The 72,089-nt window shown below is 37.8% G+C and overlaps 1 protein-coding gene across 1 annotated transcript; it reads right to left on the minus strand.

Moving 5' to 3' along the window:
* Positions 1–18,719: 18,719 nt before the first annotated feature.
* LOC140239844 (thioredoxin domain-containing protein 5-like) lies at positions 18,720–37,497 on the minus strand. Its single transcript, XM_072319667.1, has 9 exons — positions 37,340–37,497; positions 28,964–29,054; positions 28,058–28,216; positions 27,189–27,386; positions 24,002–24,088; positions 22,091–22,255; positions 21,486–21,562; positions 19,400–19,526; positions 18,720–18,941 (listed from the first exon to the last, which is right to left on the minus strand). Exons 1-9 carry the CDS (start codon positions 37,495–37,497, stop codon positions 18,816–18,818), a joined length of 1,188 nt encoding a protein of 395 aa, XP_072175768.1. The 3' UTR covers positions 18,720–18,815.
* Between the last annotated feature and the right edge of the window lie 34,592 nt (positions 37,498–72,089).

Here is a 72,089-nt window from a genome sequence, read left to right on the forward strand (position 1 = left end):
GCGACACTGCACACACATGCACATAGTCATAATGACATGAAAATGTTTACAAACTCGATACAATCCTCACAAGCATTTGTACAGTACAATTCATTCGCTTAAAATATGAGAAACGGGGAAAATACGAACAATGCGCGATATATGCGTGGAATATCAGCGATTGTTCGAAAAAATGTTGCCGCTATCGCGTTCATGACGTACCGAGTGCGCTGTATACATCACAGCCCAGGCCCGCGCCCGCCCGCGCCCTTCCAACTACAGTTCGACTGCTTTGTGGGTCATTCCTTCTTGCCGAGCTCGCAGTATGAAATGCATGCGTTATTACATACGCACTACGGAAGCTACAGCTAAGTAGAGGACGCAAGGCGTAATTAGAAATGAGATATCACGATTGGTACTGGTAGGTGAACTGTCGATTTTTTTTTCGGCGGCCGAAAAATAGTAAATATCAAAAAAGTCGATGCGGCAACTGAAAATCGATGCGGGCGGGGAGCGGGCTGAGACGAGAATTATGAATTTCTTGGTATTTTCAGCGCCATTTTGAAAATAGTAAATAGTAAAAAAAATTGATGCGGCGGCCAAAATCGATGCGCGCGAGGACGAGAAACTGGTTTCTTTTTTTACTTGGCCTTAAATGAAAGTCTCCTCCACTTGTACCTCAAAATATGTAAATGTTTCAAACATTACGTACAATATGTACTGGCATGCTATTTCGTTCATGTATACCTGTGTGTATGTCTGTTATGAGTAAGTTTAGTTATCACCGACTTTGTCAGGTTATAGTTTATGTCGTTGATCCATCCCATTTTTTTTTTAATTTGTACAAGTTGACAAAAAAAAAACCCCACCCCAAAACAACTGAGCTAAACTGAACATATCATTTTATGGTCCTTTGTCTTACCTTGAATTTGTTTTCTTGAGTTGAGGGTTACATATAAATTCATTCCTCTTCCATATTTTTTGACTTTCTTTGAGGGACCTGCGAATTACAAGCACTGCTTTCTAGAGGGTCCCTTCATTCTTTGCTGAACTTATCTCAGGTACCTACTTACATGTACCTTTATAATATTTTCCTAAATTGCCAATTGTTAATAGGCAAGCCTATTTGTCTTATACAGAATTACATGAATAGCCGACAGATTTCACAATATTTCATCTCATTTTGCAGACCTGGTTTATTTGTGCTTGCTGAAAAGTGAAACAAATATTAGATTGGATCAGACTGAATTCATTATACATACGTTTACATTTGTCATGCTAAAATGTGCTAAAATTGAAAATGGAGAGAATCATTTTGGTTTAATATCGCAGCCAGTAAAAATGCTCTCTGTAGATTTGCAAAATCAGAGCTCAGCACTTTGAGTGACTGTTTTTGTGAAGCATTTTGTTTTATATTGCATAATGCCATAGCGGTTTATATTTGTGCCATAAAATCAAGTACAACAATCCACACCCTTCAACATATATTTCCTCACAAAGCAAAACAGAAAACAAGTTATGCCAGGCATACTATACACATGACTTGAGGCCATCCAGTATATCAGAATCCACCCCTTGGATGGAACAGCAACCAAACAGAACACTCTAAACTTTGGAATTTTACAGACATTTCTGTAAATTACACTTAAATGGATTATGACTCTATGGTATGTGGCTCCACAGCAATGCCTATCATAAATTCTGGCACCTAGATCGCTGTTAAGGCAAATCATACATTCACATATGATCGCTGTTATGGCAAATATATGCATTCATGCATGAATATATTGTTTTCGAGAAAAAAACTGTCCTTTAATAATATCAGATGAATGAAAGACAAATCGACAACTTATACCGCTTTGAATCAAGTTTTCTTTTTCTTTTTTGATGATGGAAATAAATCAGCAATTGAACTGTATTGAAAGTAAAAACTTTTCACTGTGGAGTCTGTGATATTGCACACAGATGAAACTGCTTGCAAATTCCTGTGTCAGAATGATTTTTAAAGCATTCATATGATCATTTGGTTTCACATGACCATGCATTCAATCTCTTCTTCCTCAATAAAAACACCATCAAGTCCACACAGATAGTCAATATATAAAATATAAAGTCCACTGGGTGCTATTCCATCACCCTTGATAACATTAGCACTCGTCCTTATAAATGTAGACCATCAGGGGCACCCAATGTTCATACAACATGTTTGATCCAGAGTATCTTTTTAGGTAGAATGAGCGCTTTATAAGAGTCTATTATTATTATTATTATTATAATTATAATAATAATAATTATTATTATTATTATCTTTATTATTATTATTGAACAGCATAATACATGTATGTAACCACTTAAATTACCACCATGATATGCGTCAAAGAGGTCAATAAAGTGATGAGCTAACAAGAAAGCAAGATTTTTTTGAATGGTAATGAGAATGATAATGTTGAGGTTATTGAGACAGTCAAAGAGGAAAAGGATCTTGGGAAGTACTTTTCTCCTAACCTCAATTTTACTCTTCATACATGTCCACAAAGTAGCTGCAAAGGGGAATAAAGTACTTGGTCTGATCAACAGGAATTTTACTCATCTGACTAGGGAAGTGTTTGTCCTACTGTATAAGGCCCATGTTAGGCCACTCTTGGAATATTGCTCTTGTGTATCATGGAATGAACTCTCAATTGGTAATGGAAAAAAGCTTGAATCGGTTCAGAGGAGAGCAACAAAGTTTGTATCTAAAGTTAAATCGTTGTCATATTCTGAAAGATTCAAGTATTTGGGAATTCCATCCCTAGAGTATTGATGTGAAAGTTCAGATATGATTCAAATGTTCAAGATTTTGCATGATACGGAAGACGTCCATGATCAAGCTGTTCTCTTTGTTATCAATAATCGAGTTACACACGGTCATAAGTTTAAATTGTATGAAGGAAGGTGTCGAACTAGTAAAAGGCTAACTCTTTCAGTCAGAGACTAGTAAATACTTGGAATAGCCTTTGTGCAGAAGCTGCCGAGGCAACATCAGTTAACAGCTTCAAGTCTAAGCTCAATGATCACTGGAAACAAAAAATAACAAATTTAATCCAGATTGCATAAACTGACCATCCCGTGAATACATCACATGGAACTCCTCAGGCTAAGGATTGAATCCTTTGAATGGCCCTCTACAAGTCTTCAGTTTTACTGGACGTCATCGTAGGTAAAACCGATCGATTAAAGGCACATGGTCCCCGTGTTTTAGTTGAATGCGTATGCAGGCGTACGGTGCAAGTTTCCTATAGAGACCTACGCTATTGACTTCTCTTAACCTGAAATTAGGGCTCAACCAAAACTATACTATCCCTTTAAAAAAAAAGGCATTTTTACTACAACCTTGTTCATTATATGTCCAGGGTAACAAAAGTCTATAATTTAAGTTACATTGATTTGAAAAATGGAATGTTTTCCGAAAGCATAACTACATTGCTGTCTCAGAATAATGTGGCACACAGGGGGTTTACGCCATGGCACGTAAAGAGTTAAAGAGACTGTACAGTACTGGCTGAGGTGGGGATTCATGTTTTGAACATTCCTAAATTGTGAGATAATGAGAAACGAAATATGAAAGCATGTAATTTTAAGAAGGATTCAACGTTTATTTGATGAAAATTGTTTTTCAAATGGCTGAGATATCCAAAAAAGTAATAATAATAAAAGGCGACAGGCCACGCCTTTTATTAGGATCTCTTTGTTTCACCTTGTTTTTGGATATCTCAGCCATTTCAAAACCAATTTTCATCAAATAAACTTTTGATACCCCTTAGAATTGCATGCTCTTTGACATCTCATAGAGTGGTTTCTGAATATCTGGCAAAACATTAAAAGCTAAATCCTCACCTCGATCAGAACTGTACACACCCTTTAATCAAATTTCATCTTCTTTCTGTGTCCATCTATGACAACTTATTGTGTACTTGGTATACCTGCAATCTGATCCATTCCCCATCACACACTTTAATACAGAGGTTGTTTTACACACTGCACCTCTTTGCAACAGAAAAAAAAAAAAATCAGTAACGGTCGGTATTACAGTGGAATCCTGTTATAACGAAGTCCTCGGAACCAGCAGTTTTCTTGCGTTATATCGAAATTTCGTCATAACCGAAATTTCGTCATAACCGAATAAATAAACAATAGAAATGCATAGAGTGGATTATGTTACAGCCTGCAACCGGAATTTCGTTATAACCGTGTTCATTATAACGGGAGTGCACTGTACTCAAATGCACTGCATCACACAGTAGTTTTGACTCTTGAGTAATTTAGCCCCACCCCATTTTCCTTTCAAAAGGCTTATGGATGTTGGTGAAATAAATGGATACCATCAAATCATAATAGTTTAAAGATACTGCCATTATGATGAAATGTAAAAGGTGCTTAAAGGAAACAAAACTGGTTGTTATGAGTACTCTATGATGACTACATCACTATTATCAAATTACGACACAATTTTCACTTTCTATTCACCTATGGTGGGGGGATTAAATCTTAGCAGGCCTATCACCTCAAACTGTCGTAGGTATCACATACAAACAAGTTTCTGACCGCAATAAAAGAGTTAATGGAAAATTTAATAACTGATAACAGACTAAGCAATAGCAGTAAAGAGGTAGGAGGCTGCCAGATGAGAGAGTAAGAGTAGTCATTAAGGATAAAATGTTAAAACAGAGATCAATTTGTTGTTCCTGGTTTTGCTTCCAAATGTCATTAACTGTTGCAACTACCGAAAAAACAACAACTATAACCATCTCAATGCTAGACCATAGCTATTTCCCAGCCCCCCCCCCCATCTCTACAAAAAACAACAACAAACAAAACAAAACAAAACAAAAAGTCTTAAGCGGGGCTGCAAACTAACCCTTAATATGTCATTAACTAAATTGCAAACTAAAAAAAAAAAAGAAAAATTATAACCATCTCAACACTAGGCCATAGCTCTTTCCCACTTCTACAAAAGAAAACACAATAATGAAAAAAAAAAAAAAACTTAAGCAAGGCTGCACACTAATCCATTTCTACTGGTCCAACCTGTCTGTGTCTGTGTCTGCCTATGTTACTGGTCCGATAGTGATTTTTAATGGTCAGGGACCGTAAGACCGGTACCAGTGTGCAGCACTGTCTTAAGAGCTTTAGATTTTGACGCATAGACAATCAGAGGGAAAAAACATGTTCTGAGCACGCGCAGAAGCACCCATCAAGTCTATCTAATTTTAGCTTGCGTCGCCTGAGTTTTTCACTACGCGTACTGGGCTATTTTTACGTCCGCACAGTTTGCAACGTAGAGAGCTACTTCATGCATCGATCATATGGGGGCACAATTTTATTTTTTATGTATGTTGCGCCCAAGCGTAATCTAAAGCTACTTTTCAGCACAACGCAGGGGAGAGGAGAATGTCCAACGCAAGCGTCGTCTCAAACGTCCGCTCGTCAAAATCTAAAGCTCCCTAATAAAGAATGATGAGACTCTATAATTTTGTTTGTATGTTTCTATCCACTTGGGCTAATTTGGACATGATCAAATTAAAACCTATGAAGTCTCACACATTTAGTAGGTTTTTAAAGACTTATTATGTCTCAGAGGTCTTTTTTCCATTCACATGCCAGTAGGGTGTTTCATGAACTTAGAATTTAAGATTGACTAAAAATTATGGTACGCTGTGTGTGTTTTCAATGTTGCTCAACTTTCTAATGAAGATTAAGATCTTGGAGACTTTTTTTCATGTAGCCATTGATTATACAAGATGAAATAAATAACAATGAAATTATTCTAAAAACATTAAATTTGAAGTAGGTGGTGATTAGACTAATGAAATTGAACAGGGAAACCAGTGGCATACCGTAATTTTTAGTCAATCTTAAAATAAGTTCAACTTCGAGAAACACCCCCTGACAAGCTTTAATTCTCACACCTTTCAACCTCCCCCCCCCCCCCAAAAAAAAAAAAAAAAAAAAAATCCCCAAAATATAGATTTCCAGTCACAATAAAAAGAGTCACATTTTGGGACAGTCTTTTCACTTCATCACAATAATTTGAAATAGCCGAAGTTAGAATTCACCAGATTGCACGATTTACCACTTGAAAGTGTCATTAAAAGTTCCATACTGTGAGAACAGGCACACCTACCTAGCTCCCACATCCTCAACCTGCTTGGTTGATTTGCTCCCTAAGGCAATGTAAAATCTCACGCCTAGCTGCTCTCTGGCCATGTTTTTTTTTTTTTTTTTTTGTCATATTAATACCATTTATCAGAATACATCCCCCATAAATTATTTTATTGAGAGACCATTCCTCATGAAGAAGTTGTAGAAGTAGTTTTGCAGTGCAGTGCTGATTGTGATCATGTGATGGGGTGGCTTGCAAGAGTAGACCTTTCCAAATTCCACTTTGGGGTACACTACTGTTGTGGTGGTTTGAGTTATCTTGCAATGTCGAAAGATTTTATCTTGGCAAACATCCATCCACTAATGAGAACTTCTTACCGATACGGATGCGGATTGAAGACCAACAAACTTGGCTAGTAGCAGTGACAATTTGGCTAGTAGTAGTGACAATTTTTGTTAGAGTTTTACAAACAAAGCAGAACATAACTTGATGTCAGTCCCAAGTCAAAAGACGTAAAGACGTCTTTGTCAACATCAAACTTGACTCACCTGATGTAGGGCCATTAGAAATGAATATAAGAACAGCCATTTGCATAAATCCTGTACCCTGACGGCGTATTCCAACAGTTTTTTACTTCTTGACACCATCTCTCCAATTCCCCTTGAGAAAAACGTCCCTGTATTTTCCCATCGCATTGCATGCGAAGAATCACCGTTAGTTCTGTTCGGTGCCAGTGTCCTGCGTGCACGGGTGGATGACCGCACCGCGGGCACCCTTCGCCCCGGCTCTACCTCCCCCCAACAGTTCGGGGAGCACTCCGTGTTTTCTCCTCCACGACCAAGAAATCTTCGTCGATTTTTGCCCGTTTTGCTTGTTGTTCCTAGCATGATTTGCAGCAGCCGACCTGACCATCTGAAACTCTATATCCGTGACTTCATTGCTGGTGGCTGCCTAGTAGCTGACAGGTTACATGTTAGTTGGACTATCACGAGATATTTGAGGAAGTAAGTTTAATTTTATTCTGTGAAGTAGCGATTTCTTGTATCACACAGCCCTTACTCAGATGCGTGGGTTCGGCTCGTGGTTGATCCGCACTACTAGCTAGAAGGCCAAGGAGGTGCGCCAGGCGGCGGCGACTCAGGCGATCCCGAAGTGATCGATATCTCGTGAGCGCATGCGATTACACCTGGCAGGGGAAATCCCTCTTGACTCCCGCGAGCAACTGTTAACCAATCAACTGTGAGCGTCACAATCAGGTATGTAAACAGGGTTCATTGTCGTACAACGGAGCAAGAAAACGGGCAAGAAAACACTCCAAACGCTACCATGATAAGATTATGTGGAACAAGGTTCGCAATGGTATAAAAGCGGTAATTGAGCGACGACAGTGTGAAAGAGGATTCCTCGCGCAGATCCCAACGTGAGAGTTTTATGGATGATAGTTTGTTTGTTTTTTTTTCTCCCTCGTTTGCTGAGACACAAATCTTTCTGTTAAAACAATTGGTCCGTGAGGGAAGCACAGTAATTATATAGATGCATTTTTTTTTTCTTTCTCTCCATGGTGGGTGAGCTTTATACCGATTACTGGTTGCCTTTTTTTTTTAATCTGTCACCCCCATGAAATTGAATCGGGAAAGTAAATTATGTTAAGTAAGTGGAATAAGAATTAAGTCTCCTTATGTGGTTTAGCTTGCCAAGTTCATTCTACAAATATATGTTTAGTGTAGTAATAAATATGATATATGCAGAAAAAGAAAGATGTTGATACAGAACATTATGGATTAAACTCTTTTTGAAACTATATGCTATTGGAAATAGTTGTTCAGTATGTCTTATAATATAAATCATATCTCTGCAGAATATGTTCATCCCTATTTTTTACAATATTGGTATCATGCTACCATATTCATAATTATATACAGCTTTAGTTTTATTATAATAATTAAAATTCAACATTATCTACCCCACGTCTACAATATTCAATATCTTCCTGAGCAATTTCAAGTCAAACTGAACATCCACCTAAAACCTTCAAAGTGGGTCCTGCCGAGCACCACCAATACATTAACATGCACACACTGGTTGAATGGATAGTTGCTTGAATTCTTAAGTGTGACTCTAAATGTTTTAAGTTTTAGTGAAGAAATAACTCTGCACTAGTTTTGACAATTTTTTTAGTTGCCCACACACCACTAATAATCATTATTGGAATAACAATATTACATTTGAGGCCAACACTGTGTTAGCATAACTGCATTTAATAGAAGTTTTGCATAACACATTCCATGCACCCTAAATCATTCTCTTAATAATGAATCCTCACATGAAATGATCCTAAACTATGATATGAATTGTGATATGAATATCTGTGATGTAGTTAAGCATGAGAATCCCCCACCCCCCCCCCCCCAAAAAAAAAACAAACACACACACAAAAACAACAATAACTTGTCTGTATGCAAAACAACCCCCCCCCCCAAAAAAAAAAAAACAAACACACACACAAAAACAACAATAACTTGTCTGTATGCAAAACAACCCCCCCCCCAAAAAAAAAAAGCAAAAAAAAAAAAAAAAAAACACACACACACACAAAACACCTGAATGTGCAGAACTACTACATCTTTTTGCTTTCCCTTTCTTTATTTCATATCAATTAGGGTGATGTCTCCCAAGTCATAGAGCTATTTGATTTCTGTTCTTTTTTTTTTCTATCAACCTTGTCTGTGTTTGTATTGATAACCTACCAAGGAACCCTCACTTCAGCACTTTCCTGAGCAAACAATAGCCAGTACATCAACTCCTGCTCTCTTTGTGTCTGTGTTTGTGTATGGGGTGTGTCTGTGTGGTGTATGTATTTGTGTGTAAGTGAAATAGAGAGAGAGAGAGAGAGTGAATGTGGGTGTTTGGGGTAATGGGAGGGGAAGGGTGGACAGTTTTAGGATACAATCAGAATCAAGATGATAACAGGTAAGAGAATAGTTATATTTGTCTGTTTGTGCATAAAGTATTATAAGGTTGTCAATGTACCTATATGGTATACCTATTGTACGACCAATATACCTATGGTACAGCTGTATATATATGAAGAGTTTGTTTGCAAAAACCGATAAGTCCATTTTTGAAGATTTTGAAGTACGGTCTCTGTCATAAAGTACAAAATAATACCTTTTAAATGATATATTGGTCACTACATATAAAGGTTTATTTTTGAAGTTATGGTCAAAAGAAGCAAAAATTTTCTTATTATTCTCTTTATTTTTCTTGACCTTTAATCGCAAATACCTCCATTTGACAAATATGGACTTATCGGTTTTTGCAAACAAACTCTTCATATATATATATATATATATATATATATATATATATATATATATATATATATATATATAACATCTAGTAGAGAGTACCTAGTATTATGGTCTACTAAACACAGGATAAAATGCAGTTTGTATCAATGTCTGTATGATTATTCTGTTTTTTCCGGCTTACAGAAAATTCTGTCATCACAAATGCAAGAAAAATTAAGGAACAGTCTCTTTGTAACTGTCACAGGACATTATGTAACACTCACACTCGATCATCATCATGAAGAATTTATTTGCAAAAACCGATAAGTCCATTTTTGAAGATTTTGAAGTACCCTCTCTGTCATAAAGTACAAAATAATACCTTTTAAATGATATATTGGTCATTACGTATAAAGGTATATATTTGAAGTTATGGTCAAAAGAAGCAAAAAAATTCTTATTATTTTCTTTATTTTTCTTGACCTTTAATCGCAAATATCTCCATTTGGCAAATATGGACTTATCGGTTTTTGCAAACAAACACTTCAATTCATCATCTGACATATCATCTGCATCATCACATCCAATACACTTCATCTTTTATATGATTCATCAACACTTCAGAAGAAAGAAACAATTTACATAAACTTTAGTATTACCAATCTCCAATCGAGAGTTCATTGAGAAAAAGAAAAGAGTGTGACATAAGGACAAGGAAAAAGAAAAAGTTGCCTACACACGACAGCTTGCACAGGCAAGGTACTCTGAGCGATAAAACAAACTGAATGACAAGACATAAATCTTTCATTACTACTTACAACCAGGTTGCACATAATGTCAACGGCAGTTTCTGGCACTGGCTGGTCTACAGGGGATTGACAGATCATATGGCTCGTCTACTCTTGGAGTCATTGCATGACCTTTGACCCTTTATGCGTAACACGATAAGCACATACATCATTATGCTAGACCTGCACGTACATGAACTTGCCCCCCTTTAATATAGGCTTGTTTGTTGTGGCAAGTATTTGTACCGATAATCTCTCCCCCTACGACAGAGGATACCAATATATCGTCAAAAGCAATCATCTCGAATGTTCATGTATTCTTTTACAATCGATGAATCGTAAACACATAGCTAGTGTAAATATCTTTACATCAAGGTTCTCTTTATTACTAACTGCCACATGTCTACACCTTCACTGTGATAACACACCAAAACATTTCTATTGACTTTAGTACCAGCTTCTTATATTGGTATATATATATGTATATATATATATATATATATATATATATATATATATATATATATATATATATATATATATATATTCAGATTTCGAACAGTCATAACAGTCACATCAGTCCCTCAACATGTGTGTCACATTGAACAATTTCCAGTTTATATGGAAAAAATTGCATTCAAAATTATATACATGTATCTCATATGGATGTGGCATATTTTTGTTGCATGGTTTCTTACCAAGAATCAAGGGAGAAAAAACAAGACAATGTAACAAAGAAATTGTGAAATATACAAGGCAAACAACAATATTCACAAATTTTTAAGCAGAGAAATATAAAGGCACAAAATGGCTTAACTTGCATGATGCATTCAAGGAAAACAATGTGTGTGGGTTTTTTTTTAACCATATACATAATAGTTGAGTCTCACTCTCATTTTCAAACTTAAAAAAAAAAGACAAAGACATCATCTCCATATTATTGGTCGATCGTTTATACAGCTTTGGTTTTTAAATCTTTACTTTTCATGATGTCATTAGGCCTTTGTCCAAATGTTTCATTGAAATATATTTCAAAAGTTACCTACATAATTTACTGTTTCTTCCAGATGAAGAAAGAGGGGTGGGTGGGGGGGGGGGGGGTCCCCGTACAGCTTCATGTCGTTAAACTTTATAATCTTTTAAGAATATTATCTTAAGATGTTTCTTCCCGGAAGAGGATCGAGAGATAGAAAGGGAGGGAAAAAAGAAGATTCTTAGTAAATTACTATTTTGTGTACATCATAAAGCTTTATTATTGTACAAGAATAGAATCCTTGAAACACGACACTGCCAACTACATAAATGCACGTCACATTCCAAACCACATGCCTATCTGTTCAAACAGATACGAGCCCATTAACGATAATGCAAAATCAGCATGGATGCGAAGCTAAACATCGTTAATTGACACAAGCATATTATGGCTGCTGCCAATTGGGCCAATTTACATGGTTGAAACCATAATGAAAACAAAGTTTCAACAAAAACAAGACTTGATATGACACATATGGCCTACTAAAGTGTTGTCTCTGTCTTTGTGTGCAAAATAAACAAACAGACCAGGAAGTGGGACCTATATTTATCATGGTAAAAAGCTTTATAAGGCTGGAGGGTAACAAGGTTTGCATTTGTGTGTGCGTGTGTGTGTGTGTGTGTGTTAGGATTAGGGTTGGATCAATTTAGGCACGAGACAGCAAATAAAACTACTGTACAACCTATGGACTCTATCAATGGCTGCTTCAAATGATCAAATTAATGACTTTGGTCAAAGGTTAGGAGCAACTCTATGTCATTCAGTGATGTATCCACATTCTTCTTTTGCTCAATCACTTATTGAAATGATATTAATAATGATAATGATAGCAAAGGTAATGTAAAAAATAATTTCTTTCATAAAATCTTTACTTTGTATAAAGCGCCTCACGACTCCATTGTGATTTTAAAAGAATGACTTACATTGACTTTTTATACCACTATCATGGCCTGCTTGCATTTTGTCCTTTTGTTTACACTGTGTGCTTAAATTTGTATATGAAAACAGACTGTGTGGAGTTCTCTATGTGTAAAAGTTGTGCAGACTTCTTTCAGATACTGATAACTAAAGCTATCACTACACAAGACTGAACAAAAAATAAAACCCCACAAATTAAAATCCTTGTCATCTATAAAAAGATGACAGTCATGGTGGCGATGATGAAAATGATGATGATGAAAATGATGATGATGATGATGATGATGATGATGATGATGATGATGATGATGATGATGTCAAAGAGATGGTATAGTTCTGGTTGAGATGGGAATTCAGATTTTAACTTTTTGCAAGATACTGAGAAACCCCCTATGAAACTTGAAAGAGCATACAATTCCGAGAGGAATTCAGTTTGTTTGATGAAAATTGGTTTTGGAATGGCTGAGATATCCAACAAAAAAAAAGTATAACAAAGTGATCCTAACAAAAGGTGGCTACTACCTTTTATTGCGACCTCTTTGTTTTTGGATATCTCAGCAATTTCAAAACCAAATTTCATCAAACAAACTTTGAAATCATCTAAGAATTGTATGCTCTTTTATATTTCGTAGGAGGTTTTTCATTATCTCACAAAAAAAGTTGGAAACCTGAAGCCACATCTCAACCAAAACTTAACCATCCCTTTAACTCTTTATGTGCTACAGCGTACGTTTGCACGTCCGACTGAGTCGAAGGCGTGCCAACTTCACATATTCTGCTCAAACCCACAAACTCGCCCAAACAGATTGATATATCGCCATATGCCACAGTACAATAAAAGTTTTTCACACGCTTCTGTTTGTCTCACATATAGCTTGCATTTTATGTGGTGATTGACTATCAAGTGGTGTTCCCTAATAGATTTGTGTTTAAATTCCAAGTTTCTGTCACTGTTTTGTGTGCAAAAGTCATGCCTTTACAGAAATGTAGCTACTGGTCATTTCAAAGAAAAAAAATCATCAATTTGTCATAACAGTTTCATCAAAGCAAAGCTTGGTATTTTCTCTACAACTTTGCTCACTTTATGTCCAGCTTAACAGAAATCTATAGAAGTTACAAGGATTGGAAAACAGAATGTTTTCTTAAAGCATGACTACGTTGGTGTCTCAGAATAATGTGGCACACGGGGGTTCCAACCATCGCACATAAAGAGTTAAAGACTATTATCACACTACACACTCTGGTGAAAGCTTGTTAAATAGTCCTGCCATTTTAGGACAAAAGTTGCCGAATGTAGCCCATCCACCAAACTGATACATGAGAAGGCATAGCATCACTTTGATGGAGAGACTAAAAATAGCGACTGGTATGCCTCCGCAATATTGCATGGTTCCCCTACTACATTGTAGGTCTACAGTACACCTTGACAATGTGCAGACAGTTTCACATGACTGGCCCAAAATTGACCAGAAATATAAAATTTTCACAGCAATACTTTGAGGTATTTTCCAAATATGGAAAAAATTGTGACATGTGATTTTTATTTGACCCTTGACCCCATGGACAAATCTTTTCCCTACAGGATCATTGTGCGGTGATGCATGTATATACCTAGTTTAATTTATGCATTAAGTCATCTCTACGGTATGGAGAAAATACAGTAGTGTAGTCTTCATTATTCTGTACAGAGAACAAGCACAACATGAAAAACAATCCACAAGCAAACTCTTGGCAAATTGATTTTTTTTCTTTTTGCATGTTTCATATAATAAACTCACAAGACATCAGGGTCTTCTGATAATATCAGATTTTTCACCCCAAAAAAAAAGAAGGAAAAAAAAAAAGAGAGAAATATTCAAGTCACAGAGATATAATCATACTTTGAAATACAAAATGTTAAGCTATTCCCTCCACAAAACATCCCTATAAACCCAAGCAAAAGAAAGCTTCGAAATAGTCCTGAATCAAATAAAAAAAAAAAAAATGATAAAATTTCGATGTCAATAATATTGTCTTATAATGTGAAACTTTAATTTTGCGACACACTGTACTTTAACAACTACAATTTTACATCTAATATAGAAAATTTACGATATAATTATGCTTTAGAGCACACACAGTGGAACAGGAGCAATAGATAAGTGGAAATTAGAGCAAACTGTAAAGATGGTGATGTAATCTGAAAGTCGCTTGAACAAGCACAGTGATGAGCAGACATCAAAATACAGGAAGACAAAAACAAAAGCAAAAAACTGCCGGATAATGTGGTCATGTGATCACGACACTGTTTTTTATTTGATTTGGTGATTCAAAATCACACACACAAAAGTCTTGTTTTCTTCAATCCTCTTCAATTTTGTTCAAGTTTAGATGAATTCAACACTTTTATGTCCTTTCATAGGTCAATATAACTTGCTGCCAACTTGGTAAAAAAACAACAAACAACCCAAAACAATGATTTTTGGCTTTCTCCAAACAGAGTGAGCAAAGAGAGCAGTGTAAAAGATATCTGTCTTTACTGGTGGATAGTAGGACACAAGAGCTGATGAATTGATAATGAAATGACATCAAGTTCATCAATGATTTTGTTAACTTGTAAGCTCCAATTTTCACTAGTCTGCTGAATTTTCATGTAAATCAAACTATAAATCAACCTTTCCCAGCACATATATTCTCGTATAAAACAGTGATATTCAAGTTCAAATAATGATACCTACTGTGTTTTTAACACGTGTAATTCAGTCAAACATTGAACGAAACTCGAGCTATTCTGTGTTGTACACTCAGTACTGTTTATACTCAACACTTAGTTTTGACAGACACTCCAACACACTGATTTATTCAGCCATAATTATGCAATATCATCCATCAACACAAAAGTGTCAAATTTCCTCTTTATCAATGTTGCTAGCAAATTGCACATTCACAAATATTTGTCCAACTTTCAGAAGTGGTTATCTGGTATAAGGCAGAGACACCAGTTAAAACATGTGCCCTTTAATCATGCACAAAACTGAAAGTCTGTTTTCTATTTTACAGTGCAATTCCACATCATGTTCAAGTTAGGTTTACTGAATAGAGTGAACACAAGCTTACAAAATGGTACGGTTTCAACAAAATGTGCTAAAAACTGACAAGTTACGGAATTGGAAACTGAAGTAAAGAGATGTTTTCCTTGTTTTCATTAGTCCAACTACATACCTCAAAATGGCAGGCATAACAGCATAAATCACCCCTACCAAATCGCCTGTACTCTGAAAACCTGAAAAAAATCCAAAGCTGTATCACTTTATGTCCTATTCATGTCTGAATTTGCTGAAATTTCAATCTCGCCGTTTGTCTGATTTTATCAAAGTCAACTTGAAGATTATGTAGAATTGCACTCTGGACAACTATTGCTGGCCATAGACAAGGTTCCTTGATGTCAAATGGCGCATTCACTGAGGGGCAAAAACAAATGTGTGTATAGCTCTAGCGCAGGGTACATGCACCACTTACCCGCCTGCCTATCAAGGGACGTGAGATGTAACGCTTACGCGCTTGCCCACGTGTCTGGGAGATCCCCATACACAGTTTTTGCCCCTCAGCATGGCTTGGTGATGTCATTGGAACCTTGTCCATACTAAGAAGACTGACGTTCATCATTAATTGCAATCTGCATTTCATGCAACTGCGACTGCACATGTTTCACTGGTAAACTCGCAGCACTGCTTCCATTCAAGGTAGTTGAAAAGGGAAGTAATAATTCTTCATTTCTTTTCATTTAAATCCACATCAGCCAGGCTGCATGCTTCACGGTTGTTTCAAACCAGAACACCTTTGCATTAGCTGCACATCAAACTTTTCTGATAAAATTCGACTTTTCCACATAAAGCTAACGTTTCCTTCACTGCCATATTTTTGCCGGTCAGTATTTATGACTTACAGAGAAAAGTACATAAGTTCCGTTAATTTATGACGACGATGGGTGGATGGTACATTCATCGAATACTGGCCTCAGTTTACCAATATGATGTTCTTATCTAATAGCATATAATTACATGTATTGATTTAACAGGAAGCTTTATAACTAATCTGGCAGTCTATATGGAATAAAACTTTGTGCACTGCCACATCAACACTCCTTGGAATGGATCTACGAATTCTTCATCATACATAAATTGTGATTCTATAATGAGTGGACGTAAAAAGTATCCATAAACAATTATGTACAACTCAAAAAGCTCAAGGTCAAAGGTTAGTGACATTCTCATCCCCCAAACAACAAAAATGAAAAATGATAACATGAAAGATACTCTTCAGAGCATACAAGTGATTAACAAGGACAAGGGGAAATCAAATACAAAAAAAAAAAGAGACTTGTATGGAATGACATGCAGGGAATACCAAGGAGAAAACTCTCAAATTAACTCTCATGAAATCAATACGCTGAAGTGCCTAGCATCAGCTACCTCAGTCGAAGTAGAGTAATATCGATACCAAGGATAATCCACCCAACAAAGGTACATGATGTCAAAACAAAGAATACAATTGATGATAACCAGTTTCAAAATCAGACAATCTGTATAAGAATGTTGACATTCAATGGTTGCTACTTTTGAAAACAGGTTGACTCCTCCCCTTTCCTTGTTTAGTTGCTTTGACTACCAGGTAGTCACTTGCACATTGTTTAAATATATGATTTCTTACTAGCAACAAGGGTTGTAAAACATAACAAGGTTTGCTCACGTGCAGCCCGTCTTTGTGTTCAATGTATCACTTCAAATCTGCTCTATAGACATTGGCTTCCCATACACAGAATTGTATCACTCGATTTCTTGCCATCTCAAGAAAATCTCCGACTTGAGCCTCATGTGATTAAAATACAGCACCCCGTAAATCAGTTCAGATGTCAGTACTGTACAACACGATATTTTTGCGGCGTGAAATTTTCACGAATTGGAGCCGATGGCCTTTTTGCGGCATAAAATTTTTGCGAGTTGCCTCTAACATTCAATGAGTATAGTGTAGACAAGAACTTTCATGTGCATTCTCATTTCGTGAATCTTGGCTCTCTCGAAATTTGTGAAATTAAAATGCATGCGAACAGTCCTCGCTTTCCAGTATGTCGATATCTGGATAGCCCAAAGTAGCTACAACTGTATCATGTTAACACTGTATCTTGCATAACTCTCCTAATCTATTATGGCATGGCATGGCAACAATGTCATCTTTCTTGTCTTTGTTTGTTTGTTTTTTTTTCAAGAGCTAGTGCTTCTATAACTTTGCTAAAAGATTAGACTTACGGCTATAAATGTTAGGCAACATATTTCAGAACATACAATGTCATACCTTGGTGGAAGAGCATGACCAGTCAGTGAGAAAATCATGTGTAATGGGAAGCCCAACACGTAAGATATCAAAAGCTCTACCCCAAAAGGCAAATCGAGCTCAAACTGCTGCTACGAATTGTCAGTCGTTTACCCTGCTTGCTAGAAAGGTACCAATTCATTGGCTGAACAGAATTTATGACACACACGCTACAAAAATAAAGAAATGATACATTCTGGCAACATGTGTGACATTTCTTGAAGGATAAACCCACAACACTAATATCGCATAACTATGAAACCACATCTGTTTTTGTTTACATTTCCTTCTTGTTGCTTTTATCCCAAACTGCTTCAACATCCTGATGACGTACCTAACAATGCCTGCATGAAACCCCTTGCTATTCCAATTCTCTCATTTTGAACCAATGGTAAAGAAGGCAGGCAGGGTTTCTGCTATTTTTCTCTCACTTCTGCATAAATCAATCCTGCATACATGTCAAATGCTGCCAATGTAAAAATGTGACAAATCAAAGTTGATTACATCATGTAAATCACACACTAGTATTAAATGATGTCATGTAAAATCGTAATTGCCTAAACAAAGCCTACTTTGTGGTTTCAAAAGATTTGATTTATGATGTATGTAGAATTGTTTGTACCCGTTAACACACTTTTATGGTTGAATTGTTTTCAGATGGCCTTCATGCTCCTACAATAATTGCATTAGTACTAAAGGTGGCTTCTATTCACAACATATTTGCATTGTAACATCCAAGAAGTCACTTCCACACATACATAAAAACAAAAACAAAAATGAAATCTTGAGCTAAAAGTATGCTCACTCTTTCGCAAAATCTATCCCATTTGTTTGAATCCACTATACCTGTATGTGAATTGTGAAAAAAAAAAACCCACCAAAAACAAATGATGAAACAATTCTTGCCTACGAAATGTGAAGAAAGAAGACTCCTCCAAATTCTCGTTCAGTAATTTGCGAGGAAGAATCGCCTAGATAAGCATCATGAACTAAACTTAAACTAGATATGCTCAACTGCTGATGTCCTCAGATCTGGCACATGTTGATTTTCTGCTTGACAATGTGACTGTGGGATACATGGAGGAAAAGGAAGAGGAGGAGGAGGAGGAGGAGTAGAAGGAGGAGAAGGAGGAGGAGGAGGAGGTGAGGGAGGAGAAGGTGGAGGAGGAGGAAAAGGAGGAGGAGGAAGAGGAGGAAGAAGAGGAGAAGGAGGAGGGGGAGGTAGTGCAGATGGGAATCGGGTGAGGAGGGGAAGGGGGAAGTGGGGGTGGAACCTAATGTAGAAGGGGGTAGGGAGGGGGAGGAGAGGAATTCCTTTAGAGTTCTACTTTGGGTATCTTGGATGTCAGGTAGTTCTCCAGACCCGAGATGGTCCTAGCTCCGGAATGCTTCTCTACAAAGTTCCCGTCCTGGAAGAGAAGGAGTGTGGGGTAGCCACGGATCTATGAAGACAATGTGGGAAGGGCAAGAGAGAGTCAAGATCAAATGACTATTACCTCAAGAGACTCATGAGTGGATTAAAATCTCACCCAATCAAATATCAACACCAATTCTTATATTCCAATTCAATATATCTCATCATAACTTTGCTTGCATTATTGTTTGTTTGTTGGTGTTTTGTTTTTTTACTCCAAAAATTTAATCTTTCTCTTTTGGGGCAATGGGGAGCTGAAGTTTAGAAAAGTCATAAAACAAATAGGGCCTCACTGAAGTTGGGGAAAAGTTATAAAACAAGTAGGGCCTCACTGAAGCTGGGAGAAGTTATAAAACAAATAGGGCCTCACTGAAGCTGGGAAAAGTTATAAAACAAATAGGGCCTCACTGAAGTTGGGGAAAAGATATAAAACAAATAGGGCTTCACTGCAGATGGGGGAAAGTTATAAAACAAATAGTGCCTCACATCATGTTTTGTGCAGAGTTCCTTCTCCTCTGTGCAGTCCACCTTGGCAATGGATACTCCCTGGACTTTGTCAAACTTCTCTGCAAGTTCATCCCAAGTTGGTACCAGTTTCTGGCAGTGGGGGCACCTGGTTAATACGATATGGAGAAAAAGTAATGACTAAATCACTGGTGCTATGAAGAAGATAGTCTTCAAACTTTTATGAAACATTGCTTCTTATAAAAGCGTGTAGATTAAATCTGTTCAACTGGGCGTACTCAAAATCTACATTGATATATTGCCTCTGATAGAGTAAGAACGTGGCAACATAATGGAAAATACAAATATTCAAAATGATATCCCTGGTAGAATGCAGCAAACTTCGAGGAAATGCATATAATCAATAATATTTGTTTCTGTCATCTTTTATTACTCTTCATATATAACTAGATTAATATCAGCTTTCATATTAGCTCTTGTGGATATTCTGGTGCAGAGTGACTATTTCACAACACTTAAAAGCTGAGATGACAGCAGAGACACATTTTTGACAGTGCATCACAAAACCTAACAAAAAGTGTAATGGTTTTGTAATGACAGTAGGTGAAATGGGTCAACCCAGTCAATCTTGAGTTTTTCATATTTTCTGAAAGAGCAAGGCTTCTACATTATGATAAAGTTTGGGATCATGAAATGAACAGGAAATAATGTTTTTCACACTTTTTGGTAGAATCATGTGATTAGGTGTGTCTTATAGAGTCCCCTTTTCATTTCTTTACAACCACGTCAATACTCTTCACTTTCAACTCTAATAACTCAAGGAAGGATGATGCTACTGTATTGAAAGATGGCATTAATCATCTACAGAATGTGTTTATAATCCTGCTCAATTTTAGCTTAATCTGATAATCCCTTCATTGTTGTTGCTCCAGTAGTTCACATCCTGTTTCTTTGTTCTGTTCATCACACAGCTAGCATGGCTTGGTAGAGATTAAGTGCTTGAATAGACCCTGTACTTCAGAAACCGCTTTTCTCAGTTCACACTTTATACCAGAGTATGTGCTTTCTTTCCAATACTAAGTTAGGTTAGGAGAGTCCATTTGAATCGAGTGATACATCATCTTAAAGCCTAAAGTGTGCTCTTTCAGAATCTACCCTTACCTAAAAATTCATGTCTGGTAACTTTTTTGTTGTTTTGTGATGCAGAGTCACATTTGGTCTGAGAAGACGCATAAAAGCTGAGCAAATAGAGCTTGATAAAAGCCCCAAACGTTATCACCCGCAACTGGTACATGGTTTTGGATAGAGTTCATACATACAAGGCCTGATTAAAGTCCAAAACGTTATCAAGAAGCAGTATGCGCATGGTTTCAAAGAGATAATCGCTTGACTTCACCACAGGTAAAGGACAGTGCCCATCCGGATGTATATTTCACATATAAACAATGTCTACTACAAAAATACAGTGACTCGTGTCACAAATCCCTACTTAAGAGCATCATATCCAAAGCAATGCTAACGTGGATGATTTTACTTTGAAAACACTGTGGATATTATGCAAAGAAATGGCTATTTCTTGGTAACGCAAGGTCGCTCATCAAGAGAAAAAGGGTTACATCTAGGACATCATCAAAGTGTATTTCATAATAATCACCACCCAGTATTCCGGGCTCAAGCCACAGCTGTAAAATAATAACATTCTGTGTGGTACTGTAAAACAAGGTATGTTCGCGTGCATTTTAATTTCGCAAATTTCGCAAGAGCCAAGATTCGCAAAATTAAAATGCATGCAAAGGTTCTTGCCTACAAAAAATGCATTGGATGCCAGTGACAAAATTTCATGCTGCAAGAAAGGCCGTCAGCTCCAATTCGTGAAAATTTCATGCCGTTAAAATGTCGTGTTTTACAGTATGTGTGGTATAATGGCAAACTTTCAAAAATATCTTGAGCATTTCAATCTCCTATCGAGTCTTACGTAAAACAAGATAGAGAAAAAAAAAATATTATGGCTGTGGGCCTTGTAGCACACTGCATGCCACTGCCGCACATGACAAGGTGTTGATATGGACAATGTGACATGTCACAGAGCTGGACAGCGTCTACATACCACGGGGCGTAAAACTTTACAAAGGTTGTCCCTGATGCAATCGCTTCTGGGAATGTGTCAGTTCCGAGGACCAGAACCTATTGATAGGAAAGAAAGAAAGTCAAAAACGAAAGGGAAGAAATGAAAAAAAAATTATCTAATCTAATTTAATCTTATCATTCATCGATTATTTTTATTTCATTCTTAATTCCATTTCATCTTATTCAATTTTTTTTTCATTCATTCATTATGAAGATAGAAATGCATGATTTAGAATCAAATATCACATATCGTAATTTATTTTTGTATACATGTATTTTTCTTCCATCAGTTTTTTTGTGATTATGTATATGTAATTGTCGAGTGGGTCTTTAATTATGTATCAAATTTAAGATGTACGTTGTATGTACATGTTATTCTGTATTGCTCTTTGTCTTTACCTTGTGTCTCCAGTTTAATCCAGGAGGCAACCTAGGCCTTTCATGTCACATTGTTTATTTATATGATAAAGAATAATAAACAACAATATCTTTTTTTGCGCTTTTGTTCATTCATTAGTTTAATTGCTTTTTCTTTAGGATGGTGTGATGGGCTTTAAGGTGCATATGAGAGCATCCGTCCCCCACCTTGGAAGTTTCGGCATCCTTCTCGGGGCTTGGTGGCTGGGCGTCGGCTGGCTTCTCGGCTTCCTGAGGAGGGGGCGGGGCCTCACCCTGAGGTGCAGCCGAGGTCATCTTGGTGACGTACGTCTTCAGGCTAGCATGGTCACGCCCACCTCGGTATGAGTCCACCTGTGATGAGCAAGGAACAGTTTTAATAATAACAATAATAATAATAACTAGAAAACACTCTGAGAGCGCAGACCTCCGCCAAGCATGCAGCTTATTTCCACCACCGATCTTGTTCTTCCATAAAGATATCATACGCACACACAGCATCGATGCTGAAAGTCGCCCGATTTCCAAATGTAGAAGCCTTTGTTACGTCATAAACCCTCAGCTGCACGGCGCGCCTCACCTCAGCAGAAACTAGAGCACGCGCTTTAGTGCGCGCATGCAAACCTCAAATACGTGCAGTCTGAACTCCCAAGTTCATTGACCCTACCTGCCAAATTATCAAAAATCCTTCATAAATTCCCCCCAAATTCTCGGATCACTACCAAAAGTTTAGTGTAATCGTTTGTTACTTGTGTCAGTCTCGACCTTTCCTGAAAGTTTCATCCCAATCCGCTAACTACTTTTTGAGCTATTTTGCACACGGACAAACGAACGAACGAACGAACTAACTAACAAACAAACAAACCAACGGTAACGAAAACATAACCTCCCCCCAATAATAATAATAATAATAATAATAATAATAATAATAATAATAATAATAATGGTAATAATAATAATAATAATAATAATAATAATAATAATAATAATAATAATTATAATAATATTAATAATGACAATAACAATGTCTTATTTATCAAGGGAAGCTTCTTCATTGTTGCCACTGCTCGACCAGAGGGCCCTGCCATTATTATTAACATAGCGGTGCCAGGTATCCATTTATACACCTGGGTCGAGAGGGACATGGTGGGTAAAAAATCTTGTCCAAAGATGTAAGCACTGGGCGGGAATCGAACTCAGGTCCTCCAATTCGGAGTCGGGAGTCTATTCCACCATGCCACAGTGCCCCCACTTTTTAACTGAATCATCAGGGTACTTCTTTGATTTTCTTCATCCGAGTAGAAATTGTCATTCTTGACCTAGAGGTGAAATACCACATTATGTGTATAGTTGTTGTGATAAACAGCAGAAAATCACAATGTTTCTGTAAAAGTGAAAATGTCTGTGGTGTGGAAAATGTTTGTGCATTCTCCGCAACAAGAAACTTGCATGAAAATAAAAGCTCATGAATTTGGTTCGCCTGTGGTTATATGTATTAGTTAATACACTTTTTATTATGTAACACTATGTTTTTATTTTACAGAATTAAGAACATGTGAAATTCATCTCAACTTGCCAAGTGTGAACAATTACTCAGATTTCTACTTTCCCAGTAGAGCACACAAATTGGACAGTGATAAAGAATGTGATAGTATTTCAAAGTTGTAAATGTCTCTATCAAAAAACATCACATCTGACAATGATCAATAATTTAGCAACCGAAGCCCATCTAGGATGTAATGCTTGCTGAGTTACTGCTAAACACGACTACATCAGAGACTCAAGCTCTCCCGCTTTGAGGCCGTTTTTGCAAAATCTCTCCTCCTTTTTATTAAATTTGTCCCATTCTAACTGTGTATATCACACAAGATGAATTTTTGTCGCGCCATTAAAAGAGCCTTAAGCTCACATTCTATTGAGAGTACAGTCACTCTACTGCCTTAATACAAGATTTACACAGCCAGTGTGCAACCTTGCATCACACGAAAGCTATTCCTAATGAAATAAACACTTGCCTTCTGGTTTTTTTTTTCTCCAAAATCATGACTTCTGCACCATTTTTTCTGTTTTTATAAACTTTCATCACATGACCATACTTACCTCCTCACCATCTTTGAAGAACTTGAGAGTGGGGTAACCTTTGACCCCATACTGCTCACACACTTTCCTGTGCGCAGTGCAGTCAACCTGAAAACAAAAAATAAGATAAGAGAACACACCGGTAAAAAACTAACCTTCTCACAATTCTACAGCTCTACTGGATGACACCATACCATCTAACGAGTATACAAATGTATGAAACCCTCTCACCATGAGATTCTAAAGTGTCCTTATACACTATGTATGTGACCCTGCATCACAAAACCAACAAACAGTCGGCAGACATGGATTTTTAGTTAAGGTTAGATTGTGAAAGAGCAGACTCTACGCTTTAAAATTATATATAATCCAATTTAAATGGACTCTCCTAACCTATCTAATACCAGAAAGAAAGCACACACTAAGTATGAACAGAGAAAAGAGGCTCTGAAGTACAGGGTTTATTCAAGCGCTTTGATCTTTACCAAGCCATGCTACATTGTAGCTGTGATATGAACGAAAAAAACCCACCAAAAACCAGGATATCACCGGAGCAACAACAATGAAGGGATTATTAGATTAAGCTGGAATTAAGCATGCTTTATAATCAAATTCTGTCCATGAATAATGCCAACTTTCAAAGCAGTAGCGTCATCCTTTCTATTACTAAAGTTATCAGAGTTAAAAGTGAAGAGTGCATATGCAGAAAACGAGACTCTTTCAGACACAACTAATCACATTTTTCCACACACAAAAAAAAAATGTTCAAGAAAAACTGCTTAAAAAACACAATTTCCTTCTCGTTTTATGTCCCCAAACTTAAGCATAATGTAGAAGATTTGCTCTTACAGAAAATATGAAAAACTCTAGATTGGCTAGACTGACCCATTTCACCTTTTTTCAGTTTTCACACAAATCAAGGCGTGCAACTTTTTCTTGGTTTCGTGATGCATGGTCACATATTATACAGGGTTTGCCAAGCTTCTGTTGGCAAAAGGCAAATATGCTATAAGCCTCCTAACTTGAATCATTAACAAAAAAAAAAAAATAAAATGTTTTCCACTACTACATGTAGTCGATTTTCAGAATGTTAATAATCTGTGATTATATTTAAACTCTGAAATAAACCATGCAAATTCATTCCAAAACTACTGTACAAAACAAAATCACAACCTGGGATGCCACTAGTACAAAACATGTGTTGGTGTTCTTTATAATTATGTTCTAAATGTCTGATCAGTATACATCACAAATGAAGATACACAGTCTAGATACATATAGTAGTCCATTTGCCTATCATAAGTTTTGTCCAAGGGTGCGTTGGAGCTCTCTCCTAAAGCGAACTGTACTGTACCGTACCCGCACCAGAGGAGCGTTCGAACGCTCCTAAAGTGTACCGTACCATACTGTACCAAGCCAAAAGTGGACCACTTCTCGATGTGCTCCAAAAGCGTACCAAAGCGTACCAAAAGTTCGCTGTAAAGTATGCGCGTATCAAGCACATATGTCACAATGCACAAACATCATTCTCTTTGTTTGGGACAGGTGCAAAGTAGTTCAAGCTCCGGGTGGATGACATTCTTGCTATAAAATGCTTGACCTTTTCTAAAAATAAATCGTGAGGTACGCTTTCTCAACAAAGCGCTCGAACGTCCCAAAACTGGCACAGTTCGGTACAGTACGCTTTAGTTCAGTTCGCTTTGGTTTGCTTTAGAGCGTTCGAATGCACCCCAAGAATATGAAATTGGGTCCTCCTCTTGCAATATCCATTTGTACCACTAGTCTCTTCAGAGAAGCTGTACACCCAATTGTATAAGGGAACTTACCCCAGACAATTGCATTCAGCAAATGCAGATAAATTTCACAGTGAAACATGCAGAGAAAGTTGGAGTAGAATAAGGCAGTATATCGTTTGCATTTTGAACAGTTCTGGTCATTTCATTGTTTTGCAGTCTCAGAAAATGAACTAGGTTGGACTGAATATCCAGTCACTTCATTTGATGCCTTCATGATGACATCACAATGAAAGGCATGACATCACAATGAAAGGCATAGAAAAAGAGTATGCATGAGTATAAGGATAGGGTGGTCATATTCTCAATATAGTCACACCTGCTCTAGCGATCACTAGTCTCTGCAGACCAGCTGTTCCTGAACACCATTAAATTTGGTTTCTTTCATATTAACCCTTGTTTGCCATGTTTGCATGGCTCACTGAGTCAACAGTTTGTCAACTTTGCAAATTTGCTTCAATGCATAAACACGCACAAACCTACAGCTGTAATATGATTAATTGCACTACGCCACAGTACACTGAAAGCCTCATAGCCATAGCTTTGTCGTAAGAGATCAAAGCAAAGCTTGCAAAATTCTCTACAACTTTGCTCTACTGCATTGCCAGCATATTTATGCTTCAATTAAAAGTAACATGGTTTGGAAAAATACAATGTTTTCCAAAAGCACTCATATATTGCAGTCTTTGAATAATGAGACACTTGGAAGATTTAACACACGATGGCACAAAAGAGTTTAACATGTCAATTAACCTGTACTGGGGGAGGACCACGAGACAAATTTACTGCAGATTCTAGCTGGTGTTGAACAACTTTTATCATACCTTGAGGTGATACAGTACCTCCAAAGATCCTACACACTATGAGATGGTCAACTCTCAGTCGAAAAGTGAAACGCTGCCGCTTGGAATAGTGGGATTTTTAAGGAGTGTGCCAACTAGCGTTGAGTGGGGAAAGTTTCCAGGTGAGCTGTACTTTCCTGCAATGTTTGTGTAGGACCAAGACACGTTAAGACAAGAAAGAAAGATTTTTCTGTAAAGAATTGAGAGTAGACCTAAGAATTGGTGCAGTGCAGTAAACTGCATCAATCGCTACACAAAACCATCAGCAGGTTTATCATTATTTTGATTTCCAAAAGATGGTGCACAGTAAGTTTTCGTCGCACCTCCCTGGTCACAGCGAGCGGGAGACTTACACACAGATCCACTCGCAGGTCGCTACACTCACTGTGACTGTGCACATCCACAAATTATTGTGAGCTGCCTTTGCAAAAGGTTATTAAACACTTGTTTGATCTATGCCTGCTCAACGCTAGCAGGTGGCAGCCACTTCCGTTTCACCAGCAGCCGTGTAAAATTTGGAGAGTTGATCATCCTATAGAGTGTGGTATCTTTGATACCACCAAGACCACTCACCTTGGCGATAGTGACGATGTCTGAGTGCTGGAAGCCCTGTGCAAGTTCCTCCCACGTTGGGGCCAAACGCTTACAGTGCCCGCACCACGGTGCGTAAAACTTGACAAAGTGGCTGCCCTTGGCAATGTGGCCCTGGAAGTTGGACTCGGTGAGCTCGTAGAGACCGTGCTTCGGCTCTGGTGGCTGGGGTACATCTTCCTGAAGTGAAGAGATGTAGACATACAAGAAAGTCAGTCTACCAGTAATATTCTACTCTTCTTCGAGCAATAGATATCATAAAGGTTTAGGGTAATGAGAAATGATGAGGGAGTAGGAAGAAAGATAAAGAGGAAGAAAAAGAAGAGTCTTTTTAAGAAAAGGTGAAAGAGAACAAGAAGAGACCAAGTGGAAAAGACACAAGAAAGTATAAAAAAGATTAAAAAATAGAAATGGAAGTGGAAGTAGAAGGAGAAGCAGAAGAAGCAGAAGACAAGAAGATAAAGAAAAGGGAGAAAGACCAGGAGGAGGAGGAGGAGGAGGAAGAAGAGGAGGAGGAAGAGGAGGAGGAGGAGGAAGAGAAGAGGAGGAGGAGGAGGAGGAATAGAAGAATGACAATGACATAAACTAAGGTAGTACCTATGATGAAAAGAAGTTGAAAAAGAAACAGGAGACCTCATACAGTAAGTATCAATGGCTGTAAATATTGGTCTATAAAATAAGCAAGAATTTCTTTGTGTAAAAAAGAGAAGAGTTCAAACATGTGTAAGACACTAAATCTTCAATATGAAAAAAAGATGAAATTAGGTTATATGGTCTTCCTTTTTATTGGAAGGGGTTGGGAGTGAGTGAGGGTAGAGGGGCTTACATGTATGTCCATCATACACGTGTACCTGGGGATTGAGCTGCTCCTGAATAAACTTGTCCAGAGTCTCCACGTCTCTCTTGCCCTTGTACTTGGCCACCTCTTTCCCATCGCGGTAGAACTTCAGGGTGGGGTAGCCAGTGACGCCATGGGTGGAGCACAACTCAGTTTCAATGGTGCAGTCAACCTGGGTCAATGGATATGAGTTGATGGTGCAAAGAAAAAATATACAAGAATTGCTTGATTTTCTTTGTTTCCTTTGTTCTGTGTTCCTAGCCCTTCCCTGATTGTTCTTGTTGTGTGTAGTCCTTATACGTGACTGCTGTCCTTGCCTGTTTGTCATTTTGCCTCTGAAGAAGATACTGCTAGGATCGAAAGCTCAGAGGCCCCTTTTGACTCCAAGAATCATTTGAATGTTTTCAGAGATTCTTACTTTCATAGTCATTTTCTAAACTTTGAATATCTTTGAAGGGAGTGCTGGTTCCTCTTGATCATAAATCTGTACAGGGTTGAATAAGACGATGCCACAATGACACAACACATGCCAACAAAAAGGCACAAGATCCCAATTGAAGTCCTGATGGCACACTGCCATTACTGGCTCATGTAATCGAGGAAAACTCTGTATGATGGCAAGACACGCTGTGTGAGTGTGTGCATGCATAGTTCAGAGGAATGGCTTTGGACCATCACTCGCATCTCAAAACACTCTGTACAATGGTGGACCAATGTCACAGGCTGAATTTTTCTATACTTTGAATGTCACAATACACACGTGAGAATCCTACACGTACAATTTATGTAAGTTTTCACTAAATATTACTGCCTGCCTTGAAAATCATAGCCTCACCTCCAACGAACACAAAAGTGTGCATAATGTGCCTCATTTGTAAAACAGTTACTACAGGGTTACCAGAGGCAACAATTACAGTACCTTGGCGATGGTAAGCTGGCTGTCATCTGCTGTATTGTACTTCTCTCCTAGCTCATCCCACACTGGCACCAGTCGCTTGCAATGTCCACACCTATGGAGTAAAAGTATCATGACATATAAAGTGCAAGATACATGTATCTGGGAGCCTGAAGCAATGATGCTTACTTTAACCCTTTGAGGACGAGTCCAAAGAAGATTCGGGCCAGTGTCTATGGGGAAATGAGTGTTATGGCAAAATCAGCCCATCCTCAAAGGGTTAAGCATGACGCAAAAAGTGAAAAAAAAATATATTCATTAATATGCAATATATGTACACAATGGTACCATGAAACTAATGCCTGTATGATGTGAAAAAGAGACAAAGGGTGGCAAACAGTACATGAAAATTTAGATGCATCATACAGTATATGTGACTGCCTAGCTCGAAACCACACAAAAATCTCATTCTCTGTAATAGACCAAAATAGTCATTACGGTTGACTGACTAAAATTTGCCTGACTAAAAGTTTGTCTTACATGGGAGTGTAATCTCTTCTCTACCAACACATTTGTACAGTCAAAATTTTGTAGCGAAAACATGACCAAAATCGAGATAAGCAGTTTATCTGGACCATACAGTATGTTCTCAGACAGGCACTGCTTTCACTGTGATTTTCACTGATACTTTTGCACAGCACTCCTGAGTGACCCTAATCTTTAAATCCTCTTTTCTCCCTTTCCTATGAAACAGCAACTCCAAAACTCTTATTTCAATCATGTTTTGAATGGGTTCAGATGGTCCAACATGAATGAGTTAAAGGGATAGTACAGTTTTGGTTGAGATGAGAAATAGGCTTTCGAATTTTTGCAAGATACAAAGAAAACACGTATGATATAGCACAGAGCATACCATTTTAAGAGGAATTCAAAGTTTATTTGATGAAAATCGGGTTTGGAATAACTGAAACATCCAAAAACAAAGTAAAGCAAAGCGATCGTTACAAAGTGTGGGTCCCACACTTTATTAGAATCGTTCTTTTTTGGATATCTCAGCCATTTTAAAACCAATTTTTATCAAATAGACGTTGAATTCCTCATAAAATTGCATGCTCTTTCATATTTCATATGAGATTTCTCATTATCTCACCTAAAAATGTTAGAAACCTGAAATTAGGTCTCAACCAGAACTGTACGATCCCTTTAAAGGGACTGTACAGTACTGGTTGAGGTGGAGATTCATGTTTTGAACATTCCTGTAAAGTGAGTGGATAAAATGAGAAACCTCTTATGAAATATGAAAGAGCATGTAATTTTAAGGATTCAACATTTATTTGATGACAATTTGTTTTCAAATGGCTGAGACATCTAAAAAGTGATAATAATAAAAGGCGACAGGCCATGCCTTTTATTAGGATCTCTTTGTTTCACCTTGTTTTTGGTTTTCTCAGCCATTTCAAAACCGATTTTCATCAAATAAACTTTTGATACCCCTTAGAATTGCATGCTCTTTGACATCTCATAGAGTGGTCTCTGAATAACTTGCAAAATGTTAAAAGCTACAAAATTGTAAATCCTCACCTCGACCAGAACTGTACATACTGTACATACCCTTTAGTGTACAGTGTACATGCATCATTTGAAAGCCGAGAGATAACTCTTTCAAACTACGTAGAAAAATGAAAAGTCATTTTGGCCTGCTTTTTGTGGGTTTTGAGACAGGCAGTCACATGACATGGAAATTCCACTGAAACAGAGGGTACAGCAGTTGGCAAAATTTTGATAGAACTGCTCATAAATATAAGGTCATGAGGGTTTCAATACTTGATCTTCAGTCAAATGGCTGTCACAGGCTCTAGTACTTCATTGGCCCCTCTTTGTTAATCCTGTCCACCAGTGGAGCAGGTAATCCTTGCCACTGCTTTCTACCAAGGGGTGCACAATGTCAATGAGATCCAGTAGAGGGTAACAAGATGTTCTGCAAAAGACACTGGTGTACACGTACACATTGTATCGATGTCCCATCGAGTGCAGTCCCCCCCCCCCCCCAAACCCGACTACACATTTTTTCAAGCCGCCATGGGTCAATATTTCCAGCTACCCGACAAGACATTTTCGCCACGTGTTCATCATTTTGGTGAGGATGCTGGGTGTATGTAAGTGTATGTTTCGTCAGGAACAGTACAATGTACATGTATTTCTCATTACTATTATTATTATTATTTATTCGGCAATTCAAGTATATACAATACAAGCTGACATAAAATACAAACAGAAAATCGTAAATACATGATATAAAAATTGTGGTGGTTCCAGGTGCATGCTGCTGGTTGCCAGGGGAGGAAAAGGCAAACTTAATCAGCGAGGCTCGAGACCTTCCTCCCCGACCAGTGCATGCACCCAGAATCAGCTATATCGATGTAAAACAGATACAGCTGTACAATCATTATCAAATAATACATCATTACACAAAAATGCTCTGGATTCAAACACAACTAGACTTGGAATTTGTCAACACTGACAAATTAGGTGATCCGATCTTTTCGAAAATCAATGATTTGAGTTCTGATCCCAATATAGGCATGACCATACAGGTTTCATCTGTGTTTAGGGACATTGGCCGTGTGATGTTTGGAATCTCACTTAGAAAAGCGAGTCAGACCTGCCATCTTTGGTACCAAATTCCGTATACACTATAACGAAGATACAGAATGAAGTATATTTGACCATTGGCCCCACTTTGCACAGGAGAGATGGCATCTGAACAAAAAGTGGTTATTTTGTAAAATGATTCTTGTAACATGGTCTTTGCGTGGGCAAAGTATCTTTGCTTTGTCTGTCAACTACAACTTTGTACATATGTACCCTAAAAAATCAACAAAAATAGGAACAGAACCAAGCATCTGCCATCCCCCACCCAACAAAAAACAAACAAACAAACAAACAAACAAAAAACAAACAAACAAACAAAAAACAAACAAACTGACCATATGACCATTCAACTTTTATATGCCAAATTGAAAAAAAAAATAGGGACAATGAAATTAAATGATGTGATGGACGAAGTAGAAGCTTAAACAAGAATACCAACCACTACTCAAAGACAGTCACGTGAGAATAGGCTTGGCTAGCCTGCTACTCAGCGAGGCATCCCACGTGTGGCACACACTGTGCATGGTTTATTCATGGAGCTACTTTTTGGTAGCTCCATGGTTTATTAAAGCACGACCCATAAAATTACAATGTGCCAGGATTTCACACACTCTCAGCCATGTAACAAAACCCCAAGCAACTTCACTTTATCCTGTACACTACAGAACAAGAGTGCCTCTTTACATGTTAACTGACTGACAATTTGGCCACGTAGCATTTTGGTTTTAATAGTGTACAGTGTACACGGTGTACATGTAGTTTGTATCTCAGTATCAATTACAGTTTGTATAATACACTGCACATATGAAAAAGTAAGGACGGAGTTCCTGTCAGAAGCAAAAATCCAAATTCAAAATGAAATATTTCACTTAAAAGATATCGACTATCAAATCTAATGTACAAGTCATTGACATAATAACACCATTACACAAAAGAAAATACATGAAGTGGATAAACTCCATTGTACTATTTGAGCATACAACATGCTACAAGGAACATGCCATGGAGGATGATATTGTGAATCTGCTATTAATATGACGCTCAAACAGCATCATTGCAATTTGGCACAATTTTGGACAGATTTTCTTGGAACTTCCGAGATTACACTGTACTTTGCTGGATTGTTCTTGAGTTTTCTTACACTGTATATACACGTAAGATCAAATTGGAGCCAAATTTTGAATGCATCACCCCAAAGGCTGAGATTATATCCTTTTCAAAAGCAAGGCTTGTGCAGCAGCTTTTTAAAAGCTGTACCTTTTAAAAAGCAAAGTTTGCCAAACTACTCAGGCATAGCAATACCACAGTCTCCAAGGAAAGCCAACGTGGTTCAAGAGGAATTACGGGGGATTACATTACAAATGTACCCTGTTTTTTTTTTATCTGATGGTTAGTTTTTGTGCCTGTGACAAAAAAAGAAGAAAGAAAAGCAACCCAGTGGATGCACCAATTGGTGAATGAGACTTCAGGCTTCCAGTAGTGTACCAGCAGAGTTCTGACGTCCAGCAGAACACTTGAGATTCTATTTCTAATTACTATTAAAAATTTGAGCTCTCTGAAGAGTGTTATTCAAGGCCAGACATATAGCACATTCTAACTTTAAGTACCGTACTAAGTGGTAGCTTTCCTCTTATAATGCATAAATGACTAGTTTTGATTTGGAAGGCACACCACACATATATGTAAATTCACATCCCAAGATGATACTGTTGCTTTGCCATGATGTGCATTTTTTTTTTTGCATGTTCATCTTTTATGGTAAATTTGCTCTTTCAAATAAACTGTAAAGTACTTTGCTAGAGTGTGCTCAGACATGCTTTTCTACATACTGAGTTGAATACAGAAATGTTTTAAATTGAGATTGAAGCATAAACATACACATACAAAATGTATTTCAGCATAAAATACATTATAAATGCTTCAGTCATTGGCCAAGACTGCTAATTAAGCAGAGTCATCTAATAGTAATACCCTTTCTCCATTAATTGTACTCAGCAGGAAGGACAAGATTATTGACTTCACTAACCTTTTTCACTATTTCACACTAGAAACACTTCAAGAAAAGTCACTATATGGTACACTATTCAATGCTACATGCTTTCGTACTTTGATTGAAATCAACATAGAAATAGTGCCATGGTAAATAATCTTGATGCAAGCCCCATCATGTGGATTTTTATTCATTGACATAGTAGAGTAGTAGAGACAAATGGGCTTGACTGTACTCACAGCCCCTTTCCCCCATTCATCATGACAATTTCTCAGGTGTTATTGATTTCCTGTGTTGTAAATTAGAAGGGCTAAAATTGTTTCATTTCTCATAAACCAAGTACATCAGATGCTCATTTCACAATCCATACTTATTGATGAGTTGTCATGAACACATTTCCATTGACACTCATCACACAAACCAAATTGATGCATTGACTAGTTTATAAAAACTCTTATTTCTGAATTCATGAATTAAAAAGAAAAGAACAGGAAAAGAAAGAGGCCATCATCTGCTGAAAAGTATTGCCTTTTTAAAATTGAATCCTGCTATTGATCACAAGGCCAGATACAACACAGAATCATGAATGTGGATCTGATACTGGCAATTTTTTTAACTTGGCTTCCTTGCAAGTTTATTGCATTTTAACTTGCAATATTTACACCAGTGTATGTCTTTTTATAAAAGACAATACTTTTTGTTGAGTTGCATTAATCTTTTTAAATTAAGGTATCACAAAATATAATCATCTATCAATGTTGTACGGTGCTCTGTATATGCCCATTATTAGCATATATCTGCCCTTGTAAAACGAAACATTACTTTCAGTTGAAAAAGTACTCTTATATTAGCAAATGACTGATGATGATGATTTGGTGCAAAAAGATGATAGGCCTACTGACTGATCCTTGGGTTATCAACTCACAATCTGGAGTAGAATTAAGGTTTTAAAACAACTCTCAGACAGTTTTGGGCAGTTGATAAATATGCAAAGCTATTTTGATTATGGGGTTAAAAATGCATTTCTGAAATGCCAAAAAAAAAAAAAAAGTGATCACAAATGCGACTGAGCCAGAATATGCCTTTCTGAAGAGTTGATTATATGCAAAGTTGCTTTGAAATGTGTTGAATACATTGTAGCTCAGACCTGCCCACACAAACCACTGCCAACTACAACACATTACAAATCTCTGCTCCTTGGGTCAAACTGGGCAATGGAGCTGCACAGTGACAAGGTCTCCCAATCAACTAATGACAGCATTGATAATATGCAACAACTCAAGAAACTCAATGCGAAAGACATTTGCAAAGGCATTTTGACCAGTGGGTATTGAAACGTATTTCAAACATGGGAAAGCTGATAAATGCAGCATCTATCATCTCCCCTTCTAATGCTTGGTAGCTCAGATTTGCTAGGTAGTGGAGTGTCACCTGCTGAAAAATATGCAGCGCCATACATTACATACCTTGTTGGCGCAAGGTTGCATCATGTTGCAGCGCCCGTTGGTGTCCGAATTCTGGTGAGTCGGCGCTTGCATTCAAACCCCTGTACATTTAATTTAGTCACTGCATCGGCAAGTATGGAAATTCTGTTTTTCTTTTGTGTTATTGAGGATACTATCACACTCTGAACTTGCAATAAATGAAAAATCTCGCAACAGATCAACATATTCCTCAATATTTTTAGTGCTTTTTTGGCGACCATCCACCATGATTCTTAACACGGGACTTGATTCGCGTGCGCTTACAATGTAGGAAAAGTTGTGCCGATTCTGCATTTTTGACGGCAAAATTTGGGATTTTAGATGGATTTCTGGAGGTGACTAAGGCACTTTCGTGTTGTGTACAACAGTGCCAGTAAATTTATGTGAAACCATGTCAGATGTAGCTTAGATTGTTTAGTACTAGGTTCCAACATGTAGGCCTAGCCTGATGATGTATAGAAAGTTTCTAGAGGTCTAGGGTAACATTCCCAGTGTTTGGTCACTTAAGCTTTTTTGCAATATTTTTCAAACTAAGATAATACATACATCCATCATATCTACGGCAATGTAAGTGAAATATATCAAATTTCTTTAATCTCAATTTTCATTTTGTTAAATATCACACAGAATTTCACAAAATCGCAAAATATATCACCTTGAAAATTCCCCAGTATACGGTCACCACAACCAGTAGGGTCTATTCGGTCACGCGATATGCGCGTTCAAAGTCAATGCGTATTCAAGGCAGCTGAAAAATGCACGCACACACTACCTTGTTGGCGCAAAATTGCATCGGGGACGTTGCGGCGCCCGTTGGTGACCAAATACTGGGGACTCGGCACTTGCATTCAACCCTTGAATCTATATTGAGTTTATCAGCACGTACGGAAATTTTGTTTTTCTTTTGCATTTTTGAGGATACCATCACACTCCAAGCTTGCGATAAGCAAAAAATCCCGCAAGAGAACGGCCTACATTCGCGATTTTCAGCGCTTTTTCGGCGACCCGTACTCTTAAAACTGGGCCTTATCCGCGCGCGCTTGGAAAGTAGCGCCAATTCTGCACCTTTGGCGGTAAAATTTGGGATTTTGGATGGATTTTTGGAGGGGGCTAAGGGAGTTTCCTGTGTGAATGAGTGTGCAAGTACTTTATGTGAATTGAAGTGATTTGCGTGTGTTGTGACAGCTGAACTTATTGGCTGGTGACTAGCGATAAGTGACCGAATACCGGTGGCTGAAAGAATACTAAAAACACTGGTGCTCTTCTTACCCTAACATTACTTTATAGATATCTAAATTCTAATACAATTAAATTAGGTAAATTCAGTTTACATGAGATACATTAAGGGCACACTAAGCATACTAAGTTAAACGCGGCGGTTAGATTAGACTACACTCTAACAACATTAGAACTTAGAGTATTAGACATGGACACAGCACAGACTTGGGTTGTAATTAACTACACGCAGCCGCTGTAAAGTGAAGCGACAGCGGCTGCACATCTACTCCTTCGCAGACGTTGCCATTTTTCAGTGGTGGTTGTGCGACTCCTTCATGAATATCTTTTTTAATCGTAGAAAACTAAAATATACAGCAAGGAATCCCCGTAATCTATGATAATCATCCAATAATCGGTATGCATATTTTTTTTTTAATTACGTCAAAAACCGACCGAAATCCGTCCTTAAAATCAGGTCTGTGAGCGTCCGTATTGCTTCACTCCTCATCTTCTGCGTGTTATTGAATGGCAATCACTCTCCTATGCTACAGCGTAGGTAGTCGAAGTAGTCGGAGTGGGTTACGTCAAATCATGAGAGCAGCACACGCGGAAATACATGGTAGAAGACGGCTTTACGTAGCACACGAAACGCACGGGCGTACGTAAAATGCTAACACGGTACCTCGGGTTGAGCATTCGTGGCTGTTCGTTTATTTTGTGAATCATCGCACAATCTACTCCGAAAAATTCAACAATTGAATAAGGTTTGGATACCAACAAAACACCAAATTCAACTCAACCATCAGCAACATACGATATAGATGGGTGGCATTACTGTTAAAATCAAACAAAATAAAAGACATTTTTGTGGTCTTGCCGTCAAAAGCGACGGTCGTTTACGTACGTTTAAACACTAGTACATGTCAGACTGCTGTGCTGTGCACAGCGGTCTGGTCAGGCTAGGTTGTAATCAAAGAGCAATAGCATACACACCACACAAAAGCAAACAGCCGGGACTAAACGCACTGAAGGTTCATCATGTAACGATGTACTCACCATGGGGCAAAGAACTTAACGAAATGATCTTTAGTTCCGACTGTTGTCTCAAACATAGCTTTGTCATACAGGCGTTCCGCAGAATTTCCATCTCCTTCCACAAATCTGAGGCTCATAATGGCCACGAGGGTCACAACAAAGTAGCTGCAGGTATTCATTTTGGGCAAATCAGTAGCACTGCTGCGCTGCATGTACAAAAGTGAACTACTAGGTAGGTACGCAAGTAATGTGCCATGTATCCCGTACATTGGCTGCTATGCTACGAGCTCAACGGTACGAGCTCCACACTATAAGGCCCACGCGAGTCACGCACACAGAACTCTTAGAGTTCTGTGGTCACGCACGCACGGGTGATACAACTTTAATAAACTTGTAGGCTCTTTGCAAGCCAAAATAATTTGGGATGAAATTAAACACCAATATGTATGTTGGGATAATCACAAAACTGAATGAATTTGAATAAGCATAGAATATTCTTTCCGTTGCTCCAAGCATGATCGAATACACTATTGTGTATGGGATAATTCATGGACAATGGGAAAATATTATGCCAAGACTGTACAAGCGCCTACCACGCACAGAGTGACACGTGTAGCTGCTACCATGGAGCTACTCTTTTTGGTAGCTCCATGCTGCTCTTAGTGCATGGATGACAAAAAGGAGGGGGGGGGGGGTTGTACTTTGTTGTTGGTGACGTGAATTCTCAGTGTTTTCAGAGAAGGGGGGAAATGGGTGGAGAGCATGGGCGTAAATCCCGGGGGGGATGGGGGGGGGGGATATATCCCCCCTGAAATGGAGGAGGGGGGGATGGCCTGTACAATTCATCCCCCCCTGAATTTTGAGGGGAAAAATGGAGGAAGCAGAAATGTGATTGTATCAATTTTGGCATACTGCATGACGTTTGTACGCCGGCCTTCAGACAGGAACAGAGCTGAACAGTATTCTATCTTGTAGGAAAATGTATACTTTCTCAAGCGCTCGCTCGCTTCGCTCGCTCGCGAAGAAAGTAACATCGACATACACTGTAAGGTATGGCTCAGGCGTTGACAACGTCAAATAGTATAGGTCTACATGTAAACATGCTATGACGCGAGTAACTGGGGACCATCTGCAAAATATGTACGAAAACATACAAACAAACAATAACAACAACTTTATCGCCATAATTGAATCCCCTCCATTTCTTGAATCATTCCTGAGAAACGACAGTGACTGATGACTCAGTCAGGATACATCTATGGGCATACCAAGGGAAGATCAGGGACGTCGAATCTATGGGGACAAAGGGGCATTTGCCCCGCCCCAAAGGAAGTGTTTAGACAGACAAATCATTTATCCCACAAGCAATTCCCCGAGATGAGGACAAATCTCGAACTTTCTTAATGGAAAATTGTCCAAATATCGCCAGAACTATGCACCAGATCGTTGTATTGCAATCATGAACATGCAAAAGGTCCGCTATACAGGATAAGGGATAAACTTTGTACACTTTTGACATAGACGTATATTCCCTAATTTATCAAAGAGTGTGCAGCAGATCTTTCACTTAACAAAAGCAACCTAATGTGTATAGAGGCGTCGATGGGGGGGGGGGGGGGAGGGTGGTTTTCAAATAAAAGTGGGACAAACAAAAGCGAAAAATATAGCTACAAACGGCAGTTTTTTTTTAGTGTAAAATTCAAAAATTTTAAAGCTCGCTCTCTCCGCTCGCTCGCATTTAACCGCTATGCCATTCTCCTGATGTTGCTGCCAGTGATTGACAGCAGGTGCACCCGGTGCGCCCCCCTTAATTTCCAAAGCGAAAATAATATAGCTACAAACGACAGTTTTTAGGACTGGAAAATGTCAAAATTTTCAAGCTCACTCGCTTCGCTCGCTAGCATTTAATCAGTATGCCATTCTCCTGATGTTGCTGCCAGTAATTGCCGGCAGTTGCACCCGGTGTGCCCCCTTAATTTCCAAAGCGAAAAAATACAGCCACAAACGGCAGTCTTTGGACTGTAAAATGTCAAAATTTTCAAGCTCGCTCGCTCCGCTCGCTCGCATTTAACCGCTATGCCATTCTCCTGATGTTGCTGCCAGTAATTGCCGGCAGTTGCACTCGGTGTGCCCCCTAAATTTCCAAAGCGAAAAAGTATAGCTACAAACGGCAGTTTTTAGACTGTAAAATGTCAAAATTTTCAAGCTCGCTCGCTCCGCTCGCTCGCATTTAACCGCTATGCCATTCTCCTGATGTTGCTGCCAGTGATTGACAGCAGGTGCACCCGGTGCGCCCCCCTTAATTTCCAAAGCGAAAATATAGCTACAAACGACAGTTTTTAGGACGGGAAAATGTCAAAATTTTCAAGCTCACTCGCTTCGCTCGCTAGCATTTAATCAGTATGCCATTCTCCTGATGTTGCTGCCAGTAATTGCCGGCAGTTGCGCCCGGTGTGCCCCCTTAATTTCCAAAGCGAAAAAATACAGCCACAAACGGCAGTCTTTGGACTGTAAAATGTCAAAATTTTCAAGCTCGCTCGCTCCGCTCGCTCGCATTTAACCGCTATGCCATTCTTCTGATGTTGCTGCCAGTAATTGCCGGCAGTTGCACTCGGTGTGCCCCCTAAATTTCCAAAGCGAAAAAGTATAGCTACAAACGGCAGTTTTTAGACTGTAAAATGTCAAAATTTTCAAGCTCGCTCGCTCCGCTCGCTCGCATTTAATCGCTATGCCATTCTCCTGATGTTGCTGCCAGTGATTGTGAGCAGGTGCGCCCCCCTTAATTTCCAAAGCAAAAAATATAGCTACAAACGGCAGTTTGGGGACTGTAAAATGTCAAATTTTTGAAGCTCGCTCGCTTCGCTCGCTCGCATTTAATTATTATTCCATTCTCCTGATGTTGCTGCCAGTAATTGCCAGCAGTTTTTGCCCGGTGCGCCCCCTTAATTTCCAAGGCAAAACATATAGTTACAAACGGCAGTTTCTGGACTGTCAAAACGCGAATGTCAAAATTTTGAAGCTCGCTCGCATTTAATCATTATGCCATTCTCCTGATGTTGCTGCCAGTAATTGCCAACAGTTTTTGCCCAGTGCGCCCCCTTAATTTCCAAAGCGAAAAAATACAGCCACAAACGACAGTTTTTGGGACTGGAAAATGTCAAAATTTTCAAGCTCATTCGCTTCGCTCGCTCGCATTTAATCATTATGCCATTCTCCTGATGTTGTTGCCAGTAATTGCCAGCAGTTTTCGCCCGGTGCACCCCCACCCCTTAATTTCCAAAGCGAAAAAATACTAGTATAGCCACAAAGGACATGTGGGACTGTGAAATATCAAAATTTTCAAGCTCACTCGCTTCGCTCGCTCGCATTTAATCTTTATGCCATTCTGATGTTGCTGCCCTATTGCCGGCAGTTGCGCCCGGTGTGCCCCCATAATTTCCAAAGCGAAAAAATACAGCCACAAACGGCAGTCTTTGGACTGTAAAGTGTCAAAATCTTCAAGCTCGCTCGCCCCGCTCGCTCGCATTTAACTGCTATGCCATTCTCCTGATGTTGCTGCCAGTAATTGCCAGCAGTTGCGCCTGATGCGGCCCCCTTAATTTCCAAAGCGAAAAAGTATAGCTACAAACGGCAGTTTTTAGACTGTAAAATGTCAAAATTTTCATGCTCGCTCGCTCCGCTCGCTCGCATTTAATCGCTATGCCATTCTCCTGATGTCGCTGCCAGTGATTGACAGCAGTTGCGCCTGGTGTGCCCCCCTTAATTTCCAAAGCGAAGAATATAGCTACAAACGGCAGTTTTTGGACTGAAAAATGTCAAGATTTTCAACGCAAAGAGATTTCACCGTAGGAGGGGGAAACCCCCCTACCATACCCTCCCCCTCGCTTGATTCGTTCCCTCACATAACCGCTCCTCCTAAGATCAAATCCTGTCTACGCCGATGATAGGCCCCATTATTTAGTAGGCCCTCATGGATCACAGTGATGTCGCACAGGAAGAGCTGAAATACCACGATTTTGTCATTCAATAATATATTGTGAATATTTCATTTTCTTATTGTTTTTTTAAAGAAAAGAAAACAAAATATTCACCACAAGTGAGCACCAGATCGCTGAATTTCAGGTCTGAAAATGCAAAATCTTCCTCGTGTGGGAGAGGGATACCCCCCCCCCATACACACCCTTCCCCCGTTCGGTCTTTCCGCTCCCTCTCACAGATATATCCCCCAAAAAATGTTTTCATACTTTTAAGGTCTGATTTTCCGCCGAAAGTCGTCTGACAAGCAAAAAAAAAAGCAACAAGAACAAAAAGTCTTTATGTTGTTGCTGCCACTTTTCTCCCACTTTATATTTCATGCAAAAGAGTGGGGCATCCGATCCCTGTAAAGTGTGTGTGTGGGGGGGGGGGGAGGGGGGCACAAAGCTTCTCCCCCCCCCCCCCCCCAAAAAAAAAAAAAAAAAAAAAAAAGGCTGCGCCGGTCCGGTAATGGGCTTGTAATCGTGGTGATGGTGACCATCCCCCCCACTCCTCAGTATGGATTTACGCCGTTGGTGGAGAGGGGTGGTTAGTGGTGGAGGATGAGGGTGTGGGTGTTTGGAATGGAGGGACAGAGAGGGAGGGAGTGGAGGGATGGGGAAATACAAACAAACAGACACACAACACACACACAAAACAACATCAAAACCCAAGTATGACTCATGATTGAGTTTATATGCGCATTTGCATGAAAATCCACATTAAACAATAAGTGAGTTCCCCCTAAAACAAAACTCTGTAATTTACGAATCAAGAACATTTTTTTTTACCGCGTTTACTATTTTTGTATTCCTCACGTGCCCTCACGTTTACAGTCTGTTCCGCTGGAAAGTGGCTCAACACTGTTTCACTCTCGAAAACGCGTGGCTATTTGTCTCTGTGGGCTTCGCCCCTTGGTGTATGCATCAACCTAATGTAGGTTTTCTCTCTCTCTTTCTCTCTCTCTTCCTCTTCTCCCCATTTTCTGTTCCCTATTTTCACACTTTTGCTTTCTTTTTCTTCTTTCTTTCTTTCTTTCTTTTTCTATTCCCGACTTTCCCAGTTTCCCGCACTCTTTTAGGGCCTAGTTGTAAGTTTTTCACCCCCTTTACATCCCCTCTTTCCCCCTTTCCCTCAGAGGTGCCCACATGTTACAAGCATGGTCTTTTGAGTGGGTATATATACCTCCACTTTTTTTTTTTCACAGAGTGTATATATAGAGTGTATGTTTCTTTTTGTACTAAACGTGCAGACATGAACATGTTGTTATCCCTGTCTGACTATGTATATTATCAAAGACTCGCATGCCAAATGTATCATATTGTTTTTTGTACATTCTGTTAGGAAAAAAAGTGAAAATAAAGTTTGAATTGAATTGAATTGAATTGAACCTTTGAGGAAATCTGAATACAGGATCATGGAGCTTTATTTCTCGGCTACCTTTCATGTGAAATTCAGTGGATATCACTTGGTCAAGCTTAAAGTCAATAATGGTCACTTTTTGAAGTTCACAAGCCCAATTTTGCAATTTTGACTTGGTGATATCGGAACAAATTGCAATTTTTCAGGATAAACAGGCATGCAACGTATAATTTATGTGCTTCTTATCGTACCATGTGCACAAAATCTCACGGTTGAGTGAACTCGGGGTGAAAGTTACCAAAATGGCCGATTTGACATGTTTCTCGTGGTAATTTCTATCAATTCAAATTGAATTCGTGTGTTGAACAGTTTTTTTTTTTTGGGGGGGGGGAGGGAGAGGAGAATTGACAAAAAAGAATGGAAGTCTAACCGGAAGCAAAATAAAGGGCTTCATAAACTCCAAGAAGGGGAAAAGACTGTTTCATATTTCATTTCATTTCATTTCATTTATTTCATTCCTTCTTTCTTTTTCGTCAAACATAACACGAAATGAATCAGAAGATATAACATAGGCATGTATTCGACTTTACATGCATGGTAGATAATGGTTAACAAATAGGAAATTATACATGCATACCGGCAAAATACAAAGTTATGTTTGGAGGAAAAAAAAGAAAGAACTGAGAGGTTCACTGAAAAGCATGCTTGTAAATGGTGAACCACTCAAAGGAATCTTGTGAATACATTAAACTTTTTTTTTATTTCTACAAAGACAGGAGAGAACAAGACAGGACAGAACAAGACAGTAGAAACACAACGACATTACATGAATTTACGGTAGGGTATACCATGACAGTAATAAAACACAAAAGAATAATGGAAAGGAAGGAGAGAAAGAAAAAGGAAATAAAAAATGCTGGGAAGTGCATATTGTTATAATTAAACATAAACCCACCCAGCTGAAAGAAAAACAAGTCTTTGATTTTTAAAATCTTATATCTAACAAATAATGGATCTGCATGGGAACGTGGAGAAACGCCACAAATAATACGAAGTGCCTTTTTTTGTAATAACAATAATGTATCTAATAAAGTTTGATGGGCACTACCCCATGCTAAGATTCCATAATTTAAATAAGGTAATGTTAATAAAAAAATACAATCAGCAAAGAAGACAACGGGATATGAGATTTAAGTCTATTAATAATACCAATATTACGCGAAATTATTTTACTATTATTAATAACACGTGGCTTCCACGAAAGTTTATCGTCCATTGTAATACCGAGAAACTTTGTATGAGATACTCGCTCTAAGTGAAAGTCATCAAAGATGATATCTGTGGGTAAAACTTCTATAGACTTACTGAATAACATATAGTTAGTTTTCTGAAGATTCAGTGATAATTTGTCGGCTCTTATCCATTGAGTCACTTTTTTTAATTCGGAATTAACAGTATGGACAAGAGTGATTGGATTTTGGTGGGAGAAGAAAATATTTGAATCATCGGCAAAAAGTATAAAAGGAAGTATGTCGGATGATCTACAAAAATCATTTATGTAAATGATGAAAAGTAAAGGTCCTAATATACTACCCTGAGGGACGCGACATTTAATAACTTCAAGACTAGAGCTGTGCTCGTTCAAGGATACATAATTATTGTTTACGGTTTTGCAGGTAACTCCTGAACCACTCCAAGGCCTTCCCTCGTATACCATAATGGGACAATTTATGAAGTAAAATTTCGTGATTAATTGTATCGAAGGCCTTGGAGAAGTCCAGGAAGATACCAACAAGATGGGAATGGTCATCTATAGTATATGCGGCGTTGTCAATAAACTTCAAAAGAGCATGAATGGTGCTGTGTTACTGACGAAACCCAAGTTGAGAAATCGTAAAAACATTATAATAATTAAGAAATTTAATCGTTCTTGTAAATATCAATTTTTCCAAAACCTTAGATAGGGATGAAAGTAAAGAAATAGGTCTACAATTACTTATATCAAAACTGTCTCCTTTTTTGAATAAAGGACACACCTTAGCAATTTTCATACAATCAGGAAGAACACCATGTAATATGGATTTATTAAGAATATGAGAAAGTGGATCAGCAATAGAAAATATAATTCCCTTTATAATAAAATTACTTATATCATCATAACCGGCACTTCGTTTATCATTCATTGCTGTAACAATGTCTATTATTTCATATTTCGTAGTTGGAGCTAAGAAAATAGAACTGGGATTGGATTGACCTAAAAATTTTGCAAAATGCGTATCGGAATGCGGTACTTCTTTTGCCAGATTCTCTCCAACCATTGAAAAATAAGAATAAAGAATATTGAATAAATAAGAAATAAGAATATTGACGTCACAGGGTCACTTGGAAAACAACTGTAATGCTTCTGTTTTCTGTAACTTTCTATCCTATTCTATTCTTTATCATATGTGCTAATAGCCGTCTGGGCTACATCTCTCTCTCTCTCTCTCTCTCTCTCTCTCTATATATATATATATATATATATATATATATATGTAGTGCGAGAAGAAGAGCAATCGTGGACGTAGCTCTTCGATTGCTCTTCTTCTCGCACTGAATATAAATAATGAAGGAGCTACACTGATGCTGTAAATGGTCGAGACCCCTTCTCGCACTTTCTCTCTATGTGACTCTGCACCTCAAAACAAACAAAAAGTCGCCAGACATGAATTTTTAGTTAAGACCATATTCTGAAAGAGCAGACTTTAAGCTTTAAAATGATGTATAACTCAAATCAAATGGATTCTCCTAGCCTATCTACATATTGGAAAAAAAGCACAAACTCAGGAAAAGTGTGAACTGAGAAAAGAGGCTCTGAAGTACAGTGTCTATTCAATCGCTTAATCTTTACGAAACCGTGCTGGCTGTGCGATGAATGGGACAAAAAACAGGAAGTAAACCACCGGAGTAACAACAATGAAGGAATTATCAGATTAAAGTGAAATTAAGCATGCCTCATTAACACATTCTGTCCATAATTAATGCCAACTTTCAAAGCAGTAGCACCATCTTTTCAAAAGTTATTAGAGTTGAAAGTGAAGAGTGTGGACAAGGTTTTTCAGAAATGAAAGAGGGATTCTAAAGACACAAAGAATCACACTATTCTACCAGAAATGTTCGAGATAAACTGCTAAAAAAACACACTTTCCTGCCCGTTTTATGATACCAAATTTTAGCATTATGTAAAAGAAGACCCGCTCTTTCATAAAATATGAAAAAGTCAAGTTCGGCTAGGTTGACCCATTTCACTTGTTTTCAGTCCTCACTCAAAATCAGTGTGTGCGACTTTATGTTCGTTTTGAGGTGCACGGTCACCTATATACATTGTATATACATATATATGTATATATATATATATATATATATATATATATATATATATATATATATGTATATAGCGAAAACTTTGAGCAAAGAAAATGGGTTTTCATCAGGATTCGAACCCCAAGATCTCCGGATTACTAGACCGGTGCTCTACCGACTGAGCTATTGAAAGCCCTAGATCGGTGTTCTCCTAATAGGTGTATAGTACATGTGGACAAAGTGTGATTGCATTTTCACAAAATTGGCAAAATATCAAAATGACAAGTTTGTCACAAATGTGTTGAATGTTCACCTTCCTTGACCTAGGTTTAATTTGATGAATAGGAGAGCATATATTGTATTCGGGGATTCAAGGACTTTAACTTGACTTTGACCCATTCGTAAGTTTATGCATTGAGTAATTTTCACGGTATGGAGAAAAAGCGCAATTTCTGTATTGAAAAGTACATTGTTACCATTTTCATCTGGCCTTTGACCCTAAAATTCATAGGATAATCACTGTCAGGCAGAACATGCATAAGTATGTAGAAAGTTTCAAGATAACTTGAGCCACTTCCGAGATATGGAGGAAAAGTTAGTTCAGCATTTTCCGTTGATCTTTGACCCTTTGACCTTTGAGGCAAAAAAAAAAAAGTTTCCAGAGAATCTCTATTAGGTTATACACGGTGTACATGCATACACCAAGTGTAAAAAAAAATAATAATAATCCTGCTGGCATTGCATAAATAAGGGAACTAGTAAAATTTTGAAGTGTTGCCCTTGACCTTTGACCCCTGACCTTTGACCCCATGAACCCTGAATTCTCTAGATAATCACTGCCAGTCAGTACATGTATATATACTATGTTCCATGAAGATACCTTGAACAATTTCCAAGTTACGGAGAAAAAAGTGAAGTTTTAATATTCTTACTTGACCTTTTGGCCTTTGACCTCATGACCCCAAACTTTCACCAGAGAATCTTAATTGGGTAATACATGTATACACTATTGTGAAGTTTCAAGAAAATATCTTCAGGCATCGCATAGATATGGTGGAAATAGTGAAATTCTACGTATTTTACCTTGACCTTTTGACCTTTGACCTTGAGCATGTGCACCCAAAAGTTGATAGGCACAACTTCACCCCCTAATACACATACATGCCAAGTTTCATTAGGATACCTCAAAAGGTTTTTTTAGTTACGCTGTCAACAAAATTCATTACGGACGGACGGACGGACGGAAGGACGGACGGACAACCCGAAAACATATTGCCTCCGGCACCACATCGTGGCGGAGGCATAAAAATTGCAAAAATGAACAAGTTATCATTCATGCCTAAGTGCTCTTCCATGTAACACAACAGTGAGAACAAACGACAAATTTAACACACACACACACACACAACCATGAATTAGGTTGCAAACATAAACCTTTGATCTCTACAGTATCTTTGAAGCTCAGAAGATTAAACAGTCTAAAGATAATGAAAGTAAATGAAGAATTTTCTGTCAAATCCAAATTCATTTGAAATGAAAGAGGAAGCAATCATACTATCAAAACTTAGTGGAATTTGAATAGATTGCTCAAATTAGGAAAATCTTGAATATTTGGTTCTTTAATTTTGTCTCATGAACTCTTAAATCACTACATCAAAGCATGAAATAAGAATATCCTGTTCATTTAATAATCATTGTGCCCTTACTCCCTATGTCATTTGAAATTTGAGAGGACAGAAAATTCTCCTCCCTTTAGTTTCCCACTTTGATTTAGTTTCAGGTTATAAAGAGAAAAGGGAATAAGAAAACTTTTTTTTTTGCTATTTCTATCATGCCTCTTATTGTGTTAAGATTGTCTTTTGTTATCATTGTTATCTTGAAGGGCATTTGCAAATAAAAGAGAACATGGCAATTTTTGCAGTTATTACTTACGTGCCTAAGAGGACAAAAACAAATGTGTTCACTCATACTTGGTTTTTACCAGAATCTTCTATGAAAAATATGAACTCGAAAGAGTGTTTACTTTTTTCTTTTTTTGCTGAGTTTATATATATATATATATATATATATATGAGATTAAAACCTAAAATGGCATTAAAACGCTTTATCCTGGCGAGGAAAGCGCATGTTTTTGAAACAAGACAAAAAAAAAAAAAAAAAAAAAAAAAATCTTGTTTCAAAAAAAAACATGCGCTTTCCTCGCCAGGATAAAGCGTTTTAATGCCATTTTAGGTTTTAATCTCATATATATATATATATATATATATATATATATATGCATGTATATATATATATATATATATATATATATATATATATATATATATATATACATTGAAAGAAATTGGACTGAGGCGGGACGTTGCTCTCGATCTTAGTCTCCCTTTTATTTGTCAAGCTTTCGGCCCGTCATTAGGCCTTCGTCAGGACCTACCAACAGAATAATTATTGTATGAATAACCTGATGTGTCATACAATGCAATTTCATATATTACCAATTTTCTATTAAAATCATTTCCTTTATAGATTTAGAAGATTGGTAATATATAAAATTGCATTATATATTATATGACACATCAGGTTACTCATAATAATCATTCTGTTGGTAGCTGGTCCTCACGAAGGCCTAATGACGGGCCGAAAGTTTGACAAATAAAAGGGAGACTAAGATCGAGAGCAACGTCCCCCCTCAGTCCAATTTCTTTCAATATATATGCAACCAACAATGCGCCACCGCGCACGTTCGGGACCCAGGGAACTATCTCTCACATTATATATATATATATATATATATATATGTGTGTGTGTGTGTGTGTGTGTATACGGAATCACGGAAATTCTAATGAATTGTACTTAGTAAGTCTCGTGATGTATGAATGTAAGGAATTGTCAGTCCTATACCTGTCAATCTGCCTGTGCGTTGCTTTGTGCATAATTTCCCTTGGAGTGGGTTATGTTTCGCGTGACTGGGTGGAGTGGTGTGTTTGGTGGCGGTCTGTTGATATTGTGTGGATTATAATGAAGCGTGACTGGACTTAAATGGAATATTTGTGTGTGTGTGTGTGTGTGTGTGTGTGTGTGTGTGTGTGTTTACGGGTTGTGTTATCAGTCATGCGGTGTAAAAAATGAGAATATCTAATTCAATTCATACATTAACTCTTTCCAAATTTTATGCATCCACATGAAATGTAAAAAATGAGAATATCTAATTCAATTCATACATTAACTCTTTCCAAATTTTATGCATCCACATGAAATGAAAACATATAAAGATGTACATAATTCTATCGATCAATCTATCTTGGAATCCACCCTACCCCATTCCATAGAAGAAAAAAAAAAAAGTAGCGAAGGGGAAAAAAAGAAGCCAAGACTGATAAGGGTTAGTAACATTGATACAGTAGAACCTCAAAGTATGAGGTCACGAGTCGTGTCTCCAGTTTTGACTTAACTTTCTCTTGTATTATCCGAAAATGTAAAGACCAGTTTTGCAAAACACACTGCATTACTTACGACTTAGCGTCAACTAGTACAAGAAGTATTGAAAAGAACATCAGATTGCAAGTTGAATTATACATTTTCTTCGAAACGAATTAAAACACTTGAACAGCGTTGACTACATTGACAAGAAAACGTAAAAGACGTTTGCGGCCGTCGCTTAAAACTCACGCAATATTGAGCTCACAAGTCACATCAGATTGTGGTAATTTAGGAATTACATTTTTGAGAAGCAAGTCACACAAGTCTTGCGACGCAAGATACATAAACTGTGCCACAAATTATGAAAAAAGACACAAGGCAAGAATCATCTAAAATCTGTATGAGTCATTTAATGTATCTACATTAGACATTTCATAATCTACATGAATGGATGCTAAGCTGCAGATCTGTATAAAAACACTCATCGTACTGAAATAAAAGTGCATGAAATGTAAGAAAATATTCATGTAAATAATCATAGACTTTGTTTATCAATTATGAGTATTGCTTTGCCACTCGCTTCCTCGCCATTTGATAGCCGCTGCGTCTTGCTACACACAAAATGTTATCGTTCAATGCACTGTAGGCCTAAAAGGCTCCTACTAGAATTAGTAAGAAAGCAAAAAAAAAAAGCTTATTATGATTGTATTTGTGTATAATAATAATGATAATACATACACTGACATACATCATGTACATACAATTTCTATAGCGCCATTCTCCACTCTGATTAAATGCTCAAGGCGTTTTACCTCAAAGCAGAAAGACTTAAAATATATACACCATAATAGAAGAAGTTGAAAAAGAAGACATGAAAGACTGTCTTCAAACTGCACTGCTTTGCAGTGTTATTATGAAAACAAAATACAATTCATGGGAATAAAATGCTTTTAGCAGATCTGTCGTTATGCACCTAAACAAAAACGCATGGCAATAATAGCATAGGTAATAGGTATATAGGAAAACTGTATAGACACCAGAGAGGATGGGTAAGAAATACCGCATCACAATTATCAAGAATATTTCTTTTCTCACCCATTGATATGAACATCATTGTCAGTATTACCAATGGCATAATAAGAATTATATTACTACCATTGACTACTGTATGTGTAAATTTTGAAAACTTTCTTAGCGAACGTACGATCATACCTCCTGCTTAATATGTTCAAACTATGTACACGTACAGCCGTATTACCAAAAAGAGACACTCAACCTAAAGGCTCATCGTCCTATTCATATACGAGCATAAAACAGTTAAAACTGTCGGTAAGGTTTGGGTTGAGAAGGCTGGTTATCCTCTCTGAGAATGAAATTATATTTAAAAACAATTATCATTATTGACAATACGAAAAATAAGCCAAAAAACGACAGTAACGTAAAGATGACCAGCATTTCACCCCAGAGTGCCAAACAATGTCCTTATTGATGGCAAGAAATGCAATTTTGAAAAGCACAGTGGAAAAAAAAAGAGTTACTTGAAGATGCTTTCTACGTTGAAAACCAAATAAAAATGTACAACTCTAAGCATATTCTGTACATTGAAATACATCAAAGAAATAAAAATTTCGAGGCGATATTTGTCAAGTCAAAGCAAAGCATCCATCGAAATTATGCATGTCAACGAACTTCACAATTGGATACCCATCGCTTTAGCAATGGTCATCAGCATTTTATTATATTTCTTACATATTTTTTTTTCAATAAACAGAGAATTAAATCATTTCGATTTTTACAAGGTAGTTTTTTTAGTTCACATATACAGCAATCGAACTGTAATCTAAGGATCGGACCATAATGAGACAAGACGGTGCACAATGACATGATGGGACATGATTTGCTATTTGTGGGAGCCTTTTTACATTTCACTGCCAAAAAACGGAACGTGACGTTGTTGAATGCTCGATGTTCCGACAATTGAGGGCAAAAACCCTTCATAATTATGTTAACCTAAGAGCTAGGAGCGCAAATAACTTCATGAGACCTTGGATTATCCCTGTTGGAAAGAACACAGTGCCCCACTGACAGTGTGTTCACGTAGTCGACACTGTGAAAACGTTCGAATTTAACTGTGTGTATATAGACGATTTTACACTGTCGCGTGTTTTTCACAGAATGTTCACATAGTAATGTTCTGTTTCACACTGTAAATTGATAAATTCACTATGTTTTTATGACAATGCTAAATACTTAGTACTCGAATTCAATGATATGAAGACAATTAACACTGTGTTTGACACATCGGGACACTGTTTTTTTTTTCTAGCAGGGCTAGCTCCTTTAAAAGAGGTTGTTTTTTTCTTTAATAAATCTTTAGCTGTCAGTATGGTCAGCAGATTGAAGTAAAGATTTCGATTCCTCACTTTCGTCTTTTTCCTCTGTTTCCACAGATGATGAGTGAACCCCACTGTCATCAGATTTGGAGGGGGAGACCTCAGTGTCTGAAGCACCGTCTTCCAACTCTTCTTTAATAAATGTGAAACTGAGCTCTTTCCTTATTAAAGTGGTTGGTGTGTCAGGAGATGGCGACTTTGCAGGTTTGTTCGACGTTAATTTTGCAGTTGTTGGTGACGGCTGGCCCAATTCTGTATTTGGTTTGGATGACGAAGCAGCTGCTCTACTATTCGGAGAAAATAGTCTGCCAGCATTTGGCGTCAATTTCCCACAATCTCCTTCAGCGTAACTTCGTGTTTGGCTCTCAACAGGATGAAGAAAAGATTGTGACTCTTCATTCTTTTCTCCCTCGTCTGCTCCCATAGATGATGAACAAACGCCACTGGCTGGTGGGTCAGGTAATGGTGATTTTGCAGACTCTTTTGTCTTTATTTCTGGCGATTGCCCCAATTCTGTATTTGGTTCTGATGACGGAGCATCTGCTTTAGAATTAGGAGAAAATATCCGCCTAATTCTGTCACGATTTGGTGTCACAGTCCTGAGAGCACGTAGAACATATTTTCTTGTTTTCCTGTTTTTGTATGCAAGAAAACATCCCATTATTGTTATTATGAGCAAAGCAAATAAGATTGGCACTGCAATCAGGATTTCATTTCGATCTGCGTGTTTTTCAGTGATGGACGCGTGCAAAGCACCAAAAGCACTGCTGACTAGTTTGTCGTCTGCTGTACTTGCTTCATGCAACGGTTTTGAGGTTGTCTTCAGAGATTCAGAATCGAGCCTAATAAGTACTGGGTCAAGACAGAAGGATGTGTCCACTGATCCTATCTTAAGGTGATGCAAGTCACTTGGCTGGCTGCAAACAGGTTTGTCGACGTACACATGTCTGTCTTCAAACTTGGACTGTTCCAGGTACCACAGACGATATGGCTCCATTTCACAGCCACAAAACCAAGGGTTGTTTTCCAGGTATAGAAGCTCAAAACGCATTAGGATCTCGATTGTTACGTTTCCTCCTAGGCCAGTCAAGTTGTTTTTGCGGAAGTCCAAGCCAGTGATTTTCGGAAGATGTAGAGCGCCACCTACTGACACAAGCTGGTTGCCCGACAAATCCGCAGTCCGTAAACTTACCAAGCTGGCGAAAAGGTCGTCGTCGATGAAATAGAGGGAATTGTCTGATAAATCTAAGTATGTAAGTGACCGGAGGTCTCGGAATATATCGCTGGGCAGTGTTTCCAGTTTGTTCTTACCAAGAAACAGACGTTGTAGAACCGTGAGGTTGCTGAATACACCAGAACTCAGATATCCCAAGCTGTTGTTGTAGAGGTCAATGAACCCTATCCCTAGCGCCCACTGAAAAGTGCCTTCACTGATGTGATTGATTTTGTTTCTGCTTAGGTAGATGCTTTCGAGGTTTGCTCCTGTGCCATTTAGAGCAAAACGATCGATGGAAGTAAGATTGTTGAATAGAAGCTTGATGGACCTCAATATCGGAGCTCCACTGAAAGTGTCGGCCTCTATCTGAAAAGACAAAAAACAGTAGATCATTAAACAATACTGATGGGTTAATGAAAGGTTGTAAGAGGCAGATGAACAACTGCTGGAATTCACAATAACAATACAAGACTCGGCTTAAACAAGCGCGTATGAATGGCAACATTTATAGTCGTAGAAAACCCAACTTGTTGAGGACGTTTTAAAGGTCCAGTTTACCTTTGGGAGCAGTGATTTCAAAAATGTTCAAGATATCAAATTTGATGCATATTTGTAGGTCTGTTGTATCATAAAACATCCTACCATATGAAATATTTGCAATAAAACCTAGAATATAAGGAGATATCAGGGTTTTTCTCAATAAACCGTAACTGTATACGGTTTAGTCTGGAAACATTTTTATTATAACTATTGTTCACATTTTGTGTATTTAACAACACTTAACAATGATTCTACGGATTCAAATTTTGACAGTGGTTGTTTCTATCCCTAACTCACATTTTAGAACTATTTTAAAGCACTAATGCTGGGCTTTTGTTTCATCTGCAAATGGTAAATTATGCCTTTAAAGTTGACCCCAGAGGTAATGATGACTAATGCTGTCTTAATAGGTTCCTTGCAAGAGAAGTATCACATTCACAAGTGTTTTGTCTCATGCTCTTATCTCACCCTTTCCAGTGTAATCATAATGTCTTCGATTTGCACATTATCAGGTTAATCGATATTTTTTTTCCTTTCATGCAAGAAATGTTTTGTATTCATCGGTATGGTCATGACAGTGGTATAGGATTTTGCAGAGTTGTCAAGATCAATTCATCTATATCAGGAATGCTTTAAGGATACATGCAAAAGGCTTTTAATGAACACCCAAATCAAGTAGAATCTGATAACGTTTTGTCTGCTGGAAATGAAGAAATAATTAAATGTCAGAGAGCTGATCCTGCAGAATCAGTCAAACAGGTTTCTAGTTTAAAATTTGGCACTTCACAGCAATACCAGTATGATAAATCGATGGTTGAAATAGTTATACAGAAAGACTTTGCAGAAAGAAGTCGACAATATAATTAGTTTGAATGGACTCGTATTAATGGTGTTGATAGGACATAACAAAATAGTGCTGAATTTGAATAGAACTCCGATTCATGTTGAAATTGATTCAAATGATTATAAATGTTACAAAAGCAGAGAACCGTGAGTTTTGTTAGGTAGAAAGAAATATGAATGATTTAGATACGTTGAAGACAAAACAATAATAACAGTCAGGACATGCATATAAGATCATAATAAAATATGTAAGTGAGACAGGTGCATCAAGGAGAAGACAAGAAGATGTGGCACACATAAAAAGTTATCACTCACTCTTTACCACACAAACAAACAAGCAAACTATAGTATCAATATATCTTAGGAGCCACGGAGACCTTGAACAGTGGAAGCTGAATAATAGTGTACACGGTCATGTGCCTCATATACCATTCATTGATAATACACTACTACCTGAGGCCTGTTTCACTTAAATCGTTTAAGCGTAAGCTGAGATCAATCGCAAGTTGCGTTTCATAAATAACATAAACATCGCGCAAGTAACGCTCAATCTACTGAAGATGTGTTTATTAAAATAAATAATGGAACAGGACTTCCGCTCAACATTAAACTTACTCTTAATTCAACGATTTACGCTCAATAGATCGAGCTTGAGATCAATCGCACCTCTTTATGAAACAGGCCCCTGCAGCCTGCACTTACAGGCACACCATGTTCTATGATGTTCTTATTTGCGTTGTTAATTTTGACTCATATGAATGGTAAGGCACATAACTATATTTCATAGCTCAAGTGTACCGCAGGTGGTCGATCTCACAGCTTGAATATGAATAGAGATCTGGAGAACATTTTAGAGGTGGGGCTCGACATGAATTTAGCAGAGAAATTAAATGAAGTTAAAATTATATAATAATATATGTTTCATGAGGTAATCAGTAATTGGTTATGAAGAGACCAAAAGGATCAATATAGGTCAACATACATTTGTATTTGCAGGTACCTTTCAACTTCGAGTAGGTGCTCGGTAATTATATACAATGGTACTTACCTGTCTGATTCTGTTGTTTGACAAGATGAGAACCTGAAGTTCTGAAAAGCTCTCGAAGGTTCCCGGTTCGATTCTCTCGATTTGATTGTGACGTAACGAGAGGTAAGAAGCAGCATTACACTCCGTGGGTACCTCACTTAGCTTTCTGTCCTCACAGTCTGCTTGTCGATATGCCTCGAGATAAGTACATTTGGCGTTGCACGTAACTTCGGTCTGTGTTCTCTGCGTCGGCATGCATTGCACGGTGTGATCATCTATTACCAACAGTAAGCATATTAAACACATTACCACGAGATTTCTCTCCATCGCTGAATTTCTGGGCGATCCGGACATTACCTGATAGCAGAAAATGGTATTTGAAGTTATTTGCTTTTTCTAAAAAGGAAAATGTCATTGAACTTCAAACAAATTACTCAGTGAAACTCGCCAGGATGCAGGCATGTTCGCAAAGTGTGGCTGAACTGCATGCTCTCTACAATTTAAAATCTCCTCGTTGAGGTTGGTGCTTTGTGAGTAGCCAGCTTTTGTACGGAGCCAGCCAATCACATCTTACTGTATCCCCTACGTGCCCTGGGGAAACCCCATTACATAGACACTGGACCGACTACATTATGTTATGATTTGAATGCCATTCAGCGTAGTTGGTTGGATATCGGTATGAGACGCACTATACGTATAGAGGAAAAGAAGACAAGAAGGGAATATGATATGATAATGACGTGTTTGAGCTATATCATGATATGGTTAACAGCGTATGATATCATCAAATTATATTGAGGGTGACAGTAGGTCGAAGAGGCATACAGAGATTAAGAGAAGAGACTTGTTTTGTAAAAAATAAAATAAGATATGCAGCACACTTTCAGACTGCGAGAGTGTATAAACTTGAGTTCATTGATGTATCAAGAGCATGCATGGTCCGCTCAGGCCATCGTGCGTAGAAGAGAAATCAATCAAACAAAATACCACCCCTATCACTGATTTTTGTGTTAATCTAAGCATTACCTGATGGCTGAAAATGGTATTTGAGCTCATTTTCGCTTTCTGAACTGGAATATGCCGACGAATTTCACTCAAAATCACTCAGTAGAATTAGCCCATTGATACGCAGTCCTGTTCGCAACGTTTGGCTCAACTCCTATCTAATGCCCCAGTCACACAGTGCTTTGCGATGGGTTACGTCCGCCGCGGATAGATACGAATGAGTGAACGCAGGGGGACGCAGCGTGGACGCAGGCATCCGCAGGGACGTATGTAGACGTAACTGTCCGTAACTCATCCGTAAAGAAACGCAAAATGACGGCGCCAAGCCTGCGAAATTTTGAAATGTTCAAAATTTCGCAGAGGGATTCTACGGATGTAGACTTTCGCAAGTAACCGTAACCAAACGTAATTATCCGTAACTGAACGTAACTATCCGTAGCCTGGGCGCAGACCATCCGCAAAAAAATTTACCTCCCGTCCGTTTGCGTTCGTTTACGTCCACCGTAAGTATCCGAAAGTAATCGCAAGTTAACGTATATCAACACTTTCGTCCGCTTACGTATATTTGCGGACAGTTACGGATGCTGCGGAAGATTACGTCCTTCGACGTTTTCCGTTTTCCACTCGCATTGGAACACAGAGACTCGTTGGAAGCCACACAACTCGTGTTGCCAAGCTGCAGCGCATTTACCTGAAGGAATGCTACAATACAGTCGGAGCAGTGGAGAGGCAGAACCGCATGGTCAAATTATGACATTTCTACCACAAATGGTCATTTTAGGTGGCACCCATATACTCATGACATCGGTTGACCCTTGGTGCTGAACTTTTTTTTTTTCCATGCACTCTTTGAATGTATATTTTTCGAAAAGGCAATATTTTGATTACGGGAAGGGGTGACAGCATTTCATTCACTTTTCTGGCCGGGAAAGGTGTGTGACAACGATAACTATATAAAATTCTCTATGTCAATGGTATGTCAAAATTCTCTATGAAGGGGATGGGGTGAGAGCATTTCATTCACTTTTCTGGCCGGGAAAGGTGAGTGACAGCGATAACTATATAAAATTCTCTATGTCAATGGTATGTCAAAATTCTCTATGTAGGGGATGGGGTGAGAGCATTTCATTCACTTTTCTGGCCGGGAAAGGTGAGTGACAGCGATAACTATATAAAATTCTCTATGTCCATGTCAAAATTCTCTATGTCAATGATATGTCAAATTCTTCAAACATCCTCTCTTTCTTATTATTTGCGGATGATAATAATGTGTTTTATCTGATTCTGATTCTGATCGATTAACACATGATACTTTAAACTGTGAATTAACGAAGTTACTCCATTGGATAAGAGCGAACAAACTGTCAATAAATTTGCAAAAAACTGCAAGAAAAAATGCATACTGTTCAGTAATTCGCTAGAAAATCTACCGAGAAACATTTTCCTGGAAGACACGGTCATAGACGAAGTCTCTTCCATCAAATTTCTAGGTTTGATTCTGGACAATAAACTTATACCCGGGGTTTGCATATTGATTCTGTTTGTCGTGTTATTTCAAGGAATATAGGTATTATAAACAAAGTTAAATTTTATCTTCCCAAAAATTTACATTTTATGTTATATTCTGCTTTGATACTACCTTACTTAAACTATGGTATACTCGCATGGGGAAACACTTTTTCTAAATATACAGAAAGAATACTATTATTACAGAAAAAAAGCTCTTCGTATCATTTGTCACGAATCGTGGAGAAGTCATACTTATAATTTATTTCACGAAAATAATATTTTTAAAATTTGACCTTTATCGTTTGCAATTAGGACAATTGATGTATAAACTCACCAACCATTCTCTCCCCCTTGTGTTTGATTCCATGTTCTTAAAGAATGAAACTGTTCATGCATATCCAACCCGTCAATCCCATGAATATCATTTGCCTTTGACTAGGACGGTTTTTGCAAAATCTTTATTCTCCTTTTCTGGACCAAAATTCTGGAATTCTTTTGATAATAATGTAAAAGAAGCTTTAATTCTTAATACATTTTCTTTAAAGTTAAAGAATTATTCAAAAACTTCGTATGCAGCAAAATGAATTATTATTTTTTTTTTAACTTTTGATTTTCAAAATCGTCTGTGCGTCGGTAACCTCACTACTCTTTGTTTATCAGCGAGCCTCTGTGCCCTGGTTATGACCCACCATTTCCCTCTCCTCCTCCCCCCCCCCCCCCCGTCCACCTCGGACTTCCTACCTCCCTTACTATCTTTCTATTCTCTCATCAATCTTTCCTTACAAGAGAGCCTCTTTGTGTTTGTTAATGTGAGTTGGTATGTGTGCATGTATGTGTGTATTACTCTGTCTGTCTTTTTTTTTTTACTACCGTTAAGGGAAATTGTTGTTGTTGTTGTTGTTTTTTTTTGCTATTATATTTTTTTCTGTATGAGGGGACTGCATTCTACAAGCCCTGTTTTTTAGCAGTCCCCTCCATTTCCAGCAAAATTGTTTATGCATTCACCACAGTGACGTAACAGTTATTTGTATCTCTGTTGATAATTTACATGTATCTCTTTTACAATGTTATTCTGTTCATCGCATTGTGGTACTGATTTCATGACATCTGTGTATTCGAGTGTTTCATTGTATTTCTAATTATTTTGTTTGATGGAAAGGAAATAAATCAACTTGAAAAAATGAGAACGAATTTAGTATTTCTCTATAGTCTTACCCACTTTACGCTCCATGGAATGTGTATTACATTTTTGTATATATATATTGTGCTTGGGTGTGGGAGGGGTGTTTGAATGTCTTGATGTCTTTTTTTTCTGGAAATTTGATAAGCATTACTTTATTATAAAAATCTCCTTAACAAAACCCAATAAGTCATGAATATCGCTGCACAACGACAGCGTAACCACAGTTTGTCTATTCCATGACTGTAAGTAATAATTTTCTTACTCTAATGTTTAACTTATCGATCTATATTGTATTATATTTGTGGTATAATTATGTTATGTATTCTTTACATTTATGAAGTTTATTCATATTTGAGTTGCACAAATAAAATTTAAGCCTCAAGTTCAAAATTTCATATATCTTTTATCATTGCAAAGCAAATTAAAGGATTACGATTTTTTCATAAATTGTACGTAATTGAATTTCAGTTTTCCCCAGTCATGCCAGTGCACAATGTAAGACAGTCCACTATGTGATAACCTTGCTGTCATAACACACTGACTTAGCAGGGATCGTCACAGAAAACAATACTGTCCATATTATCTATAACAATCTGTAACTATCCCTAACTATCCGAAAATATCCGCAACTCTCCGTAAGTGTTCAGAACTATTATGTGCCAATTCGTAAGAATATCCGCAAGTGGACGCAAGTATTCGCATCTGATCGTATTTGTCCGTATCACCCGCACTTTTTCTCGGTATGTTTTGAATAAATTTTCTAGTGACGGCAAAGGATCCGCGGGAGTCCGCAATAGAAATGACTTTTTTGGACGTAACGCCGGACGCAGAGCATTATGTGACTGGGGCTTAACATTTCAAATCTCCGCGCGGCCGCCGGAGGGCGGATCACATTGTCATTGATTATTGAGCGTTGAATGCGCGAATAGCCAATCACACGACAGTCTCAGTACGTGCTCCGGGAAATCCCCATTCCCCATTCAAATCCTATCGCTGGATTTGAATGATTCAGAGTTGTCGGTTTGATATTTGTATGAATTGTATTACGTTATAAAGGAAAAGAAGGTAAGAAGGGGGGAATGAAACAAAGTGGATGTATTTGATGTATACTTAATTAGATATATTTTATGTTTTTCTATAACAACGTAGAAGTCTGACATACAATACAGGCAGTGACAAGCAGTCAGAAGAGGTATACACAAATTTGGAAGAGAAACTTGTACAGAAAAAAAAAAAGTTGACGCTTGCAGACGACTGTACTAAAAATGTACACTGCCCAGAGCGGTATTGATGCATCGAGCGAAGCAAAGAGCGTACAAAGCTGATACATGTAAGTCGCATAACTCAATGTGTCCTCTCCGTCAACATACAATCGCTGCCCGCCCTGGCCATCTAATACTACTGCTAAAGCAACAATCACATTACCTTGAGATTTTCTGCCATCGCTGATTTTCGTTTTGATCTGAGCATATCCTGTGCTTCACATTGATTGATCGTCTCTCTGCATTAGGTACAGCAAAATGTGTTTTAGCTTCATGATTAAACTAATGTATCAAAATAATAATAGGGAATCCCACAGAGGAATTCTGTGAGGCAAATGATAATGTGAAAATGTGAAAGAACACCAAACACTGTTTAAAGCATTATTATATCCAGAGTCGAAGCAGACGATGAAAAAGGGGTCAATGTTTCTCACACGCGCAGGGGACCGTTATTCGATAAGGGCGAAAGGTACAAAGGTCGGCAACGCTCTACTCTCTTTCAGTCAGAATAGTGGCAACTGCAACTCGAATTATGATCTATTGATATGGCATGCGAATGTTTACGTGGTCCCGGTGATAATGAACTTTTGGTTGACCTCTTCTATTGTTATGCAAACACAGACGGCAGTTGGTGATGTAGGCGTTCTGTCTAATTCAAATGAAGTAGTCTGCCATTATTAGTAATGCAGATCACTCTTGGTGTTGAGACATTCGCACTTGAATATACGGGAACGACCATTTATTTATTAAATAAATAGATAAATAATTTATATATGTATTAATCCATTTACGTATTCATTTATTTATTTATCTATTGACTTCCTTATTTATTTATTATTCATTTGTTTGTTTGTTTGTTTGTTTGTTTGTTTATTCATTCATTATGATTACTTTTTTTTGCTATTGTAGGCCTTCAACATATCTATCTAGACTTAAATTGATTACTTTTTTATCAAACTTTTAAGAAGGGCATATCAGACCCGAGTAAAATTGCGGACATCATTTCCATAGCTGTAACTTATGCCTTAAATCTTAACTTTTTTGATCTACTCTCTGCTTTCAGACCTTTTCGGTCATGCTATTTCTGTGAAAGTCACCTGTTCTGACCCATGTCGCAGCTTTCACTCTCTATTTCTTCCTCTTCCCATCTCTATCTCTCTCTTTCTCCCTTTCTATTTGATCAATCATCCTATAAGATGGAGCCATGTATGTCTCATTTTTGTCTCAAACCTGTGAAAACAAGGGATCATTCTGGAATTCATGATCCGAAAATCACTAGGAAATGGAAGTGTGGAGGTTTACTCAGTTTTTATTAGTTCATGGTGTCGTGTTTTCATCGCTTGATATATCTGTTTCGGCGTGAATTCTCCCATACGTACGCAAACACACACACACACGCACACACACACACACAAAGCACTACACACTCGCTATTCTTTTTAAGTATGATTAATACTATCAAACCCATGAATTTAAATGTTATGCCTTTCAGAATAAAAGGATGCATCACCTCTACATTAAGATAATGTTCAAGTTGGGTTTAATAACTGAACTCAAAACAGCTGACAACTTTGATACTGGCATGATATCAACCATAAAAGGGCCCAGATGGGTTATTTTTACTTTTGTAGCCAACAAAGGCATGTTTATCTTCTTTGTAGGTATATAGATAACTTTGTTCTGTGCGTCTTCATTTCTCATCTCATTCTCTCTCTCCCTCTCTGGAATTACTCCATCTTAAACTAAAATACATACGTTACAGATGCACTGAGGAACAAGCAGTTTGTTATAAGAATATTCAATTTAAATATATCAATTTAATTCAATTCAAATCAATTCTTCAATTACATACATACATAATTTATTCAATACTCTCGCTTTCTAAATCACCGTGCTTCTCTCTTTTTTTTGCAACACACGCTCCCCTTTTCGATACAAATCTTTGAAAATTAGGGCAGTGTTTGACTTGTTTGCATCTATTCATGGTTTATTTAATCTAACACACACACACACACACATATATACGGTATATATATATATATATATATATATATATATATATATATTTACATATATATGAAGTTTGTTTGCATCTATTCATGGTTTATTTAATCTAACACACACACACACACACACACATATACGGTATATATATATTTACATATATATGAAATTTGTTTGCATCTATTCATGGTTTATTTAATCTAACACACACACATATACGGTATATATATATATATATATATATATATACATTTACATATGAAGAGTTTGTTTGCAAAAACCGATAAGTCCATATTTGTCAAATGGAGATATTTGCGATTAAAGGTCAAGAAAAATAAAGAGAATAATAAGAAAATTTTTGCTTCTTTTAACCATAACTTTAAAAATATACCTGTATAGGTAGTGAGCAATATATCATTTAAAAGGTATTATTTTGTACTTTATGACAGAGATCGTACTTCAAAATCTTCAAAAATGGACTTATCGGTTTTTGCAAACAAACCCTTCATATATATAAAGAAAAAAAGAAGAATGAAAATAAATGAATTGAATTGAATTGAATGTATTTATATATATATATATATATCCCTAGTTGGCACCTTAGGGAGACATATTGGGGGGAAGTGTCTTCATTAGGGAGACAACTGGTCATTAAGGAGACAATTTTCGTGTCTCCATTGCGTAAACTGCCATTGAACATGTAATAATAAATTTGCATATAAAACAAATGGAAATGTCTTCCAAATGACCCATCTAGGAGTATATATATATATATATATATATATATATATATATGTGTGTGTGTGTGTGTGTATGTGTGTGTTATAAACGTGAAGTTGTGCTCGAATGTATACAAGTATTTGTAGACATGACGAAGGAAAAGCTAGCGGACGTTGCAGTAATTCACATACTCAATGATTATAATCAAATTTTATTCTTGCTTGCTTGTTGCTATGTTTGCGTCCCAAGCCCTGATGAAGACCCATAAAAAGTTCGAAATCTCGGCTTCATGAAAGGCAATAAGTGAACTTACTACAATGTACAATGTACTTCCTTTCCGCTGATACGCTTATTTCTATCTTCGGACCTGGATCTCTAACTGTGCATTATCATGATTATTGTCAAGCAGATCAGAAGTTTTCGCAGTGCAAAAATTTATGTACGCTGGATTTGCGGTTTATAAATTAATGTCATTATTATTACTAATCCACAAGTCTGATGAGTGATACCACTGCCAACTTTATATCGTCGAGCTGCCATTCGTGTTTATAGGTTCAATCAATGTAAGCCATGATTATTAACCATTTGTCAAGTCAGTTATCAGAAACACTGTTTCCTTTCTTCGGACTGTCTTCCATTTTGCTTAATTCCATGGATTGAAAACCACTGTCGGCGGTGACAGATTCAGAAAAAGTCCAAGAAAAGTCCTGTACATTTTTTTTTTCCAAGTTGAACATGGAGTTGAAGTATATATTTTACCCTCATTGAAGATAATCTTTTCAGCTTCGGAGAGAAAACACTTTTCCGATTGCGAATAACGGGTGTTTGTAATAAAGAGAGGGTGCTGCCTATCGTATTCACTTCAGTCAACAATTCTGGAGTTGTCTGCAAAGAACTTGATTTCAACGGAGTTGACGGACAAGAGCAAAATGATATGATCACAGATTCTATCTTTAGGTGAGACAAGTCACTTGGTTCGCTGCAAAAGGGTTTGTCGACGTACACATGACTGTGTTTGAGTGAGGACTGGAGTTTCGAGTACCAAATGCGAAGTGGTTCCATTTCACAGTCACATATCCAAGGGTTACCTTCCAAATAGAGAAGCTCCAAGCGCATTAGTGTTTCAACAGTAAGGTTTCCGAGGCCAGTCAGGTTGTTTTTGCAGAAGTTCCAGCCCCTGTTTTTTGAAAGCCGAAGAGCGTCACCTATTGACACTAGCTGGTTTGCCGACAAATCGGCAGTTCGCAAACTGACCAAGTTGGCGAAAAGTTCGCTGTCGATGAAGGAGAGGAAATTGTCAGATAGATCTAGGTATGTAAGCGACCTAAGGTCTTGGAAAATATCGCTGGGCAGTGTTTCCAATTTGTTCTTACCGAGAGAGAGACGCTGTAGAACTGTGAGGTTGCTGAAGACACCAGAATTCAAATGTCCCAAGCTGTTGTTGTAGAGGTCAATGAACCCTATCCCTGGCGCCCACTGAAAAGTGCCTTCACTGATGTGGCTGATTTTGTTTCTGCTTAGGTAGATGCTTTGGAGATGTGCCCCTGTGCCATTTAGAGCGAAACGATTGATTGAAATCAGATTGTTGAATAGAAGCTTGATGGACCTCAATACCGGAGCTCCATGGAAAGTGTCGGCCTGTATCTGCAAAGACAAAATAAAAACAGATCGCCAAACAGTTACTAACAGTAACGAGAAATTGAAATCTTACGAGGCAGATGAACAACTTCTGAAATTCACGATAAAAATAGAAGACTTGGCGTAATCAAAGATGTATGAATGATTGTACAATGTATTTGCAGTTGTAGAAGGTCCAAGTTTACTGAGGACTTGTTAATGTTGGCCCTGGAGATGCAGCTCCAGGGAGAAAAATGAGAGGACATAGATTGCATTTATCCAGTTGATATCGGCTGAGAGAGAAAGAGAGATGAAAGAGAAAGAGGAGACAGGTTTTAAGATCTATACCAAACGTTCATTGCCTCACGTTGGTACCACTGAACGGTCAAAAAAAAGAAAGAAATATTTGCTTTACAAATACACAAATGAATGAATAAATCAATCAATCAATCAATCAATCAAAATAAATGAATAAATAAATAGGTAGATAAATAAACAAATGAATAAAAAAGAATAAATAAAATGTGCGTATGGCTAACCCTGCAAAGCCCAGCCCCGGGAAGACCATCACTGCTGAATCTTTTCAATTCCGGAATTATGACAATGATACAAAGGCATGAAATATTCGTTGATTTAATTTACAAAAAGAAAAATCTTTGTCACTGTTTGTGAAGGACATTTTGTGTCAATGAAAGATGAGTAAGACAAGCCATGTGACTTTTTAATTAATCTTCAGTTTACGTAGCGTGCTTAGAATTCAAATTCATATGTACACTCCCTACAGAAATGGTTTATTGAAAGTAATCAACAACAACAACAAAAGAATATCGTCAACTTGAACATAGCGCAGATTCTTGGTACAGTGCTAAGATTAGAGTAGGTCAATAACTGCAATGTTTTTATACCTGTCTGATTTTATTATTTGACAAGATGATAACCTGGAGTTCAGAAAAGCTCTCAAATATTCCTGGTTTGATCCTCTTGATGTGATTGTGATGTAACGAGAGGTAAGAAGCACCATTACACTCCGTGGGTACCTCACTCAGGTTTCTCTTCTCACAGTCTGCTTGTCGGTATGCCTTTAAGTAAGTACATTTGACGTTGCACGAAGCTTCGGTGTGATTTCTCTGCGTCGGCATGCATTCCACGCTATGATCATCTAACACTGACAGAATGAATAAAACAACCAAGCACATTACCACAAGATTTCTCCCCATCGCTGATATTCTGGGTGATCCAGACATTTCCTGATAGCAGAAAATGGTATTTGAAGTTATTTCCTTTTTCTATAGAGGAAAACGTCATTGAATTTCAAACAAATTACTCAATGAAACTACCCAGGATGCAGGCCTGTTTGCAAAGTGTGGCTGAACTGCATGCTCTCTAAAATTTCAAATATCCGCGTTGATGTGACGTGAGTGCTTTGTGAGTAGCCAGCCAATCACATCTTACTGTACGTGCCCTGGGAATACTGTACAATGGAGTGACCTACATTTATATAATATTGACTGGCCTCGAGGGAGATACCAGAAAATATTGCCCAAACTGAAAGAATATTGCCCGAGTCGAAGACGAGGGCAATATTCTTTCAGTGCGGGCAATATTTATCTGGTATCTCCCTCAAGGCCAGTCAATATCATAATTATTACCTATCCCCTAGGTAAATTAAGAAACTATGTGAATACGGCTAGACACTATGATATAGATCAAGCCACATTTGACTACTTGTAGATCATCAACATGTCGAATAATTGAAAAACTGTTCATCAATGTATAGCATTCAACTACATATGTATTTGTAACAGGCGAACTTCAAACATCTGAACGCTTTTACTCTTTATTTTTACTTCTGTTTAAATTTGGAGAGTTGTAAAACTATATGGTCACTCTGCAATATGAGCACAAATGGACGCGTAGTGCTGCTGTAAGTGGTCGACCTTGTATGAGTTGATTTATCAGCGTTCTTCTGCGGTGCGTGTAACCAAGGAGGTACTAGGCGAGCTCGCCTAGTACCTCCTTGGTGTAACCGACACCCAGCGACGTCCTGGAATGTTTTCTTTTCGTGGTCGCGATCGGAATGTTTACATTTAAAGCAGGGAGGTGGGGAGAGAGATCCCACTCTTTCTCTTCCCACCTCCCTATGTAAAGTGAATGGCGAAAACCGGAAGATTGCATTGTTTGCACACATTGTTTTGTGTACGGTACGGTGTGTGTAACCGACACGCAGCGACGCGGCGAAAACCGGCAGAGGCGAATTCGAATATTGCCTGCTGACCTTTAACCCTGCAAAATAACAACTGCTGACCTTTAACCCTGCAAAATATCAACTGCAATTGCCTCGCAAAACTACCTCGTATAGGTAATAATATGTTATGATTTGAATGCCATTAAGCGTAGTTGGTTGGATATTTGTATGAGATGTACTTTACGTATAGAGGAAAAGAAGACATGAAGGGAATATGATATGGTAATGACGTGTTTGAGATGTTTCATGATAGGTGTAACAACGTACGATATCATCAAATTGTGGTGACAGTCAGTCAATAGAAGTGGCATACACAAATTAAGAGAGGAGACTTGTTTTGTTTAAAAAAATAAAACATGCAGCACACTTACAGACAGTTAGAGTGTATAAACTTTAGCTTATTGATGTATCAAAGGCGAGACGTCTAAAGTTGATACATGGAAGTTACATGGGCATTGTACGGTTTACCTATGTCCTCTGCGTTAATTAGCATGCTGGTCTGCTCAGGGCATGTATAGTAGGGCCTACTAATAGGAAACCAACCAAACAAAATACGACCAGATTTCTCCCTATCACTGACTTTCGCGTTGATCTAAGCACAAAACGATAGCAGAAAATGGTTTTGAGCTCATTTATGCTTTCTGAACAGGAATATGCCGACGAATTTCACTCAAAATCACTCACTAGAATAAGCTCATGATACGCAGTCCTGTTCGCAACGTTTAGAATTGGCTCAACTCGATTCTTACCTGTCTAATATTTAAAATCTCCGCGCGGCCGGAGGGCAGATCACATTATCATTGATTATTGAGCGTTGAGTGAGCGAATAACCAATCACACGACAGTCTGACAGTACGTGCTCCGGGAAATCCCCATTACAAGCTACCTTCTATTGCTTGATTTTGAATGATTCAGAGTTGTCAGTTTGATATCATATGAATAGGATAACGTTATAAAGGAAAAGAAGGCAAGAAGGGGAAAATGAAACATAGTGGATGAATTTGATGTGTTAGAATTGATATATTTCATGTTCTTCTATAACAACATAAAAGTCTGACATAAGTAAAGAGAATGACAAGCAGTTAGAAGAGGTATACACAAATTTGGAAGAGAGACTTGTATAGAAAACAGAAGACTGCACTAAAAATGTACACTGCCCACTGCCCAGAGCGGTATTGATACATCGAAAGCAGACGTCTAAAGCTGATATATGTAAGTCGCATGGGCATTTTAGGGTTAAACACGAACTACAACTAAATGTGTTCTCTCCGTCAACATACAATGCCCGCCCTGGCCATCTAATACTACATGTACTAGTAAAGTAACCAAACACATCACCATGGGATTTTTCACCATCGCTGATTTTCTTGCTCCTCCGAGCATTATATCTGCACTTCAGTATCACATTAATTGATCGTCTCTCTGCATTAGGTACAACATAATGTGCTGTAGCTTCATGATTAAACTATAGTAATGGATCAAAATAATAATAGGGAATCCTACAGATGAATTCTGAGAGGCAAATGATAGTATGTGGAATAACACTAAGCACTCTGTATTATATATCCCGAGTCGATGCAGACGATAAAAAGGGGCCAATGTTTTTCACACGTGCGGGGGACCTTTATTCGATAAGGGCGAAAGGTACAAAGGTCGGCAACGCTCTACGCTCATTCAGTCAGAATAGTGGCAACTGCTATTATGATATCATACTCGAATTATGATCTATTGATATGGCATGCGAACGGGTACGTGGTCCCTGGTGCAGGTGATGACTATGAACTTTAGGTTGACCTCTTCTATTGTTATGCAAACACAGACGGCAGTTGGTGATGTAGGCGTTCTGTAAGTAGTCTGCCATTATTAGAAATGCAGATCACTCTTGGTGTTGAGACATTCGCACTTGAATGTACGGGAACGACCATTTATTGATAAAATAAATAAGATAATTATTTATTTATTTATTTACTTATACATTGATTTATTGATTTGTTGATTAATTTATTCATTCATTATGATTACATATATTTTCTTTTTTTGGCTATTGTAGGCCTACAAATTTATCCAGACTTGAATTGGTTAATTATTATTTTTTTTTTATTAAACACTTTTGAGAAGACCATACATCTGACCCGAGTTAAAGTCGGGAAATTATTGCCATAGCTGTAGCTGATGTCACATTAATCTAAACTTTATTTGATGTTCTCTTTGCTTTCAGAGCTTTTCGGTCAAACTATCTGTAGAAGTCACCTCTGCTGACCCTCTCTCTCCTTCTCTCTCTCTCTCCCTTCCTACCTGTTCAATCATCCAGTGAGATGGAGCCATGTATGCCTCAGATATGAAACAAGGGATCATTCTTTTCTGGACTTTGAAGATCCGAAAAATCACTAGGAAATGGAAGAGTGGAGGTTTAGTCTGTTTTTAGTTCATGGTGTTGCTTTTTTGACGCTTGACATTCATCTGTTTCGGTGTGAATTCTCCCATACATGCAAACACACACACGTATAAATGTACACACACACACACGCACACACACAAAGCACTACACACACGCTGTTTTTATAAAGTATGATTAATACCATTAAAATGAAAAATTCAAATGTTTTGCCTTTCAGAATGAAAGGATGTATATAACCTTTGCATTCAGATCATGTTCAAGTTGAGTCAAATGACTGAACTCTTATCAAAACAGCCGACAAAAAGAAATTTAGCCATAATAGGATTCAGATTATTTTCGGGTTATTTTTACCTGTGTAGTTAACAAAGGCATGTAAATATATTTTCTCTGTATGTGGGTATTTTGTTCCGTGCGTCTTCATTTCTCATCCTATTCCCTTTCTCCCTCTCATTGCATTACTCCATCTCAAACTATACAATAATAAAATACAATAAATGTAATCATACGTTATAGATGCATGGAGAAATGTTCATCTTTTCATAAGAATATTTAATATAAATATTTCAGTTTGTAGTTCCACTGAATTCAATTCTTTATATCCATACATAATTTCACTCTCTCGCTTTCTAGATCTGCTTGGTTTTTTTTTTCTTTTCAGCACACTCTTCCCTTGCCAATAGAAAAACTTTGAAAATTAAGGGACCAGTGTTTGATTTGTTTCCATTAATTCATCGTTTATTTGATTTCAGTAAAACCATGTCTTTTTACATTTCCATTATACACCATGCAAAGTTAGGCTTGAAAAATGTAATAAAGTAAAGGTACGAACATAGTAAACACTTTATTCTTAATGTGAGTGGAAAATTGTGCATGAAATTGTAATATGTTACATCTTATTTTATGTATTTTTTTTTAATGAGGGAGGGGATAGTCAGGAGATGATGGAAAGCTGAAATGGGTAACCATGGTAACGGAAGACCCAGTTGGTCATTTTCAGATGTCGTGAAAGACTCTGGAAGAGCCAAACGGTGATCTGTTTATGACGTCAGGATGGATGATAATGGCGCAAAGGACTTGCACCAGGTGAACAGACAGCGAGGTTGGCAAGAATGTGCTGCAAATGAAACTGCACACACACACACACACACACACACACACACACACACACGATGAAGTTGACTTATGAAAAGCAGGTATCAAGGTGTGCGGATTAGTCTGAGGATGACGACGAGAGAAAAGAATGGATTGTGTTAGAACAGCAGTGATTCTAGAAGTAAGGGAAGGTTAAGTGGTGAGCTGCATGGTGGGTTGGATGTATGGGAAACAGAAAGGCGTATGTGCATGAGTGGAAATAAAGTTGTGTGAAAAAGAAGTTTAACCACCTGCATCACGCTGCATGTGATTAATAGCATGGATTATAGAAATATTTAGATACATGTACATGCGGTAAATGAACGCACATCTCGTTCATCCCTTCTATATGTGACACATAAATGATATGAACATGTATTCTACTGTAATCATAAAAAAACATCATATACTGGTAAACATATGAAAAAAATGTTTCTTATCCCGCTATCAATAAAAACATGGAGAAATAGTACAAAACGTCAAATATAAAATATATGGTCACAGCACTTCTACTATTTTTCCAACAGGGCGGTAGAGTACAAGATTTTTTTAAGGGCTATTAGTACTTTCTTTCAAGGGCTGTTAGTACTTTCTTTCAAGGGACAAAATTATTTACAAGCATTACTTATTTTCAGATACTAATAATCCGCATACATCATAGGTTGCTACAAACATTGGCACACACTTATCGATGGCAAGAAATTCAATTTTTCAGAAGGAAAAGTGACAAAGAGCCACGAAGCAAGATCTTTGACGGTGAAAATCAACTTAAGATTAAAATCCCCATACACGAAAAAAAAAAAAAATCAAAGGAAAAAGATTGTGACTGTGATATCGATATATCATCTGAGCAAGTCTCGCTAACATGCATGTACACGAGCTCACTATCATGACTATTGGATTCCTACCGTTTTGGCCATATCAGCAGTGGTCAGCAACATTTCGTCGTTCTCTTTCATATTAATGATGCGAAGAGAGAAAACAGGTCTACATGAAAGACAAGTATTTCTGTAAGATAATTTGTTAGCTCACATGCACTCGTGACTTTGAACACTTAACCAACAATTGTACTACCATCTATTGAATGCGGAAATCGTAGGTCAAATGCTTGAACAGTACATGACACATAATGTTATGACAAGATGCGTGATTTCTGGGAACTTTTTACATCTTACTACCAGAAAACGGAAATGTGAAATTGATGAATGCTTGATGTCCTGACGACTGATAGCAAAACTAACTTCATTTCTCTTAACCTAGATATTCGTGCTAATAACGGCAATAACCTAATGAAAGCTTGGAGTAGGATTCCTTGGGGGCGATCACACATCGCCGGTTTAAATGGCGGTTCTCAAACCGCCGTGAACCGTGTCCCAACGATGGTGGAAAGCACTTAAACACAATGTGACTACGTTCTCAACACGTTTTGAACACGTCACCAACGCGGATTGGCGCGGTAGTAACACGGATCTCCCCGGAAGGTGGAGGAGTCCATACCAAGCCCATGTAGTTGGATGCAATCAGAGCCCTTTCACTTGTC

This window comes from Diadema setosum, chromosome 16 (assembly GCF_964275005.1).
Source record: "Diadema setosum chromosome 16, eeDiaSeto1, whole genome shotgun sequence".
NCBI classification, from domain to species: Eukaryota; Metazoa; Echinodermata; class Echinoidea; order Diadematoida; family Diadematidae; genus Diadema; species Diadema setosum.

Excerpts from the sequence above, each read along its gene's own strand:
- LOC140239844 (XM_072319667.1), bottom strand. The coding sequence starts at position 37,497 with ATGAATACCTGCAGCTACTTTGTTGTGACCCTCGTGGCCATTATGAGC. Across the intron at positions 28,217-28,963 it reads GCCAGCTTACCATCGCCAAG|GTTGACTGCACCATTGAAAC; the intron begins GTACTGTAATTG and ends CCATTGACCCAG. Across the intron at positions 24,089-27,188 it reads ACATCGTCACTATCGCCAAG|GTTGACTGCACTGCGCACAG; the intron begins GTGAGTGGTCTT and ends TTTTGTTTTCAG.